The 72,089-nt window shown below is 44.7% G+C and overlaps 2 protein-coding genes and 1 pseudogene across 2 annotated transcripts; 2 read left to right on the top strand and 1 right to left on the bottom strand.

The window, feature by feature from the left end:
- Window positions 1-326: 326 nt before the first annotated feature.
- LOC135541510 (retinoblastoma-binding protein 5-like) lies at window positions 327-3,037 on the top strand (annotated as a pseudogene).
- A 5,210-nt stretch (window positions 3,038-8,247) lies between these two features.
- Window positions 8,248-31,084, bottom strand: LOC135541511 (uncharacterized). Its single transcript, XM_064967826.1, has 6 exons — window positions 30,723-31,084; window positions 25,783-26,027; window positions 25,441-25,552; window positions 16,642-16,737; window positions 12,481-12,995; window positions 8,248-12,299 (listed from the first exon to the last, which is right to left on the bottom strand). The coding sequence occupies exons 1-6, from the start codon at window positions 30,765-30,767 to the stop codon at window positions 10,856-10,858; spliced, it is 2,457 nt and encodes an 818-aa protein (XP_064823898.1). The 5' UTR covers window positions 30,768-31,084; the 3' UTR covers window positions 8,248-10,855.
- Window positions 31,085-67,791: 36,707 nt separating this feature from the next.
- LOC135541599 (protein BTG2-like) lies at window positions 67,792-70,214 on the top strand. Its single transcript, XM_064967909.1, has 2 exons — window positions 67,792-68,248; window positions 68,697-70,214. The coding sequence occupies exons 1-2, from the start codon at window positions 68,101-68,103 to the stop codon at window positions 69,047-69,049; spliced, it is 501 nt and encodes a 166-aa protein (XP_064823981.1). The 5' UTR covers window positions 67,792-68,100; the 3' UTR covers window positions 69,050-70,214.
- Window positions 70,215-72,089: the final 1,875 nt, after the last annotated feature.

Raw genomic sequence — 72,089 nt, forward strand, 5'->3', positions numbered from 1 at the left:
TCATAATCTTCAAAGTGTTTGGGAGAGATTGAGATACTTTATCTAAATAATGTAAGATATCGTCTGCGTATAATGAGATGACGTAATTCGTAGGCTTGAGAGATATTGGGGTCATTTCTTTCGATTTTCAAACTGCCTGGGCTCGGGGCTCCATTGAAGAAGAGAAACAAATAGCAGAGGTGAGAGGGGTTCACCTTGCTTACTACTTCTAGTGATTCTGAATGGAGCAGAGCAGGTATTGCCTGTTATTACTATGGCTAAGGGAGTTGACATATAGAATCATTACTGCAAAGCTTGTTAGCCAGTAGAACACTGGGTCGATTACCATGGAAGTAATGGTTGTGTCGAACTCGATGGATGGCAAATTCTACTCTCTGTCTAATAAAAGAAAATGGTTTGTGATACAAATGTAAAAACCATGTTAAAGGTAGACTCAGAGAAATGACGTTACCTCGAGCAGCACCGCAGATATTGAGATGAGTGAGATGAATACTTCGCTCTAACACAGTCACACACAATGTCTGCACATGTACACGGGTTCACGTCACGCTGTTTACAGTGTGGTAGCCAGTGCGCCAAGACAGCAGAGAAGTTGAACCCTGTGCTTCAACGCTCATAGTTTTTGCGGAAATTGACCCATTATGCTGTTTACTTTCTGCATCTACATCATATTGCTGAGTCTACCTTTTAAACATCCTTCCTCCCAATGAAGAGTTGAGAATTGCCAGAACAGTCTGGAGTACCAAAAATATTTTGGGGCTAAACTGGCGTGGAATCGCTCACGAAGCACTGTTGAAAGAGGAATCATTCAGGAGTTTACAAGATTCCAGAATCATAAACCAAAACTGTCTACTGATGAGGATGGATGTTGTGGATCTTATAGAATGGGTTGGTTAATTCATTCCATCCTGGGATTTTGTGTTCAGGAAAACTGGAGTGCGTTCGCCCCAGACTTTAAGGAGCTGGATGAGAACGTGGAGTACGAGTAGAGAGTCTGAGTTTGATATGAAAGATGAGGATTAAAGTGAACCTGAACATACAGGTACACACACACACACAAACGTGTGCATAAATGGAGAGACATTGCTGCTTGTCAGGGACTTATTTGTGTGTGTGTGCCCCAGGTGCGGATGCAGCGGAGGATGAGGAGGTGGATGTTGACCTCTTGACCCCATTGTGGCTTTTTGCAGCAGGTGAGTGTGTGTGATGATGATTAAGGTAGACAGGTGTTGTGGTGGTGATACTTTTATAGCTTTAAATAGGCAAGGCAATTGAATAGAAATGTAATTGCAACACAATACTGTGTTAGTGATGAGGAGCTAGAAGACTTCAAGGCCTTGTTCTACCTGCCCATCGCTCCAGAGGTAGAGGACCCTGAGGAGAATCCATTGGTCCCCCTCCGGATGCAGCCATCCAGACCGCCACCGCAGAAGATGGTTCTTCCCACACGGGGCGGGGACAAGAAGCAGCACCAGCCATCCTCAGAAGGAGCCCCGCCCAAAAAGGCCGTACCACCACCATCATCGAGCTACAAGGGGTGCCCAGTGATGGTGAGAGTCAGAAGAACACACACACACAACTATTTTTAACCATTGATTGGATACCTATTTGACTTGTGTATTCTCCCCCTATCCCAGATGTGCACCCCTTACTGGGGATGAAGGGAGACAGCAAGTCCAAGAAGAAGACGGCAGGGCGGCCGAAAGGCTCCAAAGGTAAAGAGAGAGACTTCCCCTTCAGGCCCAAACCCTACAGGGGGGACAGGGTCTACCCTGATGAAGTGGGAGGAGGAGGGATGAAGGGCAGAGTGGAAGGGGGCATTACTGCTGCAGGTAAGGATGTGATATGATATGACGCCACAATGGGGAGCTATGCTGATCCTGCTAGCTACAATGATTCACCAGCCATCTGCTCCCGCGGCCCGACTAGGCCCACCCTACAAACACACACTGACCCTTTAACTGAGCCCAAACCGCCCACTATCCCCAGGCCCCCAACCCCCCCACCCTACAACCCACCCTCCTTAACTCTGCTGATTAGGAACTGATTCTGGGACAGATTTGAAATGTGGTGGGACTAATCCGAACAAAATCAAGAGATTCTCCCCACTGTGAGGGTTTGGGTTAGTTGTGATTCTGGCTTTCTGGTTGTTGGTTTGGTTTCCAATATGGTCACCGGCCAGCCGACTGACCTGGGGGCTAGATGGCTTTATACTGACCTGACCTGCGGCTGGTTTGTCTACTTCCTGCTTGCCCTTCCTGCTCCACTCCGCACCGGCCTTGCTCTTCCCTGGGCTTGTGTGTCTGTGGTGGATGGGTATATCCAGGTTTGTGTCTATGTTGGATGTGTTTGGGTGTTTTGTATATTTGTGAAATCAATTCTGCTCTAAGATCTGTGATGTTTGCTGTGCTTTTTTAAAAACAACTGTCAAGTTATCCTGCTGGACCACAATGCAAGACACTGAGAGTTGAGCAAAACTGAGCTGTCATAAGCTGTGTTCAAAGTCTTCTCAGTTTTTTGTTGGTTAAAAACAACTCATGGTCCCTTGGGACCTATGCAATGTTATTGGGTCAAAAGGAGAAATTTACAAATGTTTGCTATGAAAATAACTTTGTGAAACGTTGCAAGCGAGCAGTGAGGGAATTTCTTCTTTTGAATCACGTTTTATTTTTCAATGCACCTCCAAAAGCATCTTTTTTTCAAATTGCATTATTGAAAAATTGTTATGGTAAGAGATTATACACCTGAAATGCCTCCGCTTTGAATTCTGTGTTTATTTCATGTTGACCGTACTGTCTGTTCTGGGAAAAGAATGAAATTGATAGACTATAATTTCTGTACCTGGCACGAAGGTAAGACAGACAATATTTAGTGTTCAAGCCAAGGACAGGTCCCGAGTGTTTCTCCTCAGTAGATAAGGAGTATGTTCATTGTGAGATCTCTTCTATGTATTCTATGTGATATTCTTGGTGTCTTTCCTACAGGGAGCCTGGTTTCACAGTCCTACAAACAGCATGATATTGTGGGTCTGGACTGAGCCAGCAGCTTCATCATCGCCCCCCCCCCCCGTGGTTCTGGAAGGAGAAGGACAGGCACCTGAACATTTTTTTTTTTACTCTCCTAAACTCAAAAGACAACTTGTGACATCACTCAAGACTCTCATTATGACATCACAGCCATCTATCAGTCAGGCTGTTGACTGGAGTTTCGTAAACCCACAAGCTGTCTCTCTTTCTGTGTTGCCATGGTTACTTGGATTATCTCCCTTCTATCAAAGACTGCTGTATGAGACCTAATAATATCACAGGTTTGGATGAGTTCTGACTGGTAACTCTATGCCCCAGCAACATGGCAGATTCACACCTTCTCTTTTTGCAGTTTTTGGTACTAGTAACAGAAATGGACCAAGAGAAGGGTGGCATGTAGCCTAGTGGTTAAGAGCTTTGGGCCAATAACTGAAAGGTTGCTGGTTTGAATCCCAGAGCAGACTAGGTGAAAAATATGTTGGATGTACCCTTGAGCAAGGCACTTAACCCTAATTGCTCTTTTAAGTCTCTGGATAAGAACGCCTGCTGAATTACTCAAATGTAGAAGAGGGAAGCAACAATCTGCAATAGTAAAGGATCACCTCTTCTCCATGTCTGTCTTTTTCTGTAGTATGACTGTACATATATAATAATCTGCAGTGTAGTGTGTCCCAACTTGTCTGCTTTTAACTCCTATATATATATTATTCAACTATTTTGGTGATGCCACTGTTAAGGGATTTTTTTTAATCTATAATGATATAATATATATACATTTCAATCAGGATGTACTAATCAGAATACTATTATGTTACTGTATATGTACTAATCAGAATACTAAATGTTACTGTATATGTATGAATTTTCTTATCTGATCCCAGTACTGAAAATGTGTGTGAATGTGGTCAAGAGTTTAGTAACAATGACGGTCTGTTCCTTGGTACAAATGAATCAGACTGGCTAGAATGGTTATCTACACAAGAAAACCTTGACTCGTAAATTATATTAAATTGGTAGGGAGTCGGATGTGGGAAGGCTTGAGACGGCCTTTGTACTGGAACGGAGATGGCACGGGGTAGTGTTAGAACTAATGACGTCATTTTCAGTTTATAACCTGTGGTAACCTGTATTGTGGCAGTACTCTCTTGAATAAAGGCTGCTATTTGACTTTAAGACCGGGCTCTGTCCATTCCTATAAAATAAGGGTCTTACAAATTCTTATGAATTGACAGTGTTTAATTTTAATTGGGAATTAAAACAGAGGAATTGAATTCCTTCAACAGCCACCTCTGTAATTATTGAGTCTTGACTGGAGTTTCTTGTCTGTGGAAGAATAGGGGGTTTCCTGCCAAAACCCACTGCCTTTTCCCGGGATAAATCTGTGAGAAACTGTTAAATTATTCATTTTTAAATTATATGAACAGCATAATGTGAAATGGAACTGTTAAATGATATGAGATGTCTAAATCTGTCTTCTCTGCTATCTGCATGATGAATCAATCAACACTGAGGGTGGGGACAGAGACCGCATCTCAGTAGGCTATGGAGCGCAGTCCATCTATCATCTTATGGGAACTTTTTTTTTCTTGTGACAGTTGGGCCTACAGTGCATTTGCTGTATAATGCATTGCCTATACTACAGTATGATAATATAACAACTGAATGCACATCTAATTTACACATCTCCACCTGGCTTTCAGGGGTCACCTTACTTTTTCATAGTAAAGATATATTTTTATTTTATTTGCAGCTGCAGAGTTTTAAACAGTATATTACTAGGATACCATTGCTATAAATCAGTGCACATTTGAACACTGTCGTTCTCCATTAATTCCATTCAAATTGAGTCCACAATAGATAATCCTGTTCAAGATTGATGTGTGTGTGTGTGTATATATATATAATATGTTTGTATATACAGTTGAAGTCGGAATTTTACATCCACCTTAGCCAAATACATTTAAACTCAGTTTTTCACAATTCCTGATATTTAATCCTAGGAAAAGTTCCCTGTTTTAGGCCAGTTAGGATCACCACTTTATTTTAAGAATGTGAAATGTTAGAATAAAAGTGGAGTGATTTATTTCAGCTTTTATTTATTTCATTACATTCCCAGTGGGTCAGAAGTTTACATTCTCAGTGGGTCAGTTTACATACACTCAATTAGTATTTGGGAGCATTGCCTTTAAATTGTTTAACTTGGGTCAAAGGTTTCAGGTAGCCTTCCACAAGATTCTCACAATAAGTTGGGTGAATTTTGGCCCTTTCCCCCTGACAGAGTTGGTATAACTGAGTCAGGTTTGTAGGCCTCCTTGCTCACACATGCTTTTTCAGTTCTGCCCAGAAATGTTATATAGGATTGAGGTCAGGGCTTTGTGATGGCCACTCCAATACCTTGACTTTGTTGTCCTTAAGCCATTTTGCCACAACTTTGGAAGTATGCTTAGGGTCATTGTCCATTTGGAAGACCCATTTGTGTCCAAGCTTCAACTTCCTGACTGATGTCTTGAGATGTTGCTTCAAAATATATCCACATAATTGTCCTTCCTCGTGATGCCATCCATTTTGTGAAGTGCACCAGTCCCTCCTGTAGCGAAGCACCCCCACAACATGATGCTGCCAGCCCCGTGCTTCACGGTTGGTTCTTCGGCTTGCAAGCTTCCCCCTTTTTCCTCCAAACATAACAACGGTCATTCTGGCCAAACAGTTTTTGCTTCATCAGACCAGAGGACATTTCTCCAAAAAGTATGATCTTTGTCCCCATGTGCAGTTGCAAACCGTAGTCTGGCTTTTTTATGGCGGTTTTGGAGCAGTGGCTTCTTCCTTGCTGAGCGGCCTTTCAGGTTATGTCGATTTAGGACTCGTTTTACTGTGGTTATAGTTATTTTTGTTCCTGTTTCCTCCAGCATCTTCACGAGGTCCTTTGCTGTTGTTCTGAGATTGATTTGCACTTTTCGCACCAAAATACGTTCATCTCTAGGAGACAGAATGCATCTCCTTCCTGAGCGTTATGATGGCTGCGTGGTCCCATGGTGTTTATACTTGCATACTATTGTTTGTACAGATGAATGTGGTACCTTCAGCCGTTTGGAAATTGCTCCCAAGGATGAACCAGACTTGTGAAGGTCTTGATTGATTTCTTTTGATTTTTCCATGATGTCAAGCAAAGAGGCACTGAGTTTGAAGGTAGGCCTTGAAGTACATCCACAGGTACACCTCCAATTTACTCAAATGATGTCAATTAGCCCAACAGAAGCTTTTAACGCCATGACATCATTTTCTGGAATTTTCCAAGCTGTTTAAAGGCACAGTCAACTTAGTGTATGTAAACTTCTGACCCACTAGAATTGTGATGCAGTGAATTGTAAGTGAAATAATCTGCCTGTAAACAACTTCAACTATATAATGTGCGGAAGCCTAGCTATATATTTTATTTTACCTTTATTTAAGCATGGAGTCACCATATTGAATAATGGCACAATAATTTGGGCTTGGACTCATAAAGTTTCCATTGTGTATTTTTCATCAGGCTCAGGTTTGAATTTTCAATCAAGGTGTATTTATATGCTTTAGAATGACACTTCCGGTTTTGGCGGGAAATACCGGGGAGAAAAGTGATTTTTTCTTGGGATGGAACATTTGTAAAATTCCGGGAAAATATTCAACCTTATTACACAGTACACATACTGTAGTATGCTCTCCACCAATCAGAGCAAATGCAGTCCAGTCACCATTGTAACCTTCAGAATACTATGACACAGGTTTGTGCCACATGATGTCGCTGCTGCAGCACCAATCTCCCAGCACAGTGGAGTGGAGCCTGGTGAGGTATAGCCTCACTGCCTGGCAAAGCTACATGGTGATAATGAATAGCTTTTCTCTGTCATTTGGATTCCATTTTGTGCTTCTGCACAGTTGGATTCCATTTTGCCATTATTTTAAAAAGAACTGACAAAAAAAAATGAGAGAAATATGGATTGTGATTGAGAATAGAGAAAAGACACATAACAGCCAACTAGTGTGTGTGCGTTGTTTATCTGGTAGAGTGAACCAACTTTGAGTGTTGCAGATGAAAATGTACCATATAGGAAAAAAATCACAGTTGTCTGACTGTGTCTGTCTGCACATCTGCCCCCCCCCCTCCCTCTCAGGCTGTCAGGGTGATAAAGGAATGAGTGAATGGGCAGAAAAATTAGTGTTTCCTTAGCATGGCTGACTGGCTCATCATTCACACTGGTTACATGAGACTGAGCTTATTAGATGAATGGCCAGATGTATCGCGTGTTGGTGTTCTGGTGTTGGGTGGGTTCTGCTGACGACATGGGTTTGGAGTCAGGCTATGGACAGGCTGGAAGAATTTAAACCAGGAAGAAGTCTCATTCAGATCAATGTCAGATACTCAAGTGACACCTATGCTACCTTGGCTGAAGACAGTACTGTGCCATGGCCTATAGCATGCACTATGATGGTGTTGACCAGAGTGTTTATGTGGGGTCGTCGTGCACTTTATGAAATATGTGAAATAGGGTGTCATTTAAGGTTTGCTCAAGGAATCTATTTCCCACGGTTGTCAGCTATTTACAGTACATGGTATAATCTTTCCAGATTTCAGATCATCTCTGTAATGACTGATGACTGACCACCAAGTTATCATAATCAAAACCTGTTCATTAGCTAGCCTGTTGTCAACATGACATGAACTACGGAGGCCTACGAGGGTGAACATTGGCCACATATTGATGTGGTGTAAAGGGTCCATTACGAGGAGTGAGTCCATCTACTTGTCTCCTTTTAGTTTTCCACACACTGATGTAAAAGTTGACCGGTCGAGTCAAATTCCTGCCAGGCCATATTGCATTCAGCCATCTTGTTTCTTCAGATCAGTTAGGTCCATGTTGGAGAGCTCAATGAGGGCAATGGTGTCTCTGTTCTAGGAAACAGAGTGGAAGACCACATGTACATGTGACTCAACATTGTAAATGGATGTGGAAACAACTCCATAATAATACAGAGTTACAAAATGACTGGAGGCTAAACTGCTGTGAGAACTAAACACATTAGCCTAGTCTGAAAAGTAAACAACAAGCTCCTACCCCTTCTGTCTTAGCAAATCTGAAGGAACAGAATAGGTAAGGAGGCTCTATGGAAGGATAGATTAAGCTAAATGCACCTTATCTGATCACATCGTAGAATCTAAATTCAAACACTGGACAGGTTTTAGTAGCTAATTAAAATATCTTTATTACAACCATATGTACATCATCCTCATGTTCCAAAAAGAGTCTTCTGAAAAGTGAAAATGAGCAGAACCAGAGATTTGCAGGGAAACAGTCCGAGGGGAAACAGTACAGTGTGGGTAGAGAAAAAACTCTGAGGTGTGCAGAGCTTTAAAACACAAGTGTCTCTCCTGTGTGCTTTCACTTCTCCTAGGAAAGGAGGGCTATTTTCAGCCTTGATAATCCTCCCATATAGAGGGAGGAGGGGGATGAAGGGAATAAATCCTATCTTCTCATCCATTATTCAGGGAGTTTGAGTCATGCCGAGTGTGACGTGGAACACCTTGAGGAGAGAGCGAGCAATCCAACATTTTCTCTCTTTTTATTTATTTATCCGTCATATATATATATATATAGTTGAAGTCGTAAGTTTCTGACATAAACCTTTGCCAAATACATTTTAAACTCAGTTTTTCACAATTCCTGACATTTAATCCTAGTAAAAATTCTCTGTCTTAGGTCAGTTAAGATCACCACTTTATTTTTAGAATGTGAAATATCAGAATAATAGTAGAGAGATTGATTTATTTTAGCTTTTATTTCTTTCATCACATTCCCAGTGGGTCAGAAGTTTACATACACTCAATTAGTATTTGGGAGCATTGCCTTTAAATTGTTTAACTTGGGTCAAAGGTTTCAGGTAGCCTTCCACAAGATTCTCACAATAAGTTGGGTGCATTTTGGCCCATTCCTGAGTCAGGTTTGTAGGCCTCCTTGCTCGCACACGCTTTTTCAGTTCTGCCCACAAATTTTCTATAGGATTGAGGTCAGGGCTTTGTGATGGCCACTTTTCCATGATGTCAAGCAAAGATGCACTGAGTTTGAAGGTAGGCCTTGAAATACATCCACAGGTACACCTCCAATTGACTCAAATTATGTCAATTAGCCTATCAGAAGCATCTAAAGCCATAACATAATTTTCTGGAATTTTCCAAAGCTGTTTAAAAGCACTTAGTGTAGCTAAACTTCTGACCCACTGGAATTCTGATATAGTGAATTATAAGTGAAATAATCTGTAAACAATTGTTGGAAAAATGACTTGTATCGTGCACAAAGTAGATGTCCGAAGCGACTTGCCAAAACTATAGTATGTTAACAAGAAATTTGTGAAGTGGTTGGAAAATATGTTTTAATGACTCTTACCTATGTGTATGTAAATTTCCAACTGTATATATATATATATATATATATATAATCTCTCTCTCTCTGTTGTTCCTTTCTTTCTTCTGCCTCTCTCAGCTCCACACCAGACAGGTGTGAGTCCTACTTGCTGTGTGTGTAAGAATCACATGCACGCTGAGTGAGTGTGTGAGAAACACACACAGTGCATTAAGGTGTGTGATCCTGTAGCCTCAGTAATGATGAGTGCTCATAACGCTACGCAAAAAGCAAATCCCACCTCTGATCACACCTTTCATTTCAGTTATCAATGATAGTATGAGTAGTACCTACCACAGTGACTTTAGTTAACATTTGCTGCATAGCCCTGACATAAGCCTGCATAACCCTGACATAAGCATACATAACCCTGACATAATCCTGTATAACCCTGTCATAAGCCTATTTGACATCTGACCCCTATCTATTGATCAATTAAGTGAGAAACAAAATGTGACAGACATTAGAGCGTGACACCACACCACCAGTGTTGAACCCGAGCGTTGTACCCTAGCGTTGTACCCTAGCGTTGATCCGTACGTTCCATAATGAATATGTACTAAACAACAACAGCCCTGACCTCCAGAGACCTCCAGCAACAAACCACTAACCCCTGGCCAGCTCAGCCTACACCATCTACTCTGCAGTACCTATCTCTGGAACAACCACTCCAGAATACAGAATGAATGCCTCAATAGACAGGCAATGTAAACATCATTCCAATGATAGGATCGGTTGCGTTAGTTGTTGTGCAATCAAGGGTACCAGGTAGTTTGAGCACGATCACATCCGGTAGCAAAATCTTCTACTGCAGCACCATTCCCCTTTCAGACTGTCAATGGGATCTCTGTTACAAAAACACATTGATTGATAGCTTTGTTGTGGCATCTCCTCTCCAGTAAGCTGTTGTTTTCTGGTGGATTCTCTTACAATGCAGTATTGCTTTTAGAAATCTCAAGCACAACTTTAGTTGAGGCATAAAAGTCCAAATGTAAGAGTTTCATCAATGTCACCAGGCAGCATTTTTGCACTCAAAAGATACACAAATATAAAATCAACAAGATGACATGATATTATACTGTGTTTCAAATTGATTCACAAACCCCATGAGCCTGAGGTAGCCATACATGATGCAGACACACACACACAGACCGATCCTCTCTCACACAGACACACAGATTGTAATAGATGCACACTTGCAGTGCACTTGCAGTGCGTTGCAGTAGTCAGTAAGAAGGTCTGACACATACACACACTTTGTCAGAGGTGCTGTACATTGGTGACACACACTTATATACTCACACACATACACTTACCCTCAAACAAATGTATTGTCCATGGTGCTTTATGGTGGAAAAACACACAGACATACACGCAGAGACTACATACACTACTCTATACAGTAGTCACAGTCAGTAGTGAGCTGGGACAGAGGGACATCTCCTCCCTGGCGCCCAGCCTCGTCCCATGAGTCAGCAGCTCCTCCACCGTCGTCCAATCATCTAACAGCTTCCTGTTCCTCAGACGACTCAACTTCTTTTGGCTGAGCTCCAGCACCGTGCTGCACCGGCCGTCTCCCAAAGACCCTCCCCCTCCAGACATAGCCTCTCCTTCTCGGATAACTCCTCCCCCTTGTCCACCCATAGCTCCCCCTCTTGTGTTGACCCCTGTATCTCTCATAGGTCCTGATCCTCCATTGGCTCCTGGCTTTGTGTAAGCCTGCTGCACTCTGGCCTGCTGTTGTTGTTGTTGCTGCTGTTTCTGCTCGCGGGCCAGTAGGAGGTGCCCCCGTCTCTCAGTGCGGCTCCAGTACCTCCCCCTCATCACCTCCTGGCTCTCATCATCTGTACTCATCCCGCTGCGCTCGTCCGCTAGCCGCGATGCCCGGTCACGGAGAATCTGGTTCCTCACAGCCCTTGCGTTAGGGTTAGGGTTAGGGTTAGGGTTAGGGTTAGGAAGGTTGGGGTTGGTGTTAGGGGTAGTATCAAGGTTGTGGTTAGGATTGGAGCCCATCCTGGACACTCCAACGACCCCAGATCCAAACCCAGTGTGGCTCTCCAGGGTGCTGTAGAGGCCCCCACCACCCCCGGACCCCTGGCGGGACAGACGGTTGGCTGGTTTCGGCCATGTCTCATGGATGTCCATGGATGTCTGGGGAGGGTGGCTGAGGGTGTGGAAGCGGTGCACCTCTCTTCCTCTCTCTCTTTGTTTTTCTTTTTCCCGTTCTCTTTCTTTGTCTTGTTCTCTTTCTTTGTCTTGTTCTCTTTCCCTTTCTCTTTCTCTCTCTCGCTCCCTCTCCCACACTGGTAGGTCTGTCATGAAGCTCCTCTCCTGCTGCCTCCTGTCATTAACCAGCTGGTCACGGCCTCCACTATTGTCCCAGTAATGTCCCCTTGGGTAAGGGCATGGCCCCTCTGTGTTCCCCGGAGAGGTTGCATGGTGCAGAGGTGAGGGGGCAAGTCCTGCTGGGTGTCTGAGCACTAGTTCTGGTTCTCCCTCTTCAGGCAGGCCCAGCTCCAGGCCTCTAAGTGAAGCTACTCCACAGTGCTGCAGGGTGGCGTAAGAGGGGGAGGACGGGTGACTGGCCCGTCTGACACGCTCCTGGGGTGGAGCCCGGTGGTGCAGGGTCCTGCTCCTCCTCAGCTGACCCTCTGAGCTGGAGCCCTGGTGCTGCAGCAGAAGCCTGTGGTGACCGGAGGGGGTACTGCAGGTGGAGAGGACAGGGGCGTGGACAGAGAGGGGGCCAGGGGTGTGCTGGGGGTTGAAGAGGGAGCCACTGCTGGAGCTGTGTTTGCCCAGACAGGGACGATCCGCTTTCCGGAACTGGACAGACGACACCCTGAAGAAACAGAAAACTATTAGACACAGAAGCGATAAATACAATGGTACCGTGGTGAACCACCTGCATTATCATCGTTGAACCCTGGATGGTGAACACTTTGAAGATGGGGTTTGGGTGGTTATGGATCATGATAAGCTATGATAATCACAGTGATGTTAGTCTGGTGATAAGCTCCTACCTGAAGAGTCCTCGGGGTGGAGGGCCCATGGATGGAGCAGTCAGGCCAGGTGTGAGGCAGGAGTGCTGGGGCTGCATGGTCAGTGCCTCAGGGATGGCCTCCAGCAGCTCTCTGTGGTTCTTCTGCCAGCTGTCGCGGCGCTCCCGTGCACACACCTCCCCTTGGTGGTGCAGACGAGCATTGTACAGGCGCATGCGTTTCTCTAACAGCCTCTGGAAACGGCGGAACTCTCCGGTGCTCACGCTATAGAAGCCAGAGTCACTCAGCTCAGACGAGATGAAGGATTCAGAGGACGGAGACCCACCACCCCCACCCCCTCCTCCACTGACCAGCAGGCCCCCACCGGAGCCTCCTCCCCTGGGGTGACACTCCTCCAGACCCCCCTCCTCAGTCTCCAGGCCAGAGAGGTCTCCCTGGTGCAGGCTACCGTCGGTCCAGCCCAGGCCGCTGTCCAGCTCATGGTGGAGAGGTAGGTAGCCCAGAGGTTTCTCCAACATATAGTCCTCATCCTCAGTCTGAAGGAGAGAGAGAGAACACAGTCACACACACATACAGTATGCAGATATACAGTACACAGACACACACACAGTATGTAGATGTACAGTACACATACACACATACAGTATGTAGATATACAGTACACAGACACACATACAGTGTGTAGATATACAGTACACAGACACACACACAGTATGTAGATATACAGTACACAGACACACATACAGTATGTAGATATACAGTACACAGACACACATACAGTATGTAGATATACAGTACACAGACACACACAGTATGTAGATATACAGTACACAGACACACATACAGTATGTAGATATACAGTACACAGACACACATACAGTATGTAGATATACAGTACACAGACACACATACAGTATGTAGATATACAGTACACAGACACACATACAGTATGTAGATATACAGTACACAGACACACATACAGTATGTAGATATACAGTACACAGACACACATACAGTATGTAGATATACAGATATACAGTACACAGACACACACAGTATGTAGATATACAGTACACAGACACACATACAGTATGTAGATATACAGTACACAGACACACATACATTATGTAGATATACACACAGACACACACAGTATGTAGATATACAGTACACAGACACACATACATTATGTAGATATACAGTACACACATACAGATATATACAGTACACAGACACACATACAGTGTGTAGATATACAGTACACAGACACACACACAGTACGTAGATATACAGTACACAGACACACACACAGTATGTAGATATACAGTACACAGACACACATACAGTATGTAGATATACAGTACACAGACACACATACAGTATGTAGATATACAGTACACAGACACACATACAGTATGTAGATATACAGTACACAGACACACATACAGTATGTAGATATACAGTACACAGACACACATACAGTATGTAGATATACAGTACACAGACACACATACAGTATGTAGATATACAGTACACAGACACACATACAGTATGTAGATATACAGTACACAGACACACATACAGTATGTAGTATGTAGATATACAGTACACAGACACACATACAGTATGTAGATATACAGTACACAGACACACATACAGTATGTAGATATACAGTACACAGACACACATACAGTATGTAGATATACAGTACACAGACACACATACAGTATGTAGATATACAGTACACAGACACACATACAGTACGTAGATATACAGTACACAGACACACATACAGTATGTAGATATACAGTACACAGACACACATACAGTATGTACAGTATGTAGATATACAGTACACAGACACACATACAGTATGTAGATATACAGTACACAGACACACATACAGTACGTAGATATACAGTACACAGACACACATACAGTATGTAGATATACAGTACACATACAGTATGTAGATATACAGTACACAGACACACACAGTATGTAGATATACAGTACACAGACACACATACAGTATGTAGATATACAGTACACAGACACACATACAGTATGTAGATATACAGTACACAGACACACATACAGTATGTAGATATACAGTACACAGACACACACAGTATGTAGATATACAGTACACAGACACACATACAGTATGTAGATATACAGTACACAGATATATATACAGTACACAGACACACAGTATGTAGATATACAGTATGTAGATATACAGTACACAGACACACATACAGTATGTAGATATACAGTACACAGACACACATACAGTATGTAGATATACAGTACACAGACACACATACAGTATGTAGATATACAGTACACAGACACACATGTATGTAGATATACAGTACACAGACACACATACAGTATGTAGATATACAGTACACAGTATGTAGATATACACAGTATGTAGATATACAGTACACAGACACACATACAGTATGTAGATATACAGTACACAGACACACATACAGTATGTAGATATACAGTACACAGACACACATACAGTATGTAGATATACAGTACACAGACACACATACAGTATGTAGATATACAGTACACAGACACACATACAATATGTAGATATACACAGTACAGTATGTAGATATACAGTACACAGACATACAGTATGTAGATATACAGTACACAGACACACATACAGTATGTAGATATACAGTACACAGACACACATACAGTATGTAGATATACAGTACACAGACACACATACAGTATGTAGATATACAGTACACAGACACACATACAGTATGTAGATATACAGTACACAGACACACATACAGTATGTAGATATACAGTACACAGACACACATACAGTATGTAGATATACAGTACACAGACACACATACAGTATGTAGATATACAGTACACAGACACACATACAGTATGTAGATATACAGTACACAGACACACATACACAGACACACACAGTATGTAGATATACAGTACACAGACACACATACAGTATGTAGATATACAGTACACAGACACACATACAGTATGTAGATATACAGTACACAGACACACATACAGTATGTAGATATACAGTACACAGACACACATACAGTATGTAGATATACATGTTTAACACAGACACACACACATACAGTATGTAGTATATACAGTTTGGGAGATATACAGTACACAGACACAGTACTGACACATACAGTATGTAGATATACAGTGTACACAGACACACATACAGTATGTAGATATACAGTACACAGACACACATACAGTATGTAGATATACAGTACACAGACACACATATGTAGTATGTACACAGACACATACAGTATGTACAGACACACATACAGTATGTAGATATACAGGACACAGACACACATACAGTGTGGAGATATACAGTACACATACAGTATGTAGATATACAGTACACAGACACACATACAGTATGTAGATATACAGTACACAGACACACATACAGTATGTAGATATACAGGACACAGACACACACAGTATGTAGATATACAGTACACAGACACACATACAGTATGTAGATATACAGTACACAGACACACATACAGTATGTAGATATACAATACACAGATGTAGATATACACACACACATGTGGGGGTGATACAGTATGTAGATATACAGTACACAGACACACATACAGTACAGTATACAATTTACACAGTAGTATATACAGTACACAGACACACATACAGTATGTAGATATACAGTACACAGACACACATACAGTATGTAGATATACAGTACACAGACACACATACAGTATGTAGATATACAGTACACAGACACACATACAGTATGTAGATATACAGTACACAGACACACATACAGTATGTAGATATACAGTACACAGACACACATACAGTATGTAGATATACAGTACACAGACACACATACAGTATGTAGATATATAGTACACAGACACACATACAGTATGTAGATATACAGTACACAGACACACACAGTATGTAGATATACAGTATTTACAGACACACATACAGTATTTAGTAGATATACAGTACACAGACACACATACAGTATGTAGATATACAGTACACAGACACACATACAGTATGTAGATATACAGTACACAGACACACATACAGTATGTAGATATACAGTACACAGACACACATACACACCTGGCTGTGGAAACTGCTGGGCTCCTCAAGGTTGGTGTTGCAGCAGCCAGTCAAACAGCTCTGATCCCTTGGAACATGATGGTCCAGCTCTGGGTCCTTAGGGAGAGAGAGAGAAAGAGCGGTTAATCAATGTTTAACTAACTGTGAATAATGTGTGTTTACGTGAATAAACAAGCATTTCATTTTTTATGCTAATTCTAGAACTTTGGTTATGTAATTCAAATGTTCATCCAGCCTCTCTCCCCCAAAAATATCCCTAAAATATCCCTATGTTATCAAGAGTCCTGATTATTAAGTATGGCCTTTAATGGAACTGCATCACATGCTGTAGGTTTGCAATCCAGATTGACTGAACTGAGGCTTGTGTCTTGCAGCAGTGGTTAAATCAGTCTGTAGACAGTAAATGTTTGTAGATGGGAGAGAGGAGTGTGTTTTTCCCTCTGTCTCTCTAAGCTGAGCATCCTTCCATTCTCCAAGGGGATTTCATGAGGCACAGCTCACATTCCACCAACGGAACACGTGAGTTCTGTTTATGACTGTGTGACCGTGTGACCGTGTGACTGTGTGATGTGGATGAAGATGTGGTGGTGATTTAGATGTACATGTGGTGGTGATTTAGATGTACATATGGTGGTGATTTAGATGTACACGTGGTGGTGATTTAGATGTACATGTGGTGGTGATTTAGATGTACTGTACATGTGGTGGTGATTTAGATGTACATGTTTAGATGTACATTTAGTGGATGGGTGATTTAGATGTACATGTGGTGGTGATTTAGATGTACGTGGGGGTGATTTAGATTACATGATGTGGTGATTTAGATGGTGATTTAGATGTACATGTGGTGGTGATTTAGATGTACATGTGGTGGTGATTTAGATGTACATGTGGGGTGATTTAGATGTACATATGGTGGTGATTTAGATGTACATGTGGTGGTGATTTAGATGTAAATGTGGTGGTGATTTAGATGTACATGTGGGGGTGATTTAGATGTACACGTGGTGGTGATTTAGATGTACATGTGGTGGTGATTTAGATGTACACGTGGTGGTGATTTAGATGTACTGTGGTGACAGATGTGGTGGTGATTTAGATGTACTGTACATGTGGTGGTGATTTAGATGTACTGTACATGTGGTGGTGATTTAGATGTACTGTACATGTGGTGGTGATTTAGATGTACATGTGGGGGTGATTTAGATGTACATGTGGTGGTGATTTAGATGTACATGTGGTGGTGATTTAGATGTACATGTGGTGGTGATTTAGATGTACATGTGGTGGTGATTTAGATGTACATGTGGTGGTGATTTAGATGTACTGTACATGTGGTGGTGATTTAGATGTACATATGGTGGTGATTTAGATGTACATGTGGGGGTGATTTAGATGTACTGTACATGTGGTGGTGATTTAGATGTACATGTGGTGGTGATTTAGATGTACATGTGGTGGTGATTTAGATGTACATGTGGTGGTGATTTAGATGTACTGTACATGTGGTGGTGATTTAGATGTACTGTACATGTGGTGGTGATTTAGATGTACATATGGTGGTGATTTAGATGTACATATGGTGGTGATTTAGATGTACTGTACATGTGGTGGTGATTTAGATGTACTGTACATGTGGTGGTGATTTAGATGTACATGTGGTGGTGATTTAGATGTACATGTGGTGGTGATTTAGATGTACATGTGGTGGTGATTTAGATGTACATGTGGTGGTGATTTAGATGTACATGTGGTGGTGATTTAGATGTACATGTGGTGGTGATTTAGATGTACATGTGGTGGTGATTTAGTGATTTAGATGTACTGTACATATGGTGGTGATTTAGATGTACATGTGGTGGTGATTTAGATGTACTGTACATGTGGTGGTGATTTAGATGTACATGTGGTGGTGATTTAGATGTACATGTGGTGGTGATTTAGATGTACATGTGGGGGTGATTTAGATGTACTGTACATATGGTGGTGATTTAGATGTACATGTGGTGGTGATTTAGATGTACATGTGGTGGTGATTTAGATGTACATGGTGGTGATTTAGATGTACATGTTAGATGTACATGTGGTGGTGATTTAGATGTACATGTGGTGGTGATTTAGATGTACATGTGGTGGTGATTTAGATGTACATGTGGTGGTGATTTAGATGTACTGTACATGTGGTGGTGATTTAGATGTACATGTGGTGGTGATTTAGATGTACATGTGGTGGTGATTTAGATGTACATATGGTGGTGATTTAGATGTACTGTACATGTGGTGGTGATTTAGATGTACATGTGGTGGTGATTTAGATGTACATGTGGTGGTGATTTAGATGTACACGTGGTGGTGATTTAGATGTACTGTTCATGTGGGGGTGATTTAGATGTACATATGGTGGTGATTTAGATGTACATGTGGTGGTGATTTAGATGTACATGTGGTGGTGATTTAGATGTACACATGGTGGTGATTTAGATGTACTGTACATGTGGTGGTGATTTAGATGTACTGTACATGTGGTGGTGATTTAGATGTACATGTGGGGGTGATTTAGATGTACATGTGGTGGTGATTTAGATGTACATGTGGTGGTGATTTAGATGTACTGTACATGTGGTGGTGATTTAGATGTACATATGGTGGTGATTTAGATGTACATGTGGTGGTGATTTAGATGTACATATGGTGGTGATTTAGATGTACATGTGGTGGTGATTTAGATGTACATATGGTGGTGATTTAGATGTACACGTGGTGGTGATTTAGATGTACATGTGGTGGTGATTTAGATGTACATGGTGGGTGATTTAGATGTGGTGGTGATTTAGATGTACATGTGGTGGTGATTTAGATGTACATACATGTGGTGGTGATTTAGATGTACATGTGGTGGTGATTTAGATGTACATGTACATGTGGTGGTGATTTAGATGTACATGTACTGTACATGTGGTGGTGATTTAGATGTACATGTGGTGGTGATTTAGATGTACATGTGGTGGTGATTTAGATGATGTACATGTGGTGGTGATTTAGATGTACATGTGGTGGTGATTTAGATGTACATTTAGTGTACATGTGGTGATTTAGATGTACTGTACATGTGGTGGTGATTTAGATGTACATGTGGTGGTGATTTAGATGTACATGTGGTGGTGATTTAGATGTACATATGGTGGTGATTTAGATGTACTGTGGTGGTGATTTAGATGTACATGTGTGGTGATTTAGTGATTTAGATGTACTGTACATGTGGTGGTGATTTAGATGTACATGTGGTGGTGATTTAGATGTACATGTGGTGGTGATTTAGATGTACATGTGGTGGTGATTTAGATGTACATGTGGTGGTGATTTAGATGTACATGTGGTGGTGATTTAGATGTACATGTGGTGGTGATTTAGATGTACATGTGGTGGTGATTTAGATGTACATGTGGTGGTGATTTAGATGTACACGTGGTGGTGATTTAGATGTACTGTACATGTGGTGGTGATTTAGATGTACATATGTGGTGGTGATTTAGATGTACATGTGGTGGTGATTTAGATGTACAGATTTAGATGTACTGTGGTGATTTAGATGTACATGGGTGGTGATTTAGATGTACATGTGGTGGTGATTTAGATGTACATGTGGTGGTGATTTAGATGTACATGTGGTGGTGATTTAGATGTACATGTGGTGGTGATTTAGATGTACTGTACATTTAGATGTACATGGTGATTTAGATGTACATGTGGTGGTGGTGATTTAGATGTACTGTACATGTGGTGGTGATTTAGATGTACATGTGGTGGTGATTTAGATGTACATGTGGTGGTGATTTAGATGTACACGTGGTGGTGATTTAGATGTACATGTGGTGGTGATTTAGATGTACATGTGGTGGTGATTTAGATGTACACATGTGGGGGTGATTTAGATGTACATATGGTGGTGATTTAGATGTACATATGGTGGTGATTTAGATGTACATATGGTGGTGATTTAGATGTACATGATGGTGGTGATTTAGATGTACATGTGGTGGTGATTTAGATGTACATATGGTGGTGATTTAGATGTACATATGGTGGTGATTTAGATGGTGGTGATTTAGATGTACATGTGGTGGTGATTTAGATGTACATGTGGTGGTGATTTAGATGTACATGTGGGGTGATTTAGATGTACTGTACATGTGGTGGTGATTTAGATGTACATGTGGTGGTGATTTAGATGTACATGTGGTGGTGATTTAGATGTACATGTGGTGGTGATTTAGATGTACATGTGGTGGTGATTTAGATGTACATGTGGTGGTGATTTAGATGTACATGTGGGGGTGATTTAGATGTACTGTATATGTGGTGGTGATTTAGATGTACATGTGGTGGTGATTTAGATGTACATGTGGTGGTGATTTAGATGTACATGTGGTGGTGATTTAGATGTACATGTGGTGGTGATTTAGATGTACATGTGGTGGTGATTTAGATGTACATGTGGTGGTGATTTAGATGTACATGTGGTGGTGATTTAGATGTACATGTGGTGGTGATTTAGATGTACATGTGGGGGTGATTTAGATGTACACGTTGTAGATGTACTGTACATGTGGTGGTGATTTAGATGTACATGTACATGTGGTGGTGATTTAGATGTACATGTGGTGGTGATTTAGATGTACATGTGGGGGTGATTTAGATGTACATGTGGGGGTGATTTAGATGTACTGTACATGTGGGGGTGATTTAGATGTACTGTACATGTGGTGGTGATTTAGATGTACATGTGGTGGTGATTTAGATGTACATGTGGTGGTGATTTAGATGTACATGTGGTGGTGATTTAGATGTACATGTGGTGGTGATTTAGATGTACATGTGGTGGTGATTTAGATGTACATGTGGTGGTGATTTAGATGTACATGTGGTGGTGATTTAGATGTACATGTGGTGGTGATTTAGATGTACATTTAGATGTGGTGGTGATTTAGATGTACATGTGGTGGTGATTTAGATGTACATGTACATGTGTACATGTGGTGGTGATTTAGATGTACATGTGGTGGTGATTTAGATGTACATGTGGTGGTGATTTAGATGTACTGTACATGTGGTGGTGATTTAGATGTACATGTGGTGGTGATTTAGATGTACATGTGGTGGTGATTTAGATGTACATGTGGTGGTGATTTAGATGTACACGTGGTGGTGATTTAGATGTACACGTGGTGGTGATTTAGATGTACATGTGGGGGTGATTTAGATGTACTGTACATGTGGTGGTGATTTAGATGTACATGTACATGTGGTGGTGATTTAGATGTACATGTGGTGGTGATTTAGATGTACATGTGGTGGTGATTTAGATGTACATGTGGTGGTGATTTAGATGTACATGTGGTGGTGATTTAGATGTACACATGGGGGTGATTTAGATGTACACATGTACATATGGGGGTGATTTAGATGTACATGTGGTGGTGATTTAGATGTACATGTGGTGGTGATTTAGATGTACATGTGGTGGTGATTTAGATGTACATGTGGTGGTGATTTAGATGTACATGTGGTGGTGATTTAGATGTACACATGGGGGTGATTTAGATGTACACATGGGGGTGATTTAGATGTACATGTGGTGGTGATTTAGATGTACATGTGGTGGTGATTTAGATGTACACATGGGGGTGATTTAGATGTACACATGGGGGTGATTTAGATGTTTAGACATGTGGGGTGATTTAGATGTACACATGTGGTGGTGATTTAGATGTACATGTGGTGGTGATTTAGATGTACATGTGGGGGGTGATTTAGATGTACATGTGGTGGTGATTTAGATGTACTGTACATGTGGGTGGTGATTTAGATGTACACATGGGGGTGATTTAGATGTACATGTGGTGGTGATTTAGATGTACTGTACATGTGGTGGTGATTTAGATGTACATGTGGTGGTGATTTAGATGTACTGTACATGTGGTGGTGATTTAGATGTACACATGGGGGTGATTTAGATGTACATGTGGTGGTGATTTAGATGTACTGTACATGTGGGGGTGATTTAGATGTACATGTGGGGGTGATTTAGATGTACTGTACATGTGGGGGTGATTTAGATGTACACATGGGGGTGATTTAGATGTACATGTGGTGGTGATTTAGATGTACTGTACATGTGGGGGTGATTTAGATGTACATGTGGTGGTGATTTAGATGTACTGTACATGTGGTGGTGATTTAGATGTACACGTGGGGGTGATTTAGATGTACATGTGGTGGTGATTTAGATGTACATGTGGTGGTGATTTAGATGTACATGTGGTGGTGATTTAGATGTACACGTGGGGGTGATTTAGATGTACTGTACATGTGGTGGTGATTTAGATGTACACATGGGGGTGATTTAGATGTACACATGGGGGTGATTTAGATGTACACGTGGGGGTGATTTAGATGTACATGTGGGGGTGATTTAGATGTACACATGGGGGTGATTTAGATGTACACATGGGGGTGATTTAGATGTTCACATGGGGGTGATTTAGATGTACACATGGGGGTGATTTAGATGTACATGTGGTGGTGATTTAGATGTACTGTACATGTGGTGGTGATTTAGATGTTCACATGGGGGTGATTTAGATGTACTGTACATGTGGGGGTGATTTAGATGTACATGTGGTGGTGATTTAGATGTACTGTACATGTGGTGGTGATTTAGATGTACTGTACATGTGGGGGTGATTTAGATGTACATATGGTGGTGATTTAGATGTACTGTACATGTGGTGGTGATTTAGATGTACATGTGGTGGTGATTTAGATGTACTGTACATGTGGTGGTGATTTAGATGTACTGTACATGTGGGGGTGATTTAGATGTACATGTGGGGGTGATTTAGATGTACATGTGGTGGTGATTTAGATGTACATGTGGGGTGATTTAGATGTACATGTGGGGGTGATTTAGATGTACATGTGGTGGTGATTTAGATGTACATGTGGTGGTGATTTAGATGTACATGTGGGGGTGATTTAGATGTACATGTGGGGGTGATTTAGATGTACATGTGGTGGTGATTTAGATGTACTGTACATGTGGGGGTGATTTAGATGTACATGTGGGGGTGATTTAGATGTACATGTGGTGGTGATTTAGATGTACTGTACATGTGGGGGTGATTTAGATGTACATGTGGTGGTGATTTAGATGTACTGTACATGTGGTGGTGATTTAGATGTACATGTGGTGGTGATTTAGATGTACTGTACATGTGGGGGTGATTTAGATGTACATGTGGTGGTGATTTAGATGTACTGTACATGTGGGGGTGATTTAGATGTACATGTGGTGGTGATTTAGATGTACATGTGGTGGTGATTTAGATGTACACATGGGGGTGATTTAGATGTACATGTGGTGGTGATTTAGATGTACTGTACATGTGGGGGTGATTTAGATGTACATGTGGTGGTGATTTAGATGTACATGTGGTGGTGATTTAGATGTACACGTGGGGGTGATTTAGATGTACTGTACATGTGGTGGTGATTTAGATGCACACGTGGGGGTGATTTAGATGTACATGTGGGGGTGATTTAGATGTACATGTGGGGGTGATTTAGATGTACACGTGGTGGTGATTTAGATGCACACGTGGGGGTGATTTAGATGTACACATGGTGGTGATTTAGATGTACACGTGGGGGTGATTTAGATGTACACATGGTGGTGATTTAGATGTACACGTGGGGGTGATTTAGATGTACATGTGGTGGTGATTTAGATGTACACGTGGTGGTGATTTAGATGTACACGTGGGGGTGATTTAGATGTACATGTGATGGTGATTTAGATTTGGTTACTTTTATTTATCCTGGCTGTTTGGGCCTGAGCAATCAGGCTGGTCTGTGTGTACTGTATTTGTATGTGTACATATTTGTCTGTGTGTGAGTGTGTGTGAGTGCATGTGTGTGTATAGTTCCACTCAGGTCTCAGATGCTTGGTGGCAGCATGTATAATTCCAGACTGGGTTGGCAGCTCCATTTTTTTTAAAGGCATTTTGCCATTAAAGCCTTAATCACCAAACGTCAAGGTGCTTTTCCTCCAAGAGAGACTCCAATATGGACACAGGTCTTTTGGACGTTAGCCCTGATTCAGACCAAACAGTTGCAATCTGGATTCTATTCAGTCAAAAAGGTTATCTGGATGTCTACGGTTTATTCCACATACACACACACATACAAACAAACAAACAAACCTGGAGAAGTAAGCCCTGAACCTCCTCTAGTGCAGTCCCCTGTTCAGAGCCCTGTGTACACTCTGACCTTCAGAGCCATACAGCCCACCACTACACCCACACAAGCTTCCCAGTGTTGTTTATTTAACATGACAGTTTTCTTCCATAGAAGATGTATTTCCATCCTCTCAATGGACAGAACAACACAGACACACAGTATGCTGTCGTTCTAGCTACTTCCGTCACATGTGCTGTACCATACAATACAGTGGGTCAATTCTATTGGCTTTATCATCACCAGTGACAGAATAAGTCATATCAGTCACAATAATTAGTGGGGTGCAGGATTTAACACTGGTGTAAGGCCTTTAATTGATGTGTCTTGTAACTGATACAGGTACTGAGTGATGAATGGTGGTACACTCACAAACAGAGTGCCCACATTAGTAGACCTTACTATAGGGCATGGCTTTGGCTGGCAACATCAAGGGATTATCTTTCATTCAAAACTAAATGGCATCCTACTACTACTAGTATGTGTGTGTGTGTTTTGTCTCACCTGGTAGCCCAGTGGATCCATGTCCTCTATGTCTTGTGGAGCGTTGGGCAGGTACTCATATCTCCCGTTGTCACGGTGATCACGAGGAAGACTCATGTGGCTGCAGTAGTGTCTGAGAGGGAGAGAGAGGGAGAGAAGTCGAGTCAATAAATGTGTGTGAGAGAGAGACAGAGAGAGAGAGAGAGAGTGTGTGTGTGTGTGTGTGTGTGTGTGTGTGTGTGTGTGTGTGTGTGTGTGTGTGTGTGTGTGTGTGTGTGTGTGTGTGTGTGTGTGTGTGTGTGTGTGTGTGTGTGTGTGTGTGTGTGTGTGTGTGTGTGTGTGTGTGTATCTTTGTGTCTCTACCTGGACATGGTCTCGGCTGCTGTGACCCCCAGACTGTGCAGGGCCAGGTGGGGGGCCAGGGGGAGGGACTCCCAGTGTCTTTCCGTCTGCGTGCTGCAGTCCTGTAAGCCATAACCCCTCCCACGCCGGCCCTTGATCTGCAGCGTGATTGGGTGCTCATAGGCAGCCAGGATTCTAAGAGCATCCCGTTTGCTCAGGTGAGAAAGATCCCGTTTAGTCAGGTGACTCAGATCCCGTCCACTGACCTGTGAGGAGACACAGAGACACACAGATGACATCCTATTCCCCATATAGTGCACCAGGGATGCATTGTGGGGGTTCAGAGGGGACTCATCTACTCTGGAGAACACTCAAAACAAGGGAGGGGATGCAGAGATGAAAACTAAAGGGTTACAACCTAAGACGAAAAACAAAACATTTGGGATTCGATACCTGGCTTCTACGTTGTACCCGATGCCAAGCATAGCACCAGAGCCATGCCACTAGAGCCGTGAGCTAACAACACATGACGCAACCCAACCAGAGTGACAGTTGTACACAGCATTTCAGAACTACTCCCTATCACTAACATGACTCACCACCTACTACAGTACACACACAACTACAGAGACAGCACAGGAGGCTGGTGAGGGGAGGACGGATCCTAATAATGGTAGGAATGAAGTGAATGGAATGGTATCAATCACATTGTAACCATGTGTGTGATGTGTTTGATACCATTCCACGTACTCCATTCCAGCCATTACTATGAGCCTGTCCTTTCCAATTAAGGTGCCACCAGCCACCTGGAAGAGACAGAGCGAGAGAGAAAGTATTTACTATGTAGATTACATAAAGAGTACTGTGTGTGTGCCATATTTCTCTGTGAGGGTAACATCACCCCATGACAGAAAGAGAAAAAGAGAGGAGAGGAGACTGGGCATCACCCCACGACAGAAAGAGAGAGAGAGAGAGAGAGGTGACTGGGCATCACCCCATGACAGAAAGAGAGAGAGAGGAGAGGAGAGAAGACTGGGCATGACCCCACGACAGAAAGAGAGAGAGGAGAGAAGAATGGGCATCACCCCACGACAGAAGAGAGGAGAGAGAGAGAGGTGACTGGGCATCACCCCATGACAGAAAGAGAGAGAGAGAGGAGAGAGACTGGGCATGACCCCACAGAAAGAGAGAAGACTGGGCATGACCATCCCCACAGACAGAAAGAGAGAGGAGAGAAGAATGGGCATCACCCCACAGACAGAAAGAGAGAGAGACTGGGCATCACTCCATGACAGAAAGAGAGAATGGGCATCACCCCATGATCATCAGAACAGAAAGAGAGAGAGAGGAGACTGGGCATCACTCCATGACAGAAAGAGAGAGAGGAGAGGAGACTGGGCATCATCCCACAACAGAAAGAGAGAGAGGAGAGGAGAATGGACATCATCCCACAACAGAAAGAGAGAGAGGAGAGGAGACTGGGCATCACTCCATGACAGAAAGAGAGAGAGGAGAGGAGACTGGGCATCATCCCACAACAGAAAGAGAGAGAGGAGAGGAGAATGGGCATCATCCCACAACAGAAAGAGAGAGAGGAGAGGAGACTGGGCATCACCCCACAACAGAAAGAGAGAGAGGAGAGAGACTGGGCATCATCCCACAACAGAAAGAGAGAGAGGAGAGGAGACTGGGCATCATCCCACAACAGAAAGAGAGAGAGGAGAGGAGACTGGGCATCATCCCACAACAGAAAGAGAGAGAGGAGAGGAGACTGGGCATCATCCCACAACAGAAAGAGAGAGAGGAGAGGAGACTGGGCATCATCCCACAACAGAAAGAGAGAGAGGAGAGGAGACTGGGCATCATCCCACAACAGAAAGAGAGAGAGACTGGGCAGAGGAGACTGGGCATCATCCCACAACAGAAAGAGAGAGAGGAGACTGGGCAGAAAGAGAGAGAGGAGAGGAGACTGGGCATCATCCCACAACAGAAAGAGAGAGAGGAGAGGAGATCATCCCACAACAGGGCATCATCCCACAACAGAAAGAGAGAGAGGAGAGGAGACTGGGCATCATCCCACAACAGAAAGAGAGAGAGGAGAGGAGACTGGGCATCATCCCACAACAGAAAGAGAGAGGAGAGGAGACTGGGCATCATCCCACAACAGAAAGAGTGGGCATCATCCCACAACAGAAAGAGAGAGAGGAGAGGAGACTGGGCATCATCCCACAACAGAAAGAGAGAGAGGAGAGGAGACTGGGCATCATCCCACAACAGAAAGAGAGAGAGGAGAGGAGACTGGGCATCATCCCACAACAGAAAGAGAGAGAGGAGAGGAGACTGGGCATCATCCCACAACAGAAAGAGAGAGAGGAGAGGAGACTGGGCATCATCCCACAACAGAAAGAGAGAGAGGAGAGGAGACTGGGCATCATCCCACAACAGAAAGAGAGAGAGGAGAGGAGAATGGACATCATCCCACAACAGAAAGAGAGAGAGGACAGGAGAGGGGATGAGAGTGGGCATCACTCCATGACAGAAAGTGAGAGAGGAGAGGAGATGAGACTGGACATCACTCCATGACAGAAAGAGAGAGAGGAGAGGAGAGGAGATGAGACTGGACATCACTCCATGACAGAATGAGAGAGAGGAGAGGAGAGGAGACTGGACATCACTCCATGACAGAAAGAGAGAGAGGAGAGGAGACTGGACATCATCCCACGACAGAAAGAGAGAGAGGAGAGGAAACTGGTTATCACCCCACAACAGAGAGAGAGGAGAGGAGAGGGTATGAGAGTGGGCATCACTTCATGACAGAAAGAGAGAGAGGAGAGGGGGTGAGAGTGGGCATCACACCACAACAAAGAGAGAGAGGAGAGGAGAGGGGAGGAGAGTGGGCATCACTTCATGACAGAAAGAGAGAGAGGACAGGAGACTGGTTATCACCCCACAACAGAAAAAGAGAGAGGAAAGGTGACTGGACATCACACCATGGCAGATAGAGAGACTGTGAAAGGAGGGGAGACGGAAGGAGGAGAGCAGAGGAGAGGTAAGAAGAGAAGAGAAGAGGAGAGAAGGGAACAGAGGTGAGGAGAGGAGAAGAGAGAAGGGAGCAGAGGTGAGGAGAGGAGAAGAGAGAAGGGAGCAGAGGCGAGGAGAAGAAAATAGAGGAGGGAGCAGAGGTGAGAAGAGATGAAGAGAGAAGGGAGCAGAGGTGAGAAGGGAGCAGAGGTGAGTAGAGGAGAAGAGAGAAGGGAGCAGAGGTGAGTAGAGGAGAAGAGAGGAGGGAGCAAAGGGGAGGAGAGGAGAAGAGAGAAGGGAGCAGAGGTGAGGAGAGGAGAAGAGAGAAGGGAGCAGAGGTGAGGAGAGGAGAAGAGAGAAGGGAGCAGAGGTGAGGAGAGGAGAAGAGAGAAGCGAGCAGAGGTGAGGAGAGGAGAAGAGAGAAGGGAGCAAAGGGGAGGAGAGGAGAAGAGAGGAGGGAGCAGAGGGGAGGAGATGAGAAGAGATGAGGGAGCAGAGGGGAGGAGAGGAGAAGAGAGAAGGGAGCAGAGGTGAGGAGAGGAGAGAAGGGAGCAGAGGTGAGGAGAAGAGAAGAGAAGAGAGAAGGGAGCAGAGGTGAGGAGAGGAGAAGAGAAGAGAGAAGGGAGCAGAGGTGAGGAGAGGAGAAGAGAAGAGAGAAGGGAGCAGAGGTGAGGAGAGGAGAAGAGAGAAGGGAGCAAAGGGGAGGAGAGGAGAAGAGAGGAGGGAGCAGAGGTGAGGAGATGAAAAGAAAGGATGGAGCAGAGGTGAGGAGAGGAGAAGAGAAGGGAGCAGAGGTGAGGAGAAGAAAGGAGGGAGCAGGGGGGAGGAGAGGAGATGAGAGGAGGGAGCAGAGGGGAGGGGAGGAGAAGAGAGGAGGGAGCAGAGGGGAGGAGAGGAGAAGAGAGGAGGGAGCAGAGGGGAGGAGAGGAGAAGAGAGAAGAGAGCAGAGGTGAGGAGATGAGAAGAGAGAAGGGAGCTGAGGAGAGGAGAAGAGAGGAGGGAGCAGAGGGGAGGAGAGGAGAAGAGATAAGGGAGCAGAGGTGAGGAGAGGAGAAGAAAGGAGGGAGCAGAGGGGAGGAGAGGAGAAGAGAGGAGAGAATGAACAGTACAGATGGATGTGGAGAGGGATGTAATGTAAGGTCAAAAGATGGATAGGAGAGAGAGAGATAGGAAAGAATAGAGAGAGAGAATTGAGAGAGGAAGGGAAGTGAAAGAGAGAGTCACAGCTCTCTGTGCTGTTGGATGGGGAAAGCTGTCAGTCCTTGTAATCATCAACGCTGGTCACAAGAGGCTGCCATACACACACACACACACACACACACACACACACACATATATGCACACACATATATGCACGCACAACGCTGAATAACCCCAACACAGAAAGCACAATCACGAGCCTCACTATATTGCTAGAACAGGCAGCAGAACTGATCTGTCTGTAGACACAATCTTTCTACAAGTAAATACAAGGACTCTTTAAACACATATGGTCATTTCTCTCATAATAAGATCCATGCCTGTCTAACTCTTATTCTGTACTACTCTCACAAGCACACTCACAGATTCCCACGTATTGACACACCAACACACACACACACACACACACACACACACACACACACACACACACACACACACACACACACACACACACACACACACACACACACACACACACACACACACACACACACACACACACAGAGAGAGAGAGAGAGAGCAGGCATCATGTCATGGTGTGTAATTCTGTTCCGTTATTCTCCATATCCTCTATCATCTACATGACCCTTCCTTTATCCATAAATTCCATCTACACATGTGCCCACACACACACACACACACACACATAGAAGCGCATACACATGCAAAAAAGAATGCACACGCACGCAGGCATACACGCACCACACACCCACAGATTTAGAAGGGTGCACACTAACCCCCATTCCATCGCCGAACCACGGCCCTGAGAGCCGACAGCCCATTGCCACGGCAACGGATGAGCTCTGAGTCCGAGGGTTCCCTCCGTTTTAAAGACAGCGCAGACAACAAGAGGAAGAGGAGGACAAGGAGTTATGCAGGATCCAGCTCGGGCATAGACTCCTGTGCTTCAGCAGAGACCGAGAGAAAGATCTCAACGCTCTCTCTCTTCTCTCTCTCCCCCTTTCACGCTCTCTTTCTCCCTTGTCTCCCTACCAGAGACAGAGACAGAAGGGACTCTCTTGCTCTCAGCTCTCTCTCCACTTGCTCGCGATCTCCTTCACTCTCTCTCTAGCCCTCTCACACACACATGCTCTTTCAACTGTCATTCTACCCCCCCTCTATCTATCACACTCTCTCTCTCCTTCCTTCCTCTCTATATCTCTCTCTTCCTTCTTATGTGCCAGTTTTGTGGTGAAGCCCCACCCCCCCTTGCACAGCTAGTACATAGTAACCCTCTGGACTGTGAATCTATATGCACACACACACACACACACACACACACACACACACACACACACACACACACACACACACACACACACACACACTCTTGTGGTTGGTCACTTGCTCTGGGTTATCAGCTTATCACATGGACAGGCTAGGGGGTAGATGAGAGGGGTACCCTCCCCCTGCAGGGTTTTCCTCAGATGGAGGGAGATTCTTCTCTGTCTAATACAGTTTCTCATATGCTCTCCTCCTCTCTCTCTCTCTCCCTTTCCATCTTTCTCCTGTTCTTATAGTTTTCTTCTCTCATTCCTGTACCTCCCACCCCTTCTCTCTGCCTCTAAAGTACAGTTATCCTCCTTGTTATCCATTCCCCATCCCTCTCCCTCCCTCATGCTCTCACTCTTTATTCTGTAGAAACATTATGAGCTGCAGGGAGGAACCCTTTTCTCCCCAATAGAAAACATGAAGCAGGTCACATATGAACACATATTGTATACAGTACCATGACAGATGTTGTTTACGGTATGTTGCCCCCAAACACATAATGAATAATCAGTTAATGTACTGAGGCAGGCATGGAGATGCTGGACGGATGAGAGAAGGACAGATGGATGTAGGTTTGATTACATGCGACTCATCCTCTGTAACCCCTCACACACTGTGCGTTGCCCTGGATACCAAGATCAGCTCGATAACTAAATGTAAACGTTAACTGTAAGGCAATTGTGTGCCTACAGTGCCTTCAGAAACTATTCACACCCCTTGACTTTTTCCACATTTTGTTGTTTAAAATGTATTACATTTAAAATGTATTACATATAGATTTTGTGTCACTGACCTACACACAATACCCATAATGTTAAAGTGGAATTTATTTGACTAAATTAATACAAAGGGAAAAGTTGAAAGGACTCATCTCTTTACTCCACACATACAATTATCTGGAAGGTCCCTCAGTCGAGCCGTGAATTTCAAACACAGATTCAATCACAGAGACCAGGGAGGTTTTCCAATGCCTCACAAAGAAGGGCAACTATTGGTAGATGGGAAAACAAAAAGCAGACATTGCATATCTCTTTGAGCAATACAACATGGGATTTTACTGAGTGGCCTAGTTACCGTTTTGACATAAATGGGCTTGAAAATCTATGGCAAGACTTGAAAATGGCTGTCTAGCAATGTTCAACAGCCAACTTGACAGAGCTTGAAGATTTAAAAAAGAATCATGTGCAAATATTGTACAATCCAGGTGTGCAAAACTCTTAGAGACTTACCCAAAAAGACTCACAGCTGTAATCAGTGGAAAAAGGAGATTCTAACATGCATTGACTCAGGGGTGTGAATAATTATGTAAATTAGATATATAACAAAACATTTCAGGCTATTCCACAAAATGTGGAATAAGTAAAGGGGTATGAATAGTTTCTGAAGACTCTATACGAGTGTATAAATGTATTTAGATTTTGTGTGTACTGTGCGTGTGTTACATTTACAGTGCATTTGGAAAGTATTCAGACCCCTTGACTCAGTACTTTATTGAAGCACCTTTGGCAGCGATTACAGCCGAGTCGTCTTGGGTATGACACTACAAGCTTGGTACACCTGTATTTGGGGAGTTTCTACCATTCTTCTCTGCAGATCCTCTCAAGCTCTGTCAGGTTGGATTGGGAGCATTGCTGCACAGCTATTTTCAGGTCTCTCCAGAGATGTTACATCAAGTCTGGGCTCTGGCTGGGCCACTCAAGGGCATTCAGAGACTTGTCCCGAAGCCACTCCTGCGTTGACTTGGCTGTGTGCTTGGGGTCATTGTCCTGTTGGAAGGTGAACCTTCGCCCCAGTCGGAGGTCCTGGGGCGGAGGTCTTTCCCTCGATCTTGACTGGTTTCCCAGTCCCACCACTGAAAAACATCCCCACAACATGATGCTGCCACCATCATGCTTCACCGTAGGGAGGGTGCCAGGTTTCCTCCAGACGGGACACTTGGCATTCAGGCCAAAGAGTTCAATGTTGGTTTCATCAGACCAGAGAATCTTGTTTCTCATGGACTGAGTCCTTTAGGTGCCTTTTGGCAAACTCCAAGCGGGCTGTCATGTGCCTTTTACTGAGGAGTGGCTTCCATCTGGCCACTCTACCATAAAGGCCTGATTGGTGGAATGCTGCAGAGATGGTTGTCCTTCTGGAAGTTTCTCCTATCTCCACAGAGGAACTCTGGAGATCTGTTCGAGTGACCATTGGGTTATTGGTTACCTTCCTGACCAAGGCCCTTCTCCCCAGCTTGCTCAGTTTGGCTGGGCGGCCAGCTCTAGGAAGAGTCTTGGTGGTTCCAAACTTCTTCCATTTAAGAATGATGAGGCCACTGTGTTCTTGGGGACCTTCAATGCTGCAGAAATATGTTGGTACCCATCCCCAGGTCTGTGCCTCAACACAATCCTGTTTCAGAGCTCTACGGACAATTACTTCAACCTCATGGCTTGGTTTTTGCTCTGACATGCACTGTCAACTGTGGGATCTTATATAGACAGGTGTCCAAATCATGTCGAATTAATTGAATTTACAACAGGTGGACTCTAATCAAGTTGTAGAAACATCTCAAGGATGATCAATGGAAACAGGATGCACCTGAACTCAATTTGAGTCTCATAGCAAAGTGTCTGAATACATATGTAAATTAGGTATTTCAGATTTTATTTAGATTTTTTATACATTTGCAAACACTTCTAAAAACCTGTTTTCGCTTTGTCATTATGGGTTATTGTGTGTAGATTGATGAGGGAATGTATTTCATCAACTTTAGAATAAGGCTGCAACATAACAACATGGAAAGGGTGTGAAAACTGAATGCACTGTACATTTGAGTCATTTAGCAGACACTCTTATAGAGAGCAACCTACAGTAGTGCAGACTTTTTCATACATTTTCATACTAGTTCCTCGTGGGAATCAAACCCACAACCCTGGCTTTGCAAGCTCCAAGTCCTACCAACTGTCTGTGTGTGTCTGTCTGTGTATGAAGATTCCTGCTAGATGCATGTCTTTGCATGAAATTCTGTCGTTTGTATGTTGATGTGTGGGGGTGTTAGGATGCGGAAAACAGAGAGAGAGGAGAGAGCAGAGAAAGACAGAGAGCAGAGTATGAAGAACAGAACGACACACACACACACACACTCGTTCTCGCACTCTAACACACACACACACACACACACACACACACACACACACACACACACACACACACACACACACACACACACACACACACACACACACACACACACACACACACACACACACACACACACACACACACACACACACACACACACACACACACACACACACCCCATCCATTACACATGGGGTCTGTTTCTGCAACCGTAGAGCAAGATAATCCAGCCCTTCTGTACATCACAGTCACATTACATGTAGGCCCCTTCAGTGTGTATTAATTATATAGATGCTCAGAGACTATAAATACTGGTGACTGTGCTCTAAATACAGACCTACACATTCTTCAGTTGCCATCTGTGCCAGGACAAAGAGCCAATCACACCATCTCTGTCTCACTGTTTTCAAGGAAAGAATGAGTGTGTGTGTACGTCACATGGGCTATTAATATATTGCATATACACAAACAGTATTCCATCATTTCTATCTCATTGGTGAAGTTATTTGTGTCTCACCACTGAGTATTAATATGCAGTTAAATGTATTACCTCTTCCCGCTGGAAATAATTTAATTGAGTATGGGATTCCATTCCACAATAGTTCATGTACTGTAATCTTTTAAAATAATTATTACATTTACATTTACATTTAAGTCAAATAAAATTAATTCCCTATGAAAAATTATTCCCCTAGAATAGTGTAAATATTGAGCTAAGCTGTCTAAAGTGAAAAATGAAATTATAACCAAGCAAGTCCACATCGCTAGTGTCTTTGTTAAGGCTAATAGAACTGGACACTCTTTTGCATGACCTCCTAAATGTGTTTTCTGCTTTGCTGCTGCTGCTGGTTATGCTGAACTAACGCTGCCTGGCCTGGCCTTGCTTCTATCTGCACTGGGATGCCACACTGAGCAACACCTAATGAAGTTGGTGTGTACAGTCAGGGTTATGACACAGAGCCTCATTCCACGCTTTTCAACTAGGGAGGATGAGGGAGGTAGAAGGAGAACGAAAGATGAAAGAAATTATGGGGGGAAGATGGGGGAGAATGAGTGAGGAATAGGGAGGACAGGGAGGATGTGGGAGATAGAAGATGAGGATGAGGGAGGAAAAGAGAGAGAATGAGGGAGGGTGAACAAGGGCCTGGGTTCACCCTGAGGGAGAGGAAAGGAGTCACACAGAGACGAGGAGGGACCAGGGTAACAAACCAAACCAAACAGTGATAGTGTGACGGAGAGATGAGGGGTGAGAGGCAATCGCTCACATCTCCATACCACACATCCCTTACATATCACATATCCATATCACATATCCCTTACATATCACATATCCATATCACATATCCCTTACATATCACATATCCATATCACATATCCCTTACATATCACATATCCCTTACATATCACATATCATTATCACATATCCCTTACATATCCATATCACAAATCCATATCCCTTACATCTCCATATCACAAATCCATATCCCTTACATCTCCATATCACAAATCCATATCCCTTACATCTCCATATACGTATCCACATCACATATCCCTTACATATCACATATCATTATCACATATCCCTTACATATCCATATCACAAATCCATATCCCTTACATCTCCATATACGTATCCACATTGCATATCCCTTACATATCCATATCACAAATCCATATCCCTTACATATCCATATCACATATCCATATCCCTTACATATCCATAGCACAAATCCATATCCCTTACATATCCATATCACATATCCATATCCATATCCATTACATATCCATATCCATATCACATATCCATATCACATATCCATATCCCTTACATATCCATATCACATATCCATATCCCTTACCCAGTGGCGATTTTAGCATGTACATATTGGTGTGGGAAAAAAATAAAAGTGGGACATGCCACAAAGCCACGACACAACACTAAATGAATTGCACTATAACAACGGCCTACATAAAGCTGTCCCAACAGCAGTCCCAACATCTTACCGCTGCTACACCTGGCTATCAGCGGTGCCTTGTCTAGTAGCGAAACAGTTCATGCAGCCTCATTTCCTGACTTTAAAAAAACATAGCTGATATGGCTGACTTGCTGAAAAAATGTGGTTTCTGACATCAGATGACGACAAGCGGATAAGAGACAATCCGTAATTTCGATTAAGACATTAATGAGCGAGCTCGGACGGACGTAGTCAATATAACTATTTGTTCAGCACTTTTGAAATGTACAGCGACAGAATTCAGAACATGGGGCGTTCTTACAGTGTTCTCCTGTACACCAAGTCAGAACTGTAGGATAAATAAAGGGGGCATTTAAGCATACAATGAAAGTGCTTACAATATTCAATGATTACATTTCCCTAAAACAGGTTTTAGGCTACATGAGCACCACCAAGTCAGAACAGTAACAGTAGGCGAAATTAAGAGGGGTAAATAGACTGAATTATTAGGGTGAGGCACATGGGCTACTAACACCTTACTACACAACATACACTTGTTTCTTAGCTACAGTGTACATATCTCCCTAGTATATTACATAATTTATGCAGCAGCATACAATACATTTTTGGACTCATTTTGTTGTGCTGTGCTCACTTGAACAGGAAGGTGGCGCCACAGTCCTTCGTGAGCAAATTTTGTCATCAAAGTCTGGCATTCTCTGGATTTATTGTGCTTTCAAAACAACTGGGAACTCTGAAAAAAACAAGGTTGAATCACGATGACAACATTGATCTTCAGATCGTAGCTCTAGAAAGAGGCCGGATATACAATTCTGAGTTCGATGACCATTCAAAACGTATTTCCCCAGTTGGAGCTTGTTTATTCCCGACTTCCCAGTTGTCTTGAACTCACTGAAGTCAAGTTTTTGCAGTTCCGAGTTAAGAGTTGTTTTGAGCACAGCACAAATCATGAGTCATTGACAGCATGGCCAATGTTGAATGTTTATCATTTAAACTTGGAAAAGCACCCCTTAATCCCAGATTTGGGACCACACAGCCACTCTACTGAATAGCATGCTAGTGATTGCTTTGCAATGCTTGCAGTTAGCCACTGTCACTGATTCCTTCCAAACCACTCATTCCTAAATTTGCGATTTCGAACTTGTTGTGTAATGTTCATGTCCAATGGCTGATGAGCAGCGATATGTTTTATCTATAATTTCTCTTCATACGATAAGCATTTTAAAGGATTTGCAAGTAGATTGTCAACTTGATTCATGATGATGACTGCTAGCTAAGATTTTCAAAGTATGATGTTGACATGATCAGTACAATCCAAGCTACTGTACATATAATCTGATTTGACGTCATTTTATCTCTAGCCATTGACCTTGAGCCTTCTTGGATGGGCACTTCTAACGTAACTCTATGGCAGCAACCAAGAGACTAAATTTTTTTAGCTCCACCCTTAGACTTGGCGGTGATGTATTGTCCCCATGAGTGACAGAACACTGAACTAAACACGGTGCAATGCTCTGTATTTTCTGCTGGCTTGCCCCACCACAACAGAAAGCACTGAGCTAGGCTGAAACATCTGTATTTTGGAGCTGTCTTACTCAAGAAAACAAAAAAGAGACCATGTTTGTATGCAGCATCATTAACTCATTAATGCCAGCAGCATACCACACTGCATACCACTGCTGGTTTGCTTCTGAAGCTAAGCAGGGTTGGTCCTGGTCAGTACCTGGATGGGAGACCATATGCTGCTGGAAGTGGTGTTGGAGGGCCAGTAGGAGGCACTCTTTCCTCTGGTCTAAAAAAAGAAATGTCCCAATGCTCCAGGGCAGTGATTGGGGACACTGCCCTGTGTAGGGTGCAGTCTTTTGGATGGGATGTTAAACAGGTATCCTGACACTCTGAGGTCATTAAAGATCCCATGGCACTTATCGTAAGAGTAGGGGTGTTAACCCCGGTGTCTTGGCTAAATTCCCAATCTGGCCCTTGAACCACATATTAATCTCCCTTACATATGCATATCCATATTACATATCAATATATCACATATCACATATCCCTTACATCATCCATATCACATATACATATTCCTTACATATACATATCCCTTACACATCCATATCACATATCTATACCCCTTCCATATCACATATACCTTACATATCCATATCCCTTACATCTCCATATCATAGTGTATATCTCTCATTCTATTTTTGCCCAAGAAATTAGCAATGTTTTTGACTGAAGAGACAATTATCAGCAAATGACAAAGAAAAGGTCCTTCATCATACATTAAACACACCGATTGTTTCTGTTCATTTTCCAACTCCACATTCGACAAGCAGGTGTCCAACATATTTTTGGTAATGAAGTGTAGTTCTGGCCATATTGCTTTCACCACTGTCATCTATTGGGGACAACTATTTGGAATGAAATTGTTTTATAGGCTATGTCTTGACCAGAATACATGTTTTTATCTATGCATCACATTGCAGTAGACAAAGAGAACATTTTCATATCTCTACCTCACTGTTTCATGGCTTCGTCTCCACGGTCTGGAAGAAGCCTTTCCATCAGTAAGGAGAGCACTCTAAAGACCTATGTTATGTCACCACCTCAGAAAAGGCTCATGTCAATCATTTATTCCCTCCCTTTTCCCAGAACTCTCCACTCACTGACGAGAGCAACACAGATCTGCACTTTCCTGGAGCTTGTCTGAAATATCCTTACGACACACACACACACACACACACACACACACACACACACACACACACTCACACTCACACTCACACACACACACACACACACACACACACACACACACACACACACACACACACACACACACACACACACACACACACACACACACACACACACACACACACACACTGGCCTGTCTGAAAAGCTCTATCGCGTTTACATTGCCCCGCATTTATTTTCCTCACCACTGTCAAATGGTGTTACATCTTCCTCTTCTCCACCCGCAGATATACAGAGCCCAGCCTGGGGTTGAAATCACAGTACTGGAGGCACAATAACCAGAAACCCTCCCTATCCTTCTCCTGTGTTCAGACATGATAACGCTTTAAATCCATCAAATCACAGACTGCATCCTACTGTACAGTGTAATGAACAATTGTTCACTACTTTGCAACTATACTCCACAACACTCAACTTGCTACTCAACTACAATGAACACATGTATATGTGGCTTTTTTGTAGTGGTCATGGTAATAACATACAATGCAACACACAATTGGAGCTAAGGCATTAGCACTCATTGGTAGGGAAAACAATGCATGATCTAAACCCACAGGATCAGGAATGTAAATATTAAGGGGCTGAACTCTTCAATTTGCAATGTACCAGAAACCAGCCATGCCCTTATCCTGTGGGAAGACCGATAAAACATTGATAGAAAAGCTGAGCTTCTCTCTCAAGGCTGAGCTCAGAGCGCAACACAGATTTTTCTGAAAAATACATGTATGGTAAGAGAGGTGGGAGGGAGTATGTGTGTGAGATAAGTAGAGAGAGGGGCAGAGACAAAGAGGGAGGGAGAGCAGAACAACCAGAAGAAGCAGAGAGGGAAGAAGAGAGTGAGAGAGAAAAAAAGAGAGAGAGAGATGAAGTGACTAACAAACACAAGGGGCTTGAGGGAGATGTCAGCTCTCATCAAACAAGCTATAGGAGAAGTGCTAAGGGGTGTCTGTGTGTGTGTGTTGCGCATGCTTTCTGTGGGTGTGTATGAGAATGGTTACATCCATGCATGTGTGTGTGTGTGCGCATGCTTTCTGTGGGTGTGTATGTGAATGGTTACATCCATGCATGTGTGTGTGTGTGTGCGCGCATGCTTTCTGTGGGTGTGCATGTGAATGGTTACATGCTGTTCTGCTTTCTGGGTGTGTATGTGAATGGTTACATCCATGCATGTGTGTGTGTGTGCGCATGTGTGTGTATGTGAATGGTTACATCCATGCATGTGTGTGTGTGTGCGTGCGCGCATGCTTTCTGTGGGTGTGTATGTGAATGGTTACATCCATGCATGTGTGTGTGTGTGTGTGCGCGCATGCTTTCTGTGGGTGTGTATGTGAATGGTTACATCCATGCATGTGTGTGTGTAACGGATGTGAAATGGCTAGCTTAGTTAGCGGTGCGCGCTAAATAGCGTTTCAATCGGTGATGTCACTTGCTCTGAGACCTTGAAGTAGTAGTTCCCCTTGCTCTGGAAGGGCCACGGCTTTTCTGGAGCGATGTAACGGTGCTTCGTGGGTGTCAGTTGCAGAGGGTCCCTGGTTTGTGCCCGGATGGGCGAGGGGACGGTCTAAATTTATACTGTTTCATTGATGCTGTTGACCCGGATCACTGGTCGTGGGGTCAGTGTTGATGTGTGCAGAGGGTCCCTGGTTTGTCACTTGCCTGAGACCTTGGTAGTATTCCCCTTGGCTCTGCAAGGGCCATGGCTTTTCTGGACGATCTAACGATGCTTTGTGGGTGACTGTTACAGAGGGTGTGCATGCTTTCTGTGTATGTGAATGGTTACAGCCATGCGTGTGTGTGTGTGTGTGTGTGTGCGTGCTTATACGTGCCTGGCTGTATGCATGTACAGTACCAGTCAAACGTTTGGACACCTACTCATTCAAGGGTTTTTTCTTTATTTGTACTATTTTCTACATTGTAGAATAATAGTGAAGACATCAAACCTATGAAATAGCACATGGAATCAATGTAGTAACCAAAAAAGTGTTAAACAAATCAAAATATATTTTAGATTCTTCAAAGTAGCCACCCTTTGCCTTGACGACAGCTTTGCACACTCTTGGCATTCTCTCAACCAGCTTCATGATGTAGTCACCTGGAATGCATTTCAATTAACAATTATACCTTGTTAAAAGTTAATTCCTGGAATTTCTGAAGGTCAGTCAATAGAGAAAATGTCAAGAACCATCAAGTGGTAAGATGAAACTGTCTCTGTGGGAAGAGAGGCCCGTGACCATGCCATATGTGTGAGAGCAGACATCACCTCAGGCTCCAGACTGTAGGGTCAGCCTTCACCTGTAGGTTGCACCTTGCTGCTCACACAATCAGGGGTCAAAGGGCACTCAATCAAAGCAGGAAGTGGCCCTGAGGCAGCAGGAGGCCTATAGCCTAGTATGTCTAGTGCTATCAGGGATACTTGGGACGTCCATAACTTAAACCCCACACTCTTAGAAAAAAAGCTTCCAAAATGGTTATTTGGCTGTCCCACTAGGAGAACCCTTTTTGTTTGCAGGAAGTACCCTTTCTGGTTCCAGGTAGAACCCTTTTGGGTTCCATGTAGAACCCTCTGGGGGTTTTACCTGGAACCAAAAGGGTTCTACCTAGTACCAAAACGGGTTCTACAAAGGGTTCTCCTATGGGGACAGCCAAATAACCCTTTTATGTTCCAGTTAACACTTTTTTCTAAGAGCGTAACCTTAACCCTAACCATAACCCTTAACTTCACCAGGATGACAGGTAGCCTAGCAGTTAAGAGCATTGGGCCAGTAAACAAAATGTTGGTGGTTTGTATCCCCGAACCAGCAAGGTGAGTTCCTGGACTATAGTCAATACAAGCATTTCTAAAACTAAGAGCATTGTATTTGGTTCAAATCATACCCTATGTTCTAGACCTCAGCTGAATCTGGTAATGAATGGTGTGGCTGTTGAACAAGTTGAGGAGTCTAACTTACTTGGTCTTACCTTAGATTATAAACTGTCATGGTCAAAACATATAGATTCAATGGTTGTGAAGATGGGGAGAGGTCTGTCCGTAATGAAGAGATGCTCTGCCTTTTTGACTCCACAAATCAAGTCCTGCAGGCTCTAGTTTTGTCTCATCTTGATGTCCAGTCGTGCGGTCCAGTGCTGCAAGGAAAGACCTAGTTTAGCTGCAGTTGGCCCAGAACAGAGTTGCAGCTGGCCCAGAACAGAGCAGCACGTCTTGCTCTTTATTGTAATCAGAGGGCTGATGTAAATACTATGCATGTCAGTCTCTCTTGGCTAAGAGTTGAGGAGAGACTGACTGCTTCACTTTTTCTTTTAATAAGAAAATTCCAAATTGTTTGCATAGTCAACTTACACACAGCTCTGACACACACACACTTACCCCACCAGACATTCCACCAGGTTTTTTTTCACAGTCTCCAAATCCCAAACAATTCAAGAAAACATACAATATTAATAGAGCCATTATTGCATGGAACTCCCTTCCATCTCATATTGCTCAAATGAACAGCAAACCTGGTTTAAAAAAACAGATAAAGCAACACCTACTTAGATAGTGTGTGCCTTTTTAAAATTGATGTAGTTCTGATCTTGTCTATTGATGTTCTGTATTATGTCATGTTTCATGTTTTATGTGGACCCCAGGAAGAGTAGCTGCTGCTTTCGTAATAGCTAATGGGGACTCTAATAAAATACCAAATACCAGGCATTCACACCGGATTCAAATAATCAGGTAGAGCTGATCATAGATCTGTGGCTACAGGCTACTTTTACCTGCAGCTGTATTCCAATAGCCCAACATGCAAGGCAAGAGAAAAGTCTGATTAGCATAGTTAGTTCCATTAGTTGACTATTACATCAAACAGGACACCTTTTTGTTATTTGTTTACCTTTTTTGTCTCCCCACTATTCAGTTCAGAACTGAGCCTGAGTGGGGGAAGTGAGGTCCTGAGAGCCAGATAGCCTGTGGAGTGATAGGAGTCTCTGTCCATCCCACTCCAACACAGCCCCGTTAGAATCTCACTCCTCAACACTGTCTCCTCAGGCATCTCTCTCCTCAACACTGTCTCCTCAGGCATCTCTCTCCTCAACACTCTCACTACAGACATCTCTCTCCTCAACACTGTCACTACAGGCATCTCTCTCCTCAACACTCTCACTACAGGCATCTCTCTCCTCAACACTCTCACTACAGGCATCTCTCTCCTCAACACTGTCACTACAGGCATCTCTCTCCTCAACACTGTCACTACAGGCATCTCTCTCCTCAACACTGTCACTACAGGCATCTCTCTCCTCAACACTGTCTGCTCAGGCATCTCTCTCCTCAACACTCTCACTACAGGCATCTCTCTCCTCAACACTCTCACTACAGGCATCTCTCTCCTCAACACTCTCACTACAGGCATCTCTCTCCTCAACACTCTCACTGCAGGCATCTCTCTCCTCAACACTCTCACTACAGGCATCTCTCTCCTCAACACTCTCACTACAGGCATCTCTCTCCTCAACACTCTCACTGCAGGCATCTCTCTCTCAACACTCTCACGACAGGCATCTCTCTCCTCAACACTCTCACTGCATCTCTCTCCTCAACACTGTCTCCTCAGGCATCTCTCTCCTCAACACTGTCTCCTCAGGCATCTCTCTCCTCAACACTCTCACGACAGGCATCTCTCTCCTCAACACTCTCACTGCAGGCATCTCTCTCCTCAACACTGTCTCCTCAGGCATCTCTCTCCTCAACACTGTCTCCTCAGGCATCTCTCTCCTCAACACTCTCACTACAGGCATCTCTCTCCTCAACACTCTCACTGCAGGCATCTCTCTCCTCAACACTGTCTCCTCAGGCATCTCTCTCCTCAACACTCTCACGACAGGCATCTCTCTCCTCAACACTCTCACTGCAGGAATCTCTCTCCTCAACACTGTCTCCTCAGGCATCTCTCTCCTCAACACTGTCTCCTCAGGCATCTCTCTCCTCAACACTCTCACTACAGGCATCTCTCTCCTCAACACTGTCTCCTCAGGCATCTCCCTCCTCAACACTCTCACGACAGGTATCTCTCTCCTCAACACTCTCACTGCAGGAATCTCTCTCCTCAACACTGTCTCCTCAGGCATCTCTCTCCTCAACACTGTCTCCTCAGGCATCTCTCTCCTCAACACTCTCACTACAGGCATCTCTCTCCTCAACACTGTCTCCTCAGGCATCTCTCTCCTCAACACTCTCACGACAGGCATCTCTCTCCTCAACACTGTCTCCTCAGGCATCTCTCTCCTCAACACTCTCACGACAGGCATCTCTCTCATCAACACTGTCTCCTCAGGCATCTCTCTCCTCAACACTGTCTCCTCAGGCATCTCTCCTCAACACTCTCACGACAGGCATCTCTCTCATCAACACTGTCTCCTCAGGCATCTCTCTCCCTCAACACTCTCACGACAGGCATCTCTCTCATCAACACTGTCTCCTCAGGCATCTCTCTCCTCAACACTGTCTCCTCAGGCATCTCTCTCCTCAACACTCTCACGACAGGCATCTCTCTCATCAACACTGTCTCCTCAGGCATCTCTCTCCTCAACACTGTCTCCTCAGGCATCTCTCTCCTCAACACTCTCACTACAGGCATCTCTCTCCTCAACACTCTCACTACAGGCATCTCTCTCCTCAACACTGTCTCCTCAGGCATCTCTCCTCAACACTCTCACGACAGGCATCTCTCTCATCAACACTGTCTCCTCAGGCATCTCTCTCCTCAACACTCTCACGACAGGCATCTCTCTCATCAACACTGTCTCCTCAGGCATCTCTCTCCTCAACACTGTCTCCTCAGGCATCTCTCTCCTCAACACTCTCACGACAGGCATCTCTCTCATCAACACTGTCTCCTCAGGCATCTCCCTCAACACTGTCTCCTCAGGCATCTCTCTCCTCAACACTCTCACTACAGGCATCTCTCTCCTCAACACTCTCACTACAGGCATCACTCTCCTCAACACTCTCACTACAGGCATCTCTCTCCTCAACACTGTCACTACAGACATCTCTCTCCTCAACACTCTCACTACAGGCATCTCTCTCCTCAACACTGTCTCCTCAGGCATCTCTCTCCTCAACACTCTCCTCAGGCATCTCTCTCCTCAACACTCTCACGACAGGCATCTCTCTCATCAACACTGTCTCCTCAGGCATCTCTCTCCTCAACACTGTCTCCTCAGGCATCTCTCTCCTCAACACTCTCACTACAGGCATCTCTCTCCTCAAAACTGTCTCCTCAGACATCTCTACTCAACACTCTCACGACAGGCATCTCTCTCATCAACACTGTCTCCTCAACATCTCGCTCCTCAACACTCTCACGACAGGCATCTCTCTCATCAACACTGTCTCCTCAGGCATCTCTCTCCTCAACACTGTCTCCTCAGGCATCTCTCTCCTCAACACTCTCACTACAGGCATCTCTCTCCTCAACACTGTCTCCTCAGGCATCTCTCTCCTCAACACTCTCACGACAGGCATCTCTCTCCTCAACACTGTCTCCTCAGGCATCTCTCTCCTCAACACTCTCACGACAGGCATCTCTCTCATCAACACTGTCTCCTCAGGCATCTCTCTCCTCAACACTGTCTCCTCAGGCATCTCTCTCAACACTCTCACGACAGGCATCTCTCTCATCAACACTGTCTCCTCAGGCATCTCTCTCCTCAACACTCACGACAGGCATCTCTCTCATCAACACTGTCTCCTCAGGCATCTCTCTCCTCAACACTGTCTCCTCAGGCATCTCTCTCCTCAACACTCTCACGACAGGCATCTCTCTCATCAACACTGTCTCCTCAGGCATCTCTCTCCTCAACACTGTCTCCTCAGGCATCTCTCTCCTCAACACTCTCACTACAGGCATCTCTCTCCTCAACACTCTCCTCAGGCATCTCTCCTCAACACTCTCACGACAGGCATCTCTCTCATCAACACTGTCTCCTCAGGCATCTCTCTCCTCAACACTCTCACGACAGGCATCTCTCTCATCAACACTGTCTCCTCAGGCATCTCTCTCCTCAACACTGTCTCCTCAGGCATCTCTCTCCTCAACACTCTCACGACAGGCATCTCTCTCATCAACACTGTCTCCTCAGGCATCTCTCTCCTCAACACTGTCTCCTCAGGCATCTCTCTCCTCAACACTCTCACTACAGGCATCTCTTCCTCAACACTCTCACTACAGGCATCACTCTCCTCAACACTCTCACTACAGGCATCTCTCTCCTCAACACTGTCACTACAGACATCTCTCTCTCAACACTCTCACTACAGGCATCTCTCTCCTCAACACTGTCTCCTCAGGCATCTCTCTCCTCAACACTCTCCTCAGGCATCTCTCTCCTCAACACTGTCTCACTACAGGCATCTCTCTCCTCAACACTGTCTCCTCAGGCATCTCTCTCCTCAACACTGTCTCCTCAGGCATCTCTCTCCTCAACACTCAAGGCATCTCTCCTCAACACTGTCACTACAGACATCTCTCTCCTCAACACTCTCACTACAGGCATCTCTCTCCTCAACACTGTCTCCTCAGGAATCTCTCTTTCAACACTCTCCTCAGACATCTCTCTCCTCAACACTCTCCTCAGACATCTCTCTCCTCAACACTGTCTCCTCAGGCATCTCTCTCCTCAACACTCTCCTCAGACATCTCTCTCCTCAACACTCTCACTGCAGGCATCTCTCTCCTCAACACTGTCTCATCAGGCATCTCTCTCCTCAACACTGTCACTACAGGCATCTCTCTCCTCAACACTCTCACTGCAGGCATCTCTCTCCTCAACACTGTCTCCTCAGACATCTCTCTCCTCAACACTGTCTCCTCAGGCATCTCTCTCCTCAACACTCTCACGACAGGCATCTCTCTCCTCAACACTCTCACTGCAGGCATCTCTCTCCTCAACACTGTCTCCTCAGGCATCTCTCTCCTCAACACTCTCACTACAGGCATCTCTCTCCTCAACAATGTCTCCTCGGGCATCTCTCTCCTCAACACTCTCACTACAGGCATCTCTCTCCCCATCAACACTCTCACTGCAGGCATCTCTCTCCTCAACACTCTCACTACAGACATCTCTCTCCTCAACACTCTCACTACAGGCATCTCTCTCCTCAAAACTCTCACTGCAGGCATCTCTCTCCTCAACACTCTCAACAGACATCTCCCTCAGGCATCTCTCTCCAACACTCTCACGACAGGCATCTCTCTCCTCAACACTCTCACTGCAGGCATCTCTCTCCTCAACACTGTCTCCTCAGGCATCTCTCTCCTCAACACTCTCCTCAGGCATCTCTCTCAACAACACTCTCACGACAGGCATCTCTCTCAACACTGTCTCCTCAGGCATCTCTCTCCTCAACACTGTCTCCTCAGGCATCTCTCTCCTCAACACTCTCACGACAGGCATCTCTCTCCTCAACACTGTCTCCTCAGGCATCTCTCTCCTCAACACTCTCACGACAGGCATCTCTCTCATCAACACTGTCTCCTCAGGCATCTCTCTCCTCAACACTGTCTCCTCAGGCATCTCTCCTCAACACTCTCATGACAGGCATCTCTCATCAACACTGTCTCCTCAGGCATCTCTCTCCTCAACACTCTCACGACAGGCATCTCTCTCATCAACACTGTCTCCTCAGGCATCTCTCTCTCAACACTGTCTCCTCAGGCATCTCTCTCCTCAACACTCTCACGACAGGCATCTCTCTCATCAACACTGTCTCCTCAGGCATCTCTCTCCTCAACACTGTCTCCTCAGGCATCTCTCTCCTCAACACTCTCACTACAGGCATCTCTCTCCTCAACACTGTCTCCTCAGGCATCTCTCCTCAACACTCTCACGACAGGCATCTCTCTCATCAACACTGTCTCCTCAGGCATCTCTCTCCTCAACACTCTCACGACAGGCATCTCTCTCATCAACACTGTCACCTCAGGCATCTCTCTCCTCAACACTGTCTCCTCAGGCATCTCTCTCCTCAACACTCTCACGACAGGCATCTCTCTCATCAACACTGTCTCCTCAGGCATCTCTCTCCTCAACACTGTCTCCTCAGGCATCTCTCTCCTCAACACTCTCACTACAGGCATCTCTCTCCTCAACACTCTCACTACAGGCATCACTCTCCTCAACACTCTCACTACAGGCATCTCTCTCCTCAACACTGTCACTACAGACATCTCTCTCCTCAACACTCTCACTACAGGCATCTCTCTCCTCAACACTGTCTCCTCAGGCATCTCTCTCCTCAACACTCTCCTCAGGCATCTCTCTCCTCAACACTCTCACGACAGGCATCTCTCTCATCAACACTGTCTCCTCAGGCATCTCTCTCCTCAACACTGTCTCCTCAGGCATCTCTCTCCTCAACACTCTCACTACAGGCATCTCTCTCCTCAACACTGTCTCCTCAGACATCTCTCCTCAACACTCTCACGACAGGCATCTCTCTCATCAACACTGTCTCCTCAGGCATCTCGCTCCTCAACACTCTCACGACAGGCATCTCTCTCATCAACACTGTCTCCTCAGGCATCTCTCTCCTCAACACTGTCTCCTCAGGCATCTCTCTCCTCAACACTCTCACTACAGGCATCTCTCTCCTCAACACTGTCTCCTCAGGCATCTCTCTCCTCAACACTCTCACGACAGGCATCTCTCTCCTCAACACTGTCTCCTCAGGCATCTCTCTCCTCAACACTCTCACGACAGGCATCTCTCTCATCAACACTGTCTCCTCAGGCATCTCTCCCAAACACTGTCTCCTCATGCATCTCTCCTCAACACTCTCACGACAGGCATCTCTCTCATCAACACTGTCTCCTCAGGCATCTCTCTCCTCAACACTCTCACGACAGGCATCTCTCTCATCAACACTGTCTCCTCAGGCATCTCTCTCCTCAACACTGTCTCCTCAGGCATCTCTCTCCTCAACACTCTCACCAGGCATCTCTCTCATCAACACTGTCTCCTCAGGCATCTTCTCCTCAACACTGTCTCCTCAGGCATCTCTCTCCTCAACACTCTCACTACAGGCATCTCTCTCCTCAACACTCTCCTCAGGCATCTCTCCTCAACACTCTCACGACAGGCATCTCTCTCATCAACACTGTCTCCTCAGGCATCTCTCTCCTCAACACTCTCACGACAGGCATCTCTCTCATCAACACTGTCTCCTCAGGCATCTCTCTCCTCAACACTGTCTCCTCAGGCATCTCTCTCCTCAACACTCTCACGACAGGCATCTCTCTCATCAACACTGTCTCCTCAGGCATCTCTCTCCTCAACACTGTCTCCTCAGGCATCTCTCTCCTCAACACTCTCACTACAGGCATCTCTCTCCTCAACACTCTCACTACAGGCATCACTCTCCTCAACACTCTCACTACAGGCATCTCTCTCCTCAACACTGTCACTACAGACATCTCTCTCCTCAACACTCTCACTACAGGCATCTCTCTCCTCAACACTGTCTCCTCAGGCATCTCTCTCCTCAACACTCTCCTCAGGCATCTCTCTCCTCAACACTCTCACTACAGGCATCACTCTCCTCAACACTCTCACTACAGGCATCTCTCTCCTCAACACTGTCACTACAGACATCTCTCTCCTCAACACTCTCACTACAGGCATCTCTCTCCTCAACACTGTCTCCTCAGGCATCTCTCTCCTCAACACTCTCCTCAGGCATCTCTCTCCTCAACACTCTCACGACAGGCATCTCTCATCAACACTGTCTCCTCAGGCATCTCTCTCTCCTCAACACTGTCTCCTCAGGCATCTCTCTCCTCAACACTCTCACTACAGGCATCTCTCTCCTCAAAACTGTCTCCTCAGACATCTCTACTCAACACTCTCACGACAGGCATCTCTCTCATCAACACTGTCTCCTCAGGCATCTCGCTCCTCAACACTCTCACGACAGGCATCTCTCTCATCAACACTGTCTCCTCAGGCATCTCTCTCCTCAACACTGTCTCCTCAGGCATCTCTCTCCTCAACACTCTCACTACAGGCATCTCTCTCAACACTGTCTCCTCAGGCATCTCTCTCCTCAACACTCTCACGACAGGCATCTCTCTCCTCAACACTGTCTCCTCAGGCATCTCTCTCCTCAACACTCTCACGACAGGCATCTCTCTCATCAACACTGTCTCCTCAGGCATCTCTCTCCTCAACACTGTCTCCTCAGGCATCTCTCCTCAACACTCTCACGACAGGCATCTCTCTCATCAACACTGTCTCCTCAGGCATCTCTCTCCTCAACACTCTCACGACAGGCATCTCTCTCATCAACACTGTCTCCTCAGGCATCTCTCTCCTCAACACTGTCTCCTCAGGCATCTCTCTCCTCAACACTCTCACGACAGGCATCTCTCTCATCAACACTGTCTCCTCAGGCATCTCTCTCCTCAACACTGTCTCCTCAGGCATCTCTCTCCTCAACACTCTCACTACAGGCATCTCTCTCCTCAACACTCTCCTCAGGCATCTCTCCTCAACACTCTCACGACAGGCATCTCTCTCATCAACACTGTCTCCTCAGGCATCTCTCTCCTCAACACTCTCACGACAGGCATCTCTCTCATCAACACTGTCTCCTCAGGCATCTCTCTCCTCAACACTGTCTCCTCAGGCATCTCTCTCCTCAACACTCTCACGACAGGCATCTCTCTCATCAACACTGTCTCCTCAGGCATCTCTCTCCTCAACACTGTCTCCTCAGGCATCTCTCTCCTCAACACTCTCACTACAGGCATCTCTCTCTCAACACTCTCACTACAGGCATCACTCTCCTCAACACTCTCACTACAGGCATCTCTCTCCTCAACACTGTCACTACAGACATCTCTCTCCTCAACACTCTCACTACAGGCATCTCTCTCCTCAACACTGTCTCCTCAGGCATCTCTCTCCTCAACACTCTCCTCAGGCATCTCTCTCCTCAACACTCTCACGACAGGCATCTCTCTCATCAACACTGTCTCCTCAGGCATCTCTCTCCTCAACACTGTCTCCTCAGGCATCTCTCCTCAACACTCTCACTGCAGGCATCTCTCTCCTCAACACTCTCACTACAGACATCTCTCTCCTCAACACTCTCACTACAGGCATCTCTCTCCTCAAAACTCTCACTGCAGGCATCTCTCTCCTCAACACTCTCACTACAGGCATCTCTCTCCTCAACACTGTCACTACAGACATCTCTCTCCTCAACACTCTCACTACAGGCATCTCTCTCCTCAACACTGTCTCCTCAGGAATCTCTCTCCTCAACACTCTCCTCAGACATCTCTCTCCTCAACACTCTCCTCAGACATCTCTCCCTCAACACTGTCTCCTCAGGCATCTCTCTCCTCAACACTCTCCTCAGACATCTCTCTCCTCAACACTCTCACTGCAGGCATCTCTCTCCTCAACACTGTCTCATCAGGCATCTCTCTCCTCAACACTGTCACTACAGGCATCTCTCTCCTCAACACTCTCACTGCAGGCATCTCTCTCCTCAACACTGTCTCCTCAGACATCTCTCTCCTCAACACTGTCTCCTCAGGCATCTCTCTCCTCAACACTCTCACTACAGGCATCTCTCTCCTCAACACTCTCACTGCAGGCATCTCTCTCCTCAACACTGTCTCCTCAGGCATCTCTCTCCTCAACACTCTCACTACAGGCATCTCTCTCCTCAACAATGTCTCCTCGGGCATCTCTCTCCTCAACACTCTCACTACAGGCATCTCTCTCCTCAACACTCTCACTGCAGGCATCTCTCTCCTCAACACTCTCACTACAGACATCTCTCTCCTCAACACTCTCACTACAGGCATCTCTCTCCTCAAAACTCTCACTGCAGGCATCTCTCTCCTCAACACTCTCACTACAGACATCTCTCTCCTCAACACTCCTCAGGCATCTCTCTTCTCAACACTCTCACGACAGGCATCTCTCTCCTCAACACTCTCACTGCAGGCATCTCTCTCCTCAACACTGTCTCCTCAGGCATCTCTCTCCTCAACACTCTCCTCAGGCATCTCTCTCCTCAACACTCTCACGACAGGCATCTCTCTCATCAACACTGTCTCCTCAGGCATCTCTCTCCTCAACACTGTCTCCTCAGGCATCTCTCTCCTCAACACTCTCACTACAGGCATCTCTCTCCTCAACACTGTCTCCTCAGACATCTCTCCTCAACACTCTCACGACAGGCATCTCTCTCATCAACACTGTCTCCTCAGGCATCTCGCTCCTCAACACTCTCACGACAGGCATCTCTCTCATCAACACTGTCTCCTCAGGCATCTCTCTCCTCAACACTGTCTCCTCAGGCATCTCTCTCCTCAACACTCTCACTACAGGCATCTCTCTCCTCAACACTGTCTCCTCAGGCATCTCTCTCCTCAACACTCTCACGACAGGCATCTCTCTCCTCAACACTGTCTCCTCAGGCATCTCTCTCCTCAACACTCTCACGACAGGCATCTCTCTCATCAACACTGTCTCCTCAGGCATCTCTCTCCTCAACACTGTCTCCTCAGGCATCTCTCCTCAACACTCTCACGACAGGCATCTCTCTCATCAACACTGTCTCCTCAGGCATCTCTCTCCTCAACACTCTCACGACAGGCATCTCTCTCATCAACACTGTCTCCTCAGGCATCTCTCTCCTCAACACTGTCTCCTCAGGCATCTCTCTCCTCAACACTCTCACGACAGGCATCTCTCTCATCAACACTGTCTCCTCAGGCATCTCTCTCCTCAACACTGTCTCCTCAGGCATCTCTCTCCTCAACACTCTCACTACAGGCATCTCTCTCCTCAACACTGTCTCCTCAGGCATCTCTCCTCAACACTCTCACTCAGGCATCTCTCTCATCAACACTGTCTCCTCAGGCATCTCTCTCCTCAACACTCTCACGACAGGCATCTCTCTCATCAACACTGTCTCCTCAGGCATCTCTCTCCTCAACACTGTCTCCTCAGGCATCTCTCTCCTCAACACTCTCACGACAGGCATCTCTCTCATCAACACTGTCTCCTCAGGCATCTCTCTCCTCAACACTGTCTCCTCAGGCATCTCTCTCCTCAACACTCTCACTACAGGCATCTCTCTCCTCAACACTCTCACTACAGGCATCACTCTCCTCAACACTCTCACTACAGGCATCTCTCTCCTCAACACTGTCACTACAGACATCTCTCTCCTCAACACTCTCACTACAGGCATCTCTCTCCTCAACACTGTCTCCTCAGGCATCTCTCTCCTCAACACTCTCCTCAGGCATCTCTCTCCTCAACACTCTCACGACAGGCATCTCTCTCATCAACACTGTCTCCTCAGGCATCTCTTTCCTCAACACTGTCTCCTCAGGCATCTCTCTCCTCAACACTCTCACTACAGGCATCTCTCTCCTCAACACTGTCACTACAGACATCTCTCTCCTCAACACTCTCACTACAGGCATCTCTCTCCTCAACACTGTCTCCTCAGGAATCTCTCTCCTCAACACTCTCCTCAGACATCTCTCTCCTCAACACTCTCCTCAGACATCTCTCTCCTCAACACTGTCTCCTCAGGCATCTCTCTCCTCAACACTCTCCTCAGACATCTCTCTCCTCAACACTCTCACTGCAGGCATCTCTCTCCTCAACACTGTCTCATCAGGCATCTCTCTCCTCAACACTGTCACTACAGGCATCTCTCTCCTCAACACTCTCACTGCAGGCATCTCTCTCCTCAACACTGTCTCCTCAGACATCTCTCTCCTCAACACTGTCTCCTCAGGCATCTCTCTCCTCAACACTCTCACGACAGGCATCTCTCTCCTCAACACTCTCACTGCAGGCATCTCTCTCCTCAACACTGTCTCCTCAGGCATCTCTCTCCTCAACACTCTCACTACAGGCATCTCTCTCCTCAACAATGTCTCCTCGGGCATCTCTCTCCTCAACACTCTCACTACAGGCATCTCTCTCCTCAACACTCTCACTGCAGGCATCTCTCTCCTCAACACTCTCACTACAGACATCTCTCTCCTCAACACTCTCACTACAGGCATCTCTCTCCTCAACACTCTCACTGCAGGCATCTCTCTCCTCAACACTCTCACTACAGACATCTCTCTCCTCAACACTCCTCAGGCATCTCTCTTCTCAACACTCTCACGACAGGCATCTCTCTCCTCAACACTCTCACTGCAGGCATCTCTCTCCTCAACACTGTCTCCTCAGGCATCTCTCTCCTCAACACTCTCACTGCAGGCATCTCTCTCCTCAACACTCTCACTACAGACATCTCTCTCCTCAACACTCTCACTACAGGCATCTCTCTCCTCAACACTCTCACTGCAGGCATCTCTCTCCTCAACACTCTCACTACAGGCATCTCTCTCCTCAACACTCTCACTACAGGCATCTCTCTCCTCAACACTCTCACTGCAGGCATCTCTCTCCTCAACACTCTCACTACAGACATCTCTCTCTCAACACTCTCACTACAGGCATCTCTCTCCTCAACACTCTCACTACAGGCATCTCTCTCCTCAACACTCTCACTACAGGCATCTCTCTCCTCAACACTCTCACTACAGACATCTCTCTCCTCAACACTCTCACTACAGGCATCTCTCTCCTCAACACTCGCACTACAGGCATCTCTCTCCTCAACACTCGCACTACAGACATCTCTCTCCTCAACACTCTCACTACAGGCATCTCTCTCCTCAACACTCTCACTACAGGCCTACATTTTACTATCTCTGACCTTGGTTTGTTAAGCGCAGCAGCTGCAGTCGAAGAACATCACCTGTCTGGAAAGCACATCATCAGCTCCAAGAACAATCCCAGGCAGCACATGTATAACAGAGTGACAAACACAGTAATTAGATGGTTAGGACATTTGTGACTCATAGCTCAAGGCAGGAGAGACTTTTCACAGCTTTCATAGCTTGACAAGTAGGACTAATACAGTACCTTTCATGCGTGAAGTAATCGGATGGATTTCTGAGAAACTGGTTTTAACTGTGTGATGTAGACTTGGGGTTATAGAGGAATTCAGAGCATGTGGCATAGACTTATTATAACATGCTGGAGTTATAATGCATGTATACCGCTCGGAATAAAATAAATAGAATGATATTCAGATTTCCTATTTCACTGAAAAAGGCAATCACAGTGCACACAGCGAGCAGCCAGCCATCTGCATTTACACACCGAGCTACAAACATACACAAATTGAGAGAAATAAACGACACATACGGAGTGAAAGGTTGCAAGAAAATCAACAGCATTGGCAAATCAGACAACAACAAAAAACAACAGCAACAAAAACATCCCTCTTTTGGCTGAAAATCATTCTGGTGTTGCCATGGTGAGGGGGTCCTGTGCTTGAATATAACTGTTACAATGACATCAACCCATCCAAACATAGCCTAGCATTTAGGATGGGTGTCATGGGCTGAATAATACCCTGAGGAAACATAATGGGATTCTGCTTAAGCACTTTGTGTTGATACATTCTAGATGGACAATAGAGAGTTGCTGGAGTCTAGCCAGTGCCGGTCAGTGCTTAATTTGTAAGTTTTGTAAGCTTGAGAGGTACCAGAACTCATTAAAAAAATCCCCTTTATAATAAAGCATTGCATGCATATTATAGCATTTGCGTAGTGGCATACAGCAGTAGAGTAGTGGCATACAGTAGTAGAGTAGTGGCATACAGTAGTAGAGTAGTGGCATACAGCAGTGGAGTAGAGGCATACAGCAGTAGAGTAGAGGCAACCAGCAGTAGAGTAGTGGAATACAGCAGAGAGTAGTGGCATACAGCAGTAGAGTAGTGGCATACAGCAGTAGAGTAGAGGCATACAGCAGTAGAGGCATACAGCAGTAGAGTAGTGGCATACAGCAGTAGAGTAGTGGAATACAGCAGAGAGTAGTGGCATACAGCAGTAGAGTAGTGGCATACAGCAGTAGAGTAGTGGCATACAGCAGTAGAGTAGTGGCATACAGCAGTAGAGTAGAGGCATACAGCAGTAGAGTAGTGGCATACAGCAGTAGAGTAGAGGCATACAGCAGTAGAGTAGAGGCATACAGCAGTAGAGTAGAGGCATACAGCAGTAGAGTAGAGGCATACAGCAGTAGAGTAGTGGCATACAGCAGTAGAGTTGTGGGCATACAGCAGTAGAGTAGTGGCATACAGCAGTAGAGTAGAGGCATACAGCAGTAGAGTAGTGGCATACAGCAGTAGAGTAGAGGCATACAGCAGTAGAGTAGAGGCATACAGCAGTAGAGTAGAGGCATACAGCAGTAGAGTAGAGGCATACAGCAGTAGAGTAGAGGAGAAGCATACAGCAGTAGAGTAGTGGCATACAGCAGTAGAGTAGAGGCATACAGTAGTAGAGTAGAGGCATACAGCAGTAGAGTAGAGGCATACAGCAGTAGAGTAGAGGCATACAGCAGTAGAGTAGTGGCATACAGCAGTAGAGTAGTGGCATACAGCAGTAGAGTAGAGGCATACGGCAGTAGAGTAGAGGCATACAGCAGTAGAGTAGAGGCATACAGCAGTAGAGTAGTGGCATACAGCAGTAGAGTAGTGGCATACAGCAGTAGAGTAGAGGTGAAGCATACAGCAGTAGAGTAGTGGCATACAGCAGTAGAGTAGAGGCATACAGTAGTAGAGTAGAGGCATACAGCAGTAGAGAAGAGGCATACAGCAGTAGAGTAGAGGCATACAGCAGTAGAGTAGTGGCATACAGCAGTAGAGTAGTGGCATACAGCAGTAGAGTAGATGCATACAGCAGTAGAGTAGAGGCATACAGCAGTAGAGTAGTGGCTTACTGCAGTAGAGGAGTGGCATACAGCAGTAGAGTAGTGGCTTACAGCAGTAGAGAAGAGGCATACAGCAGTAGAGTAGTGGCTTACAGCAGTAGAGAAGAGGCATACAGCAGTAGAGTAGAGGCATACAGCAGTAGAGTAGAGGCATACAGCAGTAGAGGCATACAGCAGTAGAGTAGTGGCATACAGCAGTAGAGTAGTGGCTTACTGCAGTAGAGGAGTGGCATACGGCAGTAGAGTAGTGGCTTACAGCAGTAGAGTAGAGGCATACAGCAGTAGAGGAGTGGCATACAGCAGTAGAGTAGTGGCTTACTGCAGTAGGGGAGTGGCATACAACAGTAGAGTAGTGGCTTACAGCAGTGGAGTAGTGGCATACAGCAGTAGAGGAGTGACATACAGCAGTAGAGGAGTGGCATACAGCAGTAGAGGAGTGGCATACAGCAGTAGAGTAGTGGCATACAGCAGTAGAGTAGAGGCATACAGCAGTAGAGGAGTGGCATACAGCAGTAGAGTAGTGGCATAGAGCAGTAGAGTAGAGGCATACAGCAGTAGAGTAGAGGCTTACAGCAGTAGAGTCGTGGCATACAGCAGTAGAGTAGTGGCATACAGCAGTAGAGGAGTGGCATACAGCAGTAGAGGAGTGGCATACAGCAGTAGAGTAGAGGCATACAGCAGTAGAGTAGAGGCATACAGCAGTAGAGTAGAGGCATACAGCAGTAGAGGAGAGGCATACAGCAGTAGAGTAGAGGCATACAGCAGTAGAGGAGTGACATACAGCAGTAGAGTAGTGGCATACAGCAGTAGAGTAGTGGCATACAGCAGTAGAGTAGTGGCATACAACAGTAGAGTAGAGGCATACAGCAGTAGAGGAGTGGCATACAGAAGTAGTGTAGTGGCTTACAGAAGTAGAGGAGTGACATACAGCAGTAGAGGAGCGGCATACAGCAGTAGAGTAGAGGCATACAGCAGTAGAGGCATACAGCAGAAGAGGAGTGGCATACAGAAAAATTAAATTAAATATTTTGTTAGCCTACAGCATAGTCTTCTCTTTTCAGCTGGAGCCATTTGGTTTCAAACCTATGTTTCCCGCAATTGTATTTGAAATATTGCGAAACGCCTGTTTTGTCTGCATGCTGTTCACTGACAGATTTGCCGCAGGATCCTGACTGTAGGCTATATAATATTATTGGGCTACACACAATTCACAGCAGTGGAGGCTCCTCAGAGGAGGAAGGGGAGGACCATCCTTCTCAGTGAATTTCATAAAAATCTAAATCGTGAAACATTAAAAAAAAGATATACTAAATATATTCACATCACCAAATAATTGATTAAAACACACTGATTTGCAATGAAGGTCTGCAGTAGCCTCAGCAGCACTCTGTAGGGTAGCACCATGGTGTAGCCTGAGGGCAACTAGCTTCTGTCTTCCTCTGGGTACATTGACTTCAATACAAAACCTAAGCGGCTCATGGTTCTCAATCCCTTCCATGGACTTACACAGTAATTATAACAACTTCCGGAGGACGTCCTCAAACCTATCAGAGCTCTTGCAGCATGTTGTCCACCCAATCAAAGGATCAGAGAATGAATCTACTACTGAAAGCATTAGCTACAGCTAGCTAGCACTGCATAAAATGTGGCGAGTAGTTGACTCAAAGAGAGAGAAAAACAATAGTTGAACAAATTAATTTCTTCCAAAATTAAGGAGAAGCGAGAGCGAGAGAGAGAAAGAGCGAGCTAGCTATATTTGATTGTATTTTTTAAACTTTCACTTAGCTAGAAAATGCTGCTAGCTAGTTTAGCCTAGTCAAACACCCGACACAAACAGAGAGGGATGCTATGTTAGATAGCTGGCTACGGCTATTGACCAGAGCACAGCGTGGTAAGTGTTCCTGATATTTTATTACTCAAAAAACACTCAAACAAAATAACAAAGTGAAAAAAAAAACGAAACAGTTCTGTCAGGTGCTGACACTAAACAGAAACTAACTACCCACAAAACACAGGTGGGAAAAGGCTGCCTAAGTATGATTCCCAATCAGAGACAACGATAGACAGCTGCCTCTGATTGGGAACCACACTCGGCCAAAAACAAAGAAATAGAAAACAAAGAAATAAAGAACATAGAATGCCCACCCTAGTCACACCCTGGCCTAACCAAAATAGAGAATAAAAGCCTCTCTATGGCCAGGGCGTGACAGCTATCCAACACTGAAACTCTTTTAAGTCAAGGTAAGCTTTTTGTTTTATTAATGTATTGCCACTGGGACACACTAGTGTAGCTGCTAAACTGCTTTCTGACTGTACATTGTACTGCATGACTCTAGCGGATTTACTAACGCATTAGTTCTAGTAGTTTTGATAGTAGATTTGACTTGATTTCTAGTTGGCTATGACGTGACAACTACAGTATGTAGAATGTGTGCAGCGGTTAGCATTAATGATATGAAGGTTTGGCTGTTGATGGTGATGGTGATGCGTTGTGCAGACCTCACTACCCTCTGGAGAGCCTTACGGTTGTGGGTGGAGCAGTTGCCGTACCAGGCGGTGATAGAGTGTTCAATAGAAACTCTCATTTGCAACTGTTGAACTAATGATTACACCCTAGATCAGCTCGATACAGGCAAGAGTGTTCAAGGCAGTATTTTAATGTGTCACTGTCTGTCACCTTGAATACTCCAAATTCTCTCGACCTGTGCAGCAATGTTTTAAACTTTTATTCATAGCAACCTTATGATAGGTGGCAGGGTAGCCTAGTGGTTAGAGCGTTGGACTGGTAACCGAAAGGTTGCAAGTTTGAATACCTGAGCTGACAAGGTACAAATCTGTCGTTCTGCCCCTGAACATGCAGTTAACCATGTGTTCCTAGGCCATCATTGAAAATAAGAATTTGTTCTTAACTGACTTGCCTAGTAAAATAAAGGTAAAATAAAAAAATTAAATAGGAATAGGGAAAATTAGAGTATCATGGAGTAGCCTAAACGTATCAATGTTACATTGAGCTGGGTGAATGAAATATGAATGACAGGCCATGATCATTCTCCTTCATTTTAACTGATTCACAGCTCAGCAATTTTTTAAAAGAAGCTATTGCTCCTCCGTGGCCAAATAGGTCCTCCGTGGCCAAATAGGTCCTCCGTGGCCAAATAGGTCCTCCGTGGCCAAATAGGTCCTCCGTGGCCAAATAGGTCATCCGTGGCCAAATAGGTCATCCGTGGCCAAATAGGTCCTCCGTGGCCAAATAGTGGCCAAATAGGTCCTCCGTGGCCAAATAGGTCCTCCGTGGCCAAATAGGTCCTCCGTGGCCAAATAGGTCCTCCGTGGCCAAATAGGTCCTCCGTGGCCAAATAGGTCCTCCGTGGCCAAATAGGTCCTCCGTGGCTAAATAGGTCCTCCGTGGCCAAATAGGTCCTCCGTGGCCAAATAGGTCCTCCGTGGCCAAATAGGTCCTCCGTGGCCAAATAGGTCCTCCGTGGCCAAATAGGTCCTCCGTGGCCAAATAGGTCCTCCGTGGCTAAATAGGTCCTCCGTGGCCAAATAGGTCCTCCGTGGCTAAATAGGTCCTCCGTGGCTAAATAGGTCCTCCGTGGCCAAATAGGTCCTCCGTGGCCAAATAGGTCCTCCGTGGCTAAATAGGTCCTCCGTGGCTAAATAGGTCCTCCGTGGCTAAATAGGTCCTCCGTGGCCAAATAGGTCCTCCGTGGCCAAATAGGTCCTCCGTGGCTAAATAGGTCCTCCGTGGCTAAATAGGTCCTCCGTGGCCAAATAGGTCCTCCGTGGCTAAATAGGTCCTCCGTGGCTAAATAGGTCCTCCGTGGCTAAATAGGTCCTCCGTGGCTAAATAGGTCCTCCGTGGCCAAATAGGTCCTCCGTGGCTAAATAGGTCCTCCGTGGCTAAATAGGTCCTCCGTGGCCAAATAGGTTCCGGAACGAAACAGTCCAAAAATGAAACAGTTTATGGTCATTGTCGATGGTCAATATCAGAGGTGTCGTAACCATTGAAACTGAGCGGCCACTTAGCCCCTTACTTTCATACAAAAGTTTCAAGACATATGATGACGACATGGTTACAACACACACACACAAACACACCACTTCAGGAGCTGCTGTGTGAGCATAATTTATTTTTTTTTTTTATTTTACTAGGCAAGTCAGTTAAGAACAAATTCTTATTTTCAATGATGGCCTAGGAACAGTGGGTTAACTGCCTGTTCAGGGGCAGAATGACAGATTTGTACCTTGTCAGCTCAGGGATTTGAACTTGCAACCTTTTGGTTACTAGTCCAACGCTCTCACCACTAGGCTACCCTGCTGCCCCAAATGCTAAAGTTCATTTGCAATTCAGAAGAGTAGGTCAAGCATGTGGTTGTGGCATTTAAGCAACATGTGGTTGGCCACATGAGAAAATGAATATCAGTGGAGAACTAGATATGGATCTTATGTCCTACCAAAATTCTAACCTGAATACCACGAAACTAATAGCCAGGTCAAACGGCCTAGGAGAACAAAGTGCAAATCAGATGGCTCTAAACAGAAAGTATTTCACCTGAGACCTACTGGTGCTGTTGATAATGGATTTCTTATATATCCACCATGTTTACATTGTGATGTGTAAAGTGCATTTGGAAAGTAGTCAGATCCCTTCACTTTTCCACATTTTGTTACGTAACAGCCTTATTCTAAAATGGATTAAATAAATACAAATACTCATCAATCTACACACAATACCCCACAATCACAAAGTTAAAACAGGTTTTTAGAAATGTTTGCAAATATATTAAAAATCAAAACAGAAATACCTTATTTAGTCAAGTATTCAGACCCTTTGCTATGAGAATCGAAGTTGAGCTTAGGTGCATTCTGTTTCCACTGATCATCCTTGAGATGTTTCTCCAACTTGATTGGAGTCCACTTGAACCCGATGGTCACTCTGACAGGGCTCCAGAGTTCTTCTGTGGAGATGGGAGAACCAAGATTCTCTGGTCTGATGAAAACAAGATTGAACTCTTTGGCTTGAATGCCAAGTGTCACATCTGGAGGAAACCAGGCACCTCTCATCACCTGGACAATACCACCCCTACGGGGAAGCATGGTGGTGGCAGCATCATGCTGTGGGGATGTTTTCAGCTGCAGGGACTGGAAGACTAGTCAGAATTGAGGAAAAGATGATCGGCGCAAAGTACAGAGAGATCCTTGATGAAAACCTGCTCCAGAGCACTCAGGACCTCAGACTGGGGGCGAAGGTTCACCTTCCAACAGGGCAACAACTCTAAGCACACAGCCATGACAACGCAAGAGTGACTTTGGGACAAGTCTCTGAATGTCCTTGAGTGGCCCAGCCAGAGCCCAGATTGAACCCGATCGAACATCTCTGGAGACCTGAAAATAGCTGTGCAGTGACGCTCCCCATCCAACCTGACAGAGCTTGAGAGGATGTGCAGAGAAGAATGGGAGAAACTCCCCAAATACAGGTGTGCCAAGCTTGTAGCATCATACCCAAGAAGACTCAAGGCTGTAATCACTGCCAAAGTTGCTTCAACAAAGTACAGAGAAAAGGTCTGAATACTTGTGTAAATGTATTTATCTCAGTTTCTTCTTTTTGTTGACATTTGCAAAAATGTCATTATGGTTTATTGTGTGTAGATTGTGGGGGGAAACAATGTGATACATTTTAGAATAAGGCTGTAAGGTAACAAAATGTGGAAAATTCAAGGAGTTTGAATACGTTCAGAATGCATGGTATAACTGAAAGTTGAGCCAATGTTACAGGAAAACAAATGATCAATGAGAAGAAATGGACTACACCGATGTAGTGTCTTCACAGACCTTTTCAATCTATCATTGTCCCAGTCTGTTATCCCAACATGTTTCAAGCTGACCACCATTGTCCCTGTTCCAAGGTAACCTGCCTAAATGACTATAGCACTCACATCTATAATTATGAAGTGCTTTGAAAGGCTGGTCATGACACACATCAACACAATCATCCCAGACACTCTAGACCCACTCCAATTCGCATATCACCCCAACAGATCCACAGATGACGCAATCTCAATTGCACTTCACACTGCCCCCTCCCACCTGGACAAGATGGGAAATAACCATGTGAGAATGCTGTTCATAGACTACAGCTCATTCAACACCATAGTCCCATCCAAGAGCATCACTAAACTAGGGAGGCTAGGACTGAACCCCTCTCTTTGCAATGGGATGCTGGGCTTCCTGATGGGCCGGCCCCAGGTGGTGAGGGCATACGGTTTATGAAGTGGTACAAAAAACTTCACTTGATTCAACATTTTTTTCAATTTAAATGATTATATAATATTATTGCCACCAACAGAATGCTATATATATGGGGCATACAACAATCTCAGCTCTGTAGATTTTCCTGCGAAGAGACAGAATCGATAGATCACTTATTCTGGTATTGCCCCTTTGTAGCTTGGTTCTGGTCACAGGTTCAGGAATGGATAAAAAATCACAACATGCACCTAAAATGAACTTTACAAATAGCAGTGTTGGGGCGATCTGGAACGCCATAGACAGTCAATAAATAATATAATAATACTCGTATGAAAGGTTTTCCTCTTTAGCTCACAATCTGTGGATACTATACAATTAGAAAGATTCCAACATTGTTTAAAACATCACAGCACAATTGAAAAACATCTGGCACATGGAAACCAAACAAGGGCGGTCTATGGTGATAGGTGGGATGGGCTGAGAGTGGCTGAGGGGTGGTCTATGGTGATAGGTGGAATGGGCTGAGAGTGGCTGAGGGGCGGTCTATGATGATAGGTGGGATGGGCTGAGAGTGGCTGAGGGGTGGTCTATGGTGATAGGTGGGATGGGCTGAGAGTGGCTGAGGGGTGGTCTATGGTGATAGGTGGGATGGGCTGAGAGTGGCTGAGGGGTGGTCTATGGTGATAGGTGGGATGGGCTGAGAGTGGCTGAGGGGTGGTCTATGGTGATAGGTGGGATGGGCTGAGAGTGGCTGAGGGGTGGTCTATGGTGATAGGTGGGATGGGCTGAGAGTGGCTGAGGGGTGGTCTATGGTGATAGGTGGGATGGGCTGAGAGTGGCTGAGGGGTGGTCTATGGTGATAGGTGGGATGGGCTGAGAGTGGCTGAGGGGTGGTCTATGGTGATAGGTGGGATGGGCTGAGAGTGGCTGAGGGGTGGTCTATGGTGATAGGTGGGATGGGCTGAGAGTGGCTGAGGGTTGAGATTAAAGAGCTGAGGTCTATGATGATAGGTGGGATGGGCTGAGAGTTGCTGAGGGTTGAGATTAAAGAGCTGAGGTCTGTGGTGATAGGTGGGATGGGCTGAGAGTGGCTGAGGGTTGGGATTAAAGAGCTGAGGTCTATGATGATAGGTGGGATGGGCTGAGAGTGGCTGAGGGGCGGTCTATGGTGATAGGTGGGATGGGCTGAGAGTGGCTGAGGGGTGGTCTATGGTGATAGGTGGGATGGGCTGAGAGTGGCTGAGGGGTGGTCTATGGTGATAGGTGGGATGGGCTGAGAGTGGCTGAGGGGTGGTCTATGGTGATAGGTGGGATGGGCTGAGAGTGGTGAGGGGTGGTCTATGGTGATAGGTGGGATGGGCTGAGAGTGGCTGAGGGGTGGTCTATGGTGATAGGTGGGATGGGCTGAGAGTGGCTGAGGGTTGAGATTAAAGAGCTGAGGTCTATGATGATAGGTGGGATGGGCTGAGAGTTGCTGAGGGTTGAGATTAAAGAGCTGAGGTCTGTGGTGATAGGTGGGATGGGCTGAGAGTGGCTGAGGGTTGGGATTAAAGAGCTGAGGTCTATGATGATAGGTGGGATGGGCTGAGAGTGGCTGAGGGGCGGTCTATGGTGATAGGTGGGATGGGCTGAGAGTGGCTGAGGGGTGGTCTATGGTGATAGGTGGGATGGGCTGAGAGTGGCTGAGGGATGGTCTATGGTGATAGGTGGGATGGGCTCAGAGTGGCTGAGTGGTGGGATTAAAGAGCTGAGGGCTATGATGATAGGTGGGATGGGCTGAGAGTTGCTGAGGGTTGGGATTAAAGAGCTGAGGTCTATGATGATAGGTGGGATGGGCTGAGAGTGACTGAGGGTTGGGATTAAAGAGCTTATGTTTGGTAAAGTATTATTGTTATTTGACTGCTGTATATAAATGTACCATGTACTGTATGTAAAATGTGTCTGTAAAATGTATATGTAAAATGTATGTAGCAAAAAAGCTGTAAAAAAACTAAAAGATATTTCTCCTCCGAAGAGTGGGGGTGGTGGAGGGGTTAATAATAACAATTAAATTAAATTTAAAAAACATCTCTGCAACGCTGACCCGCAACATCGGGGCCCCTCAGGTGTGTGTGCTTAGTCGCCTCCTGTACTCCCTGTTCACCCACGACTGCGTGGCCTAATCACTGATGGCGATGAGTCAGTCTACAGGGAGGAGGTCAGAGACTTAGCAGTGTGGTGCCAGGACAACAACTTCTGCCTGTTGTGGAGCGGGTCGAGAGCTTCAAGTTCCTTGGTGTCCACATCGCTAAGGACCTAACATGGTCCTCACAGTCATGAAGATGGCACGGCAGCGCCTCTTCCTCCTCAGAAGGCTGAAAAGATTTGGCATGGGCCCTCGGATCCTAAAAAAGTTCTACAACTGCACCATCGAGAGCATCTTGACTGGCTGCATCACAGCTTGGTATGGCAAATGCACCATCCCTTGACAAAATCTACAGAAGGTGGTGTGGATAGCCCAGTACATCACTGGGGCCGAGCTTCCTGCCATCCAGGACCTCTTTATCAGGCTGTCTCAGAGCAAAGCCACCCAAGCCATAGTCTGTTCACTCTGCTACTGTCCGGCAAATGGTACCGGAGCATCGAGTCTCTCAGACCAACAGGCTCCAAGACAGCTTCTTCCCCCAAGACTGCTAAATAGACAGACTGCTAAATAGTCAATTAATGGTAACCGAACTATCTGCAACTGACTCTATCTTGCAAATGAATCTACGCACACTCACAAGACTATATATATATCAATCAATGAAATGTATTCATAAAGCCCTTTTTACATCTGTAGATGTCACAAAGTGCTTTAATCCAGATGTAGAAGCACAAACCATATACACACTCACTTACACACACAACATTGACACTCCCACACAAAACCCACACCCATTCACATACACTTTATACACAGACATATAACACACACACATAGGCCTACATACACATTACACGCAAACACCTTTACACTCATAATTTGCTGCTGCTACTCTGTTCTTTATTGGACTTGTATTATTATTTATCCTGATGCCTAGTCACTTTACCCTGCTTTAATGTACATACAGTATCTTTTTGGCCTCCCGAGTGGTGCAGCGGTCTAAGGCACTACAGATCCGGGTATGATCCCGGGCTGTATCACAACCGGCCTTGCTCAGGAGTTCCATAGGGCAGCCATGCCCAGCATCATCTGGGTTAAGGGAGGGTTTGGCAGGGGGGCTGTCATTGTAAATAAGAATTTGTTCTTAATTGACTTGACTAGTTAAATAAAGGTTCAATATTAATAAATAAAAATCTACCTCAGATACCTCGTACCTCTGCACATTGATCTAGTACTCCCTTCATATTGCTCCATTCTCGTGTATTTTATTCCTCGTATTACTACTGTTGGGAAGGGCTCTTAAGCAAGCATTTCACGGTAAAGTCTACACAAGTTGTATTCTGCGCATGTGACAAAGAAATATTGATTTGAACAGGGGGTTAAAATGGCAAACTATAATTTAAATTTACAACCACTAGATGTCCCTGTAGTAGCGCCAGAGGAACCACAACACATACAACACACACACACACACACACACACACACACACACGTGAACGTTAAACCTGAACTGTGATTTAACATTTTGTTCTTCACAGCCGAGAAAGTTTATTCTGCCTAGACTTTTATTTCCCCATATGCAATTGTAGTAGCACTGATTAAAGCTGGAGGCCTTAATTGAAACAATTATAAAGCATTTACCCCACCTCTGTTTTGGTCAAAAGCTGAAAAACATGAAGTATGTGGTGGCCCACAACTGTGCCTGAATAATTGTGTTATCTGGCATGGGCCTGTAGAAATGTGACCACTCTCAAATTCTTCAAAAGAGCAATGGATGCAAGGACTGACTATCCATATCAAAGTAATAGTTGTAACCATGTTTTGGAACTATACAGTTTGTTTACATTTACATTGTTTACAAAAAATATATTTTGGGTTCTGATGGGGAACGACAGTTGAACTAAACTCATGATGCATTTATAAGTTATATTATTCAAGAATCAATTGGTAAAAATAATGTATAAGTCTAAAGTCTAATGTATGTAGCAACTAAGGATTCTAGCTTTAAATGAAATATGTAAAATGGGATGAGTATTTTTTGTTTGGCTAAACCGGTAAAACTGTTTTTCTTCCAAATAACAGTCGCCTATGTAGGCTACATGTTATATCTGTAAACAATAACTCTTTTAGCCGATGTCAATAGTTGTTGAATACGCTTTTTAATGTAGTAAAAATCATATTTTTTCGCTTGAAATTTACGGTAAGTGGCTAGTGTTTTTTGTTGCACAGTCGTCACGAATACTTTAGAGCAGGGTTAGACGTCAATTTCTATATTTGGTGATGAACGGAACCTCATTTGCATTTTACACCCACCTCGGTTTTCCACGATGTGAACCAATCACATCGCACGGGGAGCGCTGTGTGTGGTTTTTCTGTGAATTTCATTGGTTAAAATGCCAATCACTCAAAACTCGCAATTAAGTGACATCACATATTCTCTCCCTTCATAAAAAAAGAAGCCACAAGCTGTAGTGCGAGCACAGACAACTTGGAAGTGGCACTTGAGCGAAAAATAACATCAAACGCCACTTCCAATCGAACAAATATTTATAAATAATGCTGATTGTTACTTTGGCTAGACCCAAATTTTTGCTTTGATATCACTGCTTCGGACTTGAAGATTCATTTTTGCTGAAGGATTCGTCCAGGACTCGCATAGCTACTTCCGCTATAGCTAGCGAACGTTACCTCGGTTTCACACTGCATTACTGTCAAAGTCTTATTTTATTTCCTACGAGCCGAAATAACAATTTTGCTGGCAAAATGAACCAAGGATACTCATCTAGAGGTGAAATGGGCCCCGAAGTAACGGCCGCTGCGACGTTTGTTTCCAGGTTATTGAGAACAAGAGGCTTCCTGAGTGAACACCAACTTCATGATTTTCGAGATTGTCTTCAACAGTCATTATCGGGTAATTTGGTTGGCTTTTCCTGTAATAATAATTTTAAAAAAACGTTTGGCTACGAACTAGTTATTGTCGAAATGGCTGCATAGTGTTTTGGCTAGTTAGTTGACTAACGGTAGCCTAGCTAACGTCAGCTAGTATTGGCTTTGTCTGTTCCAACAGTCAAATCGAGCTATTTTCTAATCTGATCGACGTTAGTCAGCAAAAGTATTTTAAAAATGTATATTTATTATTTAATGCTGGGGGAGACAACGAACAAGTAATTCGACAATATTTGTGTAATGCATTTGCAAGTCAGCAAAATCGTTAGCAAGCTTCTTCGTTAGCCTAATTTAGTATAATATCTCGAGATGATTGTAGTAGGCCCAAATTCATTAGCTGGTGCTTTGTTTTCAATGCAACAAGTTGACTCTTCTAGTTTCGTGCCTTCATTCTGATAATCCTCTCTTCACAGAGCACTACCAGAACCACTGGTTCCCAGACAGACCACAGAAGGGCTCGGGCTACCGCTGCATCCGAATGAACCATGAAATGGACCCAATTATTGGCAGGGCTGCTGGTCGGATCGGACTTACTAGCGATCAGCTCTTCGCACTCCTGCCCCGAGAGCTAACCCTCTGGGTGGACCCTTTTGAGGTCTCTTACCGCATCGGGGAGGATGGCTCCATATGTGTCCTCTATGAAGCAGCGGCCCCAGCGCCAGCAGCAGCACCAAGCCCCGACCCCACACAAAACTGCAAGAATCAATTTCTGATGGGTGGCCGCACTAGCCCGCCGAAGAACTACCTGATGACCGTCTCGAGCTAGTGCGGAACCAGGCATTACCTCGACTGGCTACGTGAACAGCGTCAGTGAAGCCCGTCGACCACCCACAGTGATTATTTTTCTACTTACATTTCGCAGCATTTACCCCTTTTTTAAATTTGAGTTTTCTTAAAGCACTGGGTATTTGTTGTAGTGTTTCTGTTGGGTTAGTTTTTTGTTGTTTATTGTTTGACTACCAGCCCATAGGCTCTTTTTGCACTGCAGAGACTCAGTATGTAGTGTGCTTCTGTCCTGTGGTCTTGACACACTACAATCAAGCCAGGACTCAAAGTGTAAACAAAATGACTCTGGGATTCAGATGTTAGTATCTCGTGGTGCAATAGTAATAATACTTCACACCATTGCCACTTCTCACAAATGTATACTAAAGCAATCATAACTGGAGCGTTAAGTATTTGTTCAGGTACTCATACATTTCCAAGATTAACTTTAAAAAAATATGTTTGTGTACTGCTGGTTTGTAATCTTACAGGGCCTCTTTTAACCTACCTGTGCCCTGAAATCGAGACAACGTCTGACATCCTAGTTGAAAAAGAGCTGCCTCTAACAGGTTATACTACCTTAACATGACAATGTCTTTCCAAATCCCTTTGCGTTGAATATTGCTGCCAAACTTTATATCTTGGCTCCTTTTGTGCAATAGTCGAGAGTATTCAGAGCAACTGGAGTTTGGCTAAATCTCTCAACAAATAGTCAACTAACTTCAATCCTCTTGGATCCTAGTTGAGAAAGATTTGACTTTTTAATCTAAAATAGCTTTACTTTCAACATGTTCAAGAAGTGGTTGGTTTTAATATTGATCACTATTGTGAATGTTTTTCCTATGTGAATCTGTCACTTCGACAAGTGTTCCCTGTTATTCTCCCCTGGGTAGTTTGCCTTGTGTATAAGCTGTGAGGTGGTTGGTTGGCGTCATATTAACGTCTATCACTGCCAGGTAGCGTGATGCTCTCAGCCCTCTGTAGTATACTCTCTCCCTACCGAGCTGTTGAGCAGCTCACCATTGTTTACTGTTCTAGATGGGAAAGATGTAGAGTTTAAGCTATTTGAAGCACAGTATGCATTTATGTACATTTAAAAAAAGATGTGCATATCTAGATACTTGTACAGTTTGTCAATTTTATTACAATAAACCTTTATGAATTCAGATTATCTTGCTGTGGTCTGTTCAATTTGCTTTAGTTTATCCTTTCACTGATAGCCCATTCTAAGTAATCTCTTCCTGTTGTAACTTGAACACCGGAACTCTGTTTATGCCATATACTACATAAATGCCCCCAGCCTCTACTCTTGAAACCCATGAATAGATCTGACAGGATTGGATAATTGTTGCCCATAACTATATGCAGGGTTTATATGAATGGTGCATTGTCACTCAATCATGCGTTCTCTCTCAGGATCAGGCTTGTCTGTGCCTCAGTGCTGGTTTGGCTTGTCACTAAGGGCACATGTCTTGACATGCCCTGCACCAGCCACAGAAGAGGGAGGACCTATCAGCATGTACACTGTCCTGTTATCAGTTCTGTCCTGGGAGAATGTGTGTGAAGTTATTTAGTAAACCCACCCTCCTCCCTGCAAGTGTTGGCAGTTTTTTTCTTTCTGCAAATAAACCTTTCAAGGATGGTGTTTGTAAATGTACACATTTGTTAGTAAGCGGATGTCTTGATTCAGAAATCCTACCTTCCAGGCTTACTCTGCTTGAGCCTTAACAGACAGCAGGCCAAACTGTGGAAATAATTCAACCCAGCCAATAGACTTACACAGACAGTGATGTGTTTTAAGTATTACTAGTCTAAGTGCCTTTAGCAGACTAAACTCCACTCCATGGTGACGGGAGTTTTATGATGAACTTCACCGACGGCTTGGGGCCGAGACAAGGCTTTGTGGAATCTAGCAACGATTTGCCCAATAACGCCCACCTTTGTCCTCTAGTTGCCTGCCTTTGTTTGACATCCATACGATCTCAAAAGTGAATCAAATGCATCCACTGACATTCCATGTTGAGATTCAATAATTCAGTAGGCACATGCACATTTGTGCTGAGTTGCCATCTTAGAGCAACCGCAAGGAGCAAATCGTTAGTTGTGTTTGAAACTTCCTTCACTGTGGAGTTTAGTCTGCTAAGATGCCCTCTGGTTGGTTGACTTCACAGGACCCCAAACAGCTTCTACCCCCAAGCCATAAGTTATTTTATTTAACCTTTAACTAGACAAGTCAGTTAAGAACAAATTATTTACAATGATGACCTATAAGACAGTTAAGTAGTTAACCAAATATACCATTTAGCAATCTGCATGGACCCTTCTTGCACAAATTTTTTTTGACTCGTCACATGCTACTGTTATCTAGTTGCCTAGTCACATTTACTCATAGTTAAGTACATACAGTATCTACCTCAATTAGTTCGTACCCCTGCACATCGACTTGGTACTGGTACCCCATGCATTGGCCAAGCTACCCGTTGTGTATTTAACTTTTACGTGTTATTACTTTTTAAATTATTTCTCTTTTTTTTCTCTGCATTGTTGGGTAGGGCCGTAAGTAAGCATTTCGCTGCTAGTCTCAACCTGTTGTTTACGAAGCATGTGACAAAAGATTTGATTTGTGTGTGTGTGGGAGTAAATACAAAAATATAAACCAAGAGTTCTCAATTTAACCTCATTATTTAATTATTTGTTTCTCATTTTCTGCATATTAATATACTTCTCTGTCAATGGGTAATATGCGTATATACAAAAGGATGTTGACACTAGCATTTGCAAACATGCTGATGTCATTGACATTGCGATAGAGTCTGCCTCTGTTAAGAGTACAAACCTGAGGACATCTCTAGCTGTTTCTCCTGTCTAAAACCACACTATCATTATGAATGCTACTACACTATGAACTACTATATTTGCTGTGTATGTGACTGTTAACCAACAAGAGTCAATAATAAAACATGTATTTTAAAAAATCAACCAAAAGGAATATGAGGGTGTGTTTGTGTCTGGTTCCCTACAGCTTCTTCTTGGCCACATTG

Source organism: Oncorhynchus masou, chromosome 6 (assembly GCF_036934945.1).
Source record: "Oncorhynchus masou masou isolate Uvic2021 chromosome 6, UVic_Omas_1.1, whole genome shotgun sequence".
In the NCBI taxonomy this organism is placed as follows: domain Eukaryota; kingdom Metazoa; phylum Chordata; class Actinopteri; order Salmoniformes; family Salmonidae; genus Oncorhynchus; species Oncorhynchus masou.

Excerpts from the sequence above, each read along its gene's own strand:
- LOC135541599 (XM_064967909.1), top strand. The coding sequence starts at position 68,101 with ATGAACCAAGGATACTCATCTAGAGGTGAAATGGGCCCCGAAGTAACG. Across the intron at positions 68,249-68,696 it reads TCTTCAACAGTCATTATCGG|AGCACTACCAGAACCACTGG; the intron begins GTAATTTGGTTG and ends CTCTCTTCACAG.
- LOC135541511 (XM_064967826.1), bottom strand. The coding sequence starts at position 30,767 with ATGGGCTGTCGGCTCTCAGGGCCGTGGTTCGGCGATGGAATGGGG. Across the intron at positions 26,028-30,722 it reads GGTTCGGCGATGGAATGGGG|GTCAGTGGACGGGATCTGAG; the intron begins GTTAGTGTGCAC and ends GTCTCCTCACAG. Across the intron at positions 12,300-12,480 it reads CCACCCCGAGGACTCTTCAG|GGTGTCGTCTGTCCAGTTCC; the intron begins GTAGGAGCTTAT and ends CTGTTTCTTCAG.